Source organism: Nicotiana sylvestris, chromosome 12 (assembly GCF_000393655.2).
Source record: "Nicotiana sylvestris chromosome 12, ASM39365v2, whole genome shotgun sequence".
Lineage (NCBI taxonomy): Eukaryota > Viridiplantae > Streptophyta > Magnoliopsida > Solanales > Solanaceae > Nicotiana > Nicotiana sylvestris.
This window is the reverse complement of record NC_091068.1, coordinates 20,851-92,939: the sequence shown is the minus strand read 5'-3', so window position 1 is coordinate 92,939 and position 72,089 is coordinate 20,851. Positions and strand designations below refer to the sequence as shown.

At 40.1% G+C, this 72,089-nt stretch overlaps 3 protein-coding genes and 1 non-coding gene across 7 annotated transcripts in view; 3 read left to right on the top strand and 1 right to left on the bottom strand.

The window, feature by feature from the left end:
* The window catches only part of LOC104248606 (probable aquaporin NIP5-1), a 6,005-nt gene extending 4,929 nt beyond the window's left edge, over window positions 1-1,076 (top strand). For all 3 annotated transcript variants that reach the window (XM_070164936.1, XM_009804906.2, XM_070164937.1), the window contains one exon: window positions 575-1,076. In XM_070164936.1, coding sequence (XP_070021037.1) covers window positions 575-773 — 199 coding nt within the window. In that variant the 3' untranslated portion in view covers window positions 774-1,076. The remainder of the gene's footprint in view (window positions 1-574) is intronic.
* Window positions 1,077-1,580: 504 nt separating this feature from the next.
* Window positions 1,581-9,188, bottom strand: LOC104248600 (uncharacterized). Its single transcript, XM_009804901.2, has 8 exons — window positions 8,880-9,188; window positions 8,740-8,792; window positions 7,944-8,003; window positions 7,719-7,796; window positions 4,798-4,927; window positions 4,446-4,498; window positions 3,427-3,615; window positions 1,581-2,035 (listed from the first exon to the last, which is right to left on the bottom strand). The coding sequence occupies exons 1-8, from the start codon at window positions 9,130-9,132 to the stop codon at window positions 1,889-1,891; spliced, it is 963 nt and encodes a 320-aa protein (XP_009803203.1). The 5' UTR covers window positions 9,133-9,188; the 3' UTR covers window positions 1,581-1,888.
* A 47,220-nt stretch (window positions 9,189-56,408) lies between these two features.
* Window positions 56,409-65,474, top strand: LOC104248581 (uncharacterized). Of its 2 annotated transcripts, none has more exons than XM_009804875.2 (7): window positions 56,409-56,515; window positions 57,695-58,057; window positions 59,212-59,346; window positions 59,425-59,467; window positions 64,649-64,717; window positions 64,810-64,924; window positions 65,035-65,474. In XM_009804875.2, the coding sequence occupies exons 2-7, from the start codon at window positions 57,762-57,764 to the stop codon at window positions 65,163-65,165; spliced, it is 789 nt and encodes a 262-aa protein (XP_009803177.1). In that variant the 5' UTR covers window positions 56,409-56,515; window positions 57,695-57,761; the 3' UTR covers window positions 65,166-65,474. The 2 variants fall into 2 exon arrangements, with proteins under 2 accessions (XP_009803177.1, XP_009803171.1); XM_009804869.2 differs by having other exon boundaries at window positions 56,451-56,592.
* Window positions 57,140-57,229, top strand: LOC138884476 (small nucleolar RNA snoR114). The gene has a single exon (XR_011404667.1). It is a non-coding gene; the product is annotated as a small nucleolar RNA snoR114 (small nucleolar RNA).
* Window positions 65,475-72,089: the final 6,615 nt, after the last annotated feature.

Genomic DNA, 72,089 nt, shown 5'->3' with positions numbered 1-72,089 from the left:
AGGTACTGATATGGAATCCTCCATCATACTCACAAGGTCGAAGCTATGTGTGACCTTCGCCGAAAAGTTATACCGTGTACATGATAAAATATTACTTGTTATTGATCAAAATATAGATTTCGCACACTCTTGCATAGCTCACTGACAATTTTGAACACCCTTATTGGCTTTTCTGGCTTCACCACTGAGTCACAACACCCAAGTATTTAGCTTTTACAGTTTACTTAAATCTATCAACTAAATCTACTTAGTACTAAACTACTAATATATGGGTTAGCTACCAAACAAACCGCCGGGTATTATCGTATGAGCTCTTGCATTGGGGAAGAAACTTCATTCTGATGCCCTTTCTTCACTTACAAAAATGTTGCACAGAACCAACCGTAAATAAGTAAACAGTAAGTAGAGAGCTAAGTGCTCTTACTCCAATTGTGCTTTTCATGCCTAGCACAGCGAGTAAAGAATTCTCAGCTAGGCTTATGAGTAAAGAATTCTCAGCTAGGCTTATAACTTAGACTTTGCCAAAGCAGCTCCAGTAACTCCTTTTGTGTTTTTGAAACATTGGAATAAGCAGGCCATCAAGTGGTGCTTCCATGAATCCAGTAAGAACTTTGGGGCCAGCCGTTGCAGCAGGAAATTACAAGTCATTGTGGATATACATAGTGGCTCCAACTCTGGGGGCTCTTGCAGGGGCAGCTGTTTATACGCTCGTCAAACTTCGAGGAGATGACAGTTCTGAGACACCACGCCAGGTTAGGAGCTTCCGCCGCTAGCCTGCTGAAGGAAGGATGTTGCTCCAACTTCTAATAGCTTATCTTATTGTACTATTGCGTGCTTGAAAATAAAGGTGGAGACTCGGAAAATGTGACTTCCAGTCTCACTACCAAAAACAATTTACAGTTGCATTTGGTACTCTTTCTCCTCATACGCTGTGTGTGGATGACTTGAGGAAGGGGCTGATATTCGCTTGTGGTCTGCGAGCCTTTTTCCTTTTCTTATGGTTTGCTGTGTGTGAAACTTTGCTACGTTATAATGTGTGATGGTAATAAGAAGCTTTCTGAGCTGCTACTTGTTTATGATCTTGTCACAATGTTTAAGCATCAAAATGCTTATATTAGCAGCCATCACTTTATAAACACAAAGTCGTAGCAAAAATATGCACTCCACATGAGTGTGAATCCAATTCAACAGTGTTATAATTAAGTAAATAAAAGTATGATATCTCTAACAGGTTAAACTTTTAGATGAGATCTCACACGCTTCTGCAACTATATTTCAGGAGACATTAGTTTCTTCTCCGCCAAAATTGAAAAAACAATGATCTTGCCTGAATTATTTTTCAAAACCGCCTGCCTATGAATTAAGCATGCACAATTCATGTTTTAAACCATCACAAACTTTGATAAAGATAACTATATGATTGAAGCCTACCAAGAGGAGTGAACACCTAGTTCCACGATTGGTAATGGCGTAGTCACAACTCAAAGTATATCCTAACTTTAGCAGAGTTGAAACTCTCAGTAATAATCATAACGTAATACTAATACGCATAAGGGAGAGCTGAAGAGATTGGAGACTACTGCAAATCAAGATAGAAACAGGCTACTCACAGAGGGATTAAGGGTGACTAGGTAGTGTCTGATGGTTGCCTGTGGGCCAATATATACAGGTTGCATCCCTTTGCTTTCCTTCTGATAAAAGAGTCACTTACACGAAAATAAAAACCGGGAAAGGAAGATCTCCTATACGGGAAGACATAGTATTTGTTAAAACAGCCCACCTACTGGAAATTTGGAATCTAGCTGAAAATAGGGAATGGGGCGGGGGGCTGCAAAGGACCTTTTCTATTGGCACGAAGGACAGCTTAATCAAGTTCCAATGTCAAAAATCACGAAGGCATGCAACTTCTCCATTCTTTGACACTTGAGCTTAATTGATCCGGGAAACGAGCAGACCAAATAGCCAAATCTGGTAATGGTCCTGTCAGCGCAAGAAAATTTTCTCCTGCTCTCTTTGGCAACTTTTTCCAGCTTACCTGCCATTTCAGATAATAAACTATCAGTCATAGCAGGTCAAGACAGAGAGCCAAATGCATAGTGGCATTCAAAAGACCAGAATATTCTTAATGTGCACACAGCAAATAACAAAATTTATATGCCATGAAATTGTAATGTCACTGAAACCCTCTGAATGGTTTCATGGCAAGCTATCATAAACTAAACAGAATCACCAGTCCTGCCTTTTCCTAAGCTCATTCCCAGCAATATCGCACCATGCAATTGCACATTTCTAGACATTTATCACACATTTACAGAGTACACCATTACATTGCATCCATATCGGTATACCTTGATCAACTTGTAAAGTCAAGAATTCCTTCTAAAAGATGGACAACTTTTCAAGACAGTACAGCTGTTTCAAGTGATCATTGTTAATTATGATGGGACTGGTGCCGTGACCAAAGATACAGGGGTTTGGTGCCTGAAACCATCTATCTGGTGCACAGATAATGGTAACAGTTGGTCAAGACCAAACTCCCATATTGTTTGTGCTGTTTGATGAATTTCTGAAAATTCTCTTTCAAAGCCGAGGGTGTATTGGAAACAACCTCTCTACCTTCACTAGGTAGGGGTAAGGTCTGCGTACACACCACCCTCCCCAGACCCCACTTGTGGGAATATACTGGGGTTTTTGTTGTTGTTGTTGTTGATGAATTTCTGAATATTATATGTACCATACTATTTTCACAAACTCGCTCAACTTTCATCTACCAACTGATTTCTTTCGAGTGAACCAAAATGTTTTAATCTCTAAGTCAAGTCACTGTGTAAAATAAATAGGACATAGACAACAACAACCCAGTATAATCCCATTTAGTGGGGTCTGGGGAGGGTAGTGTGTACGCAGACCTTACCCCTACCCTGGGGTAGAGAGGCTGTTTCCAAATAGACCCTCGGGATCCTTCCCTCCAAGAATTTCTCACCTTGCTCTTGGGGAGACTCGAACTCACAACCTCTTGGTTGGAAGTGGAGGTTGCTTACAATCAGAGCAACCCCTCTACATATCTAAAAATAGGACATAGAGTATGTCATAATTACTAAACATGATTTCTCTATTAAATTGCATATCTTGATAAAGGCACTTTTGAATTATAAATGGCTGAGATTACTTTCCAAAAGCCTCCATGATTCACTGGATTAAAGTATTGCTTTCATAGTTGCATAACCCTAGGTAACCTTTTAAAAGAAGAATGACATAAAGGCAGCTAGTAAACCAAGAGCGGCCACAAAAATTTATACTGCTTTTACTGAGAAAATAAAGAGCTACAAACTTTGGTTCTTCCAGATGCTCCTATAACTCGATGAAGCTTCACGCCTTCATGTGCGTCCTGCTTTAAGGAAGATAAATGGAATTCAATTACACTACCTGCCCAGGAAATGCCTTGCATAATGCGTTGATAGTTGCGTTTAGTTCCCTAGGATCATCCTTTTCGGAAATTTCTGGTTGGATCATTTCAGAAGAAGTATTAGACCATTCTTTGGTAGCAGCACCACAATTCACCATGAGCCGACCATTGGGCATCAACATCTTATTCATCTCCAACCAAGTTGTGACCTGTCAAGGAAAGCCAAAACAAATGCATTAGATCCTAGAAATCTACCACCAGGAACCAGACATCAATAGATGCACAAGGGTGAATTTTATGAATCAAAAAAGCACACGCAGGTGAATTAAGAGTACCAGCAACTTAATACTTCAATTAAAATGAGAGTAGATCTGCAGGTCACACTCAATCTGGTCGCACTGCAGGTGCACTTGAGAAATTAGCACTTTCAACATGAAATGAACCTTTGTCTAGTGTTTGGTAAATGTTGAAAGTGTATATCTCTAGTAGAGCTTTCAACAAATGAGTACGGCAAATGCTCAAATTTGGAGCTTATGAAACTTCTGTTGGTTAATATTTAGGTACTATTTGACAATTTGCCCCACTACCAAATCAAAGCGATTTTTTATTTTTTGATAATGTGGTGTTGAGGCAAGCTTGTGCGCACCTCAACTATTTCACCGGGCACCTGCTATCTCAACGACACAGGTACCGGACAAATCAAAGCGAATATTTAAATAGTTAATTTGTATATTAAACACAAAGTACTTTGTAAAATAATGGTACAATGAAATGCTACTATAGAATTTATAAAGTACTTCTCTAAATAACTACCAGAAAAGGTACTTATCCAGAATACCACACTCCCAATTGGGTGCCAAAGGATTGACTCAAATATCAACTCTATTAGCAGCCAAAAAGAAAATCAACATGAGATTATTCCAAAAAAGAGATACTATTATCAACAACATTAGTTTATGAGAAGATAAGCAAGCATTGTACTGTAAAGATAGCAATACTACAAAATGCATGACTATCAAAATTGTGCACTTGAGCATACCTCTTGCAGTTGGGGCAAAACCTTTCCATCAGAAAACAAATCAACTATTATACCTGAAATTATCATTTTGGAGAATTAAGTAAACACTGGATAGAAGTCAAACCCAGAATGTTTCAATGTCAATATTTCAAATGCTCACTTCTTATGCATAGCAAAACAAGTTAAAAGTTGATAAATCAGGGAAGAGGCTTCCACAGAAGAAAATTATTTCAAACGCTTCAAGTGCAGGAACCAGATGGAAGAACAATCATTTACTGGAGGATAAGAACTTCCCTTCCATCATAAAGCAATTAAAAGGTTGACTAGGGGTTACATTCTTAAATTCTTCCATTTGATTAAGGCAGTGATATACCTGCATAACCTCCAGGAATAGTAACAGATGGAGAAAATACATCTCCAATATGAACTTCCAATACACCGCCACCTTCATTATGTTTCTCCAGATCAGAGAGCCCAAGATATTCTCTTGCTTTTTCAATCAACTGGAATGAATGAGAAAAAACATTTTGTAACTCATTTTCACAAATCAAACATGGTGAATTGGACAATGACTTGAATAATTCAGTTTTAAATGTCAGATGACATTATTAAGCTCCTTTTTCTCAACAGTATTAAACTCCTTGAACTCCAAGTTATTGGATCAATTTCTAAAACAAAAAATTCCGAACTAAATATGTATGAAAGATTAAGAATATTGTGTAAAACATTCTAGATGATCATGTTATTATTGAGAATAAAGAGAATAATTTAAAATTTTGTATTCTGGTGGCTGTTCCTGCGGTGCACTACCTCTTTCAGGTGGCAATTCCAAATTAGATATTTTGACCGCACCACTTGTATGGTCACTATTTCCTACAACTTTTCCAGAAATTTTTCCGATCACTGTTCTGGTGACTTTTCCAATTGTTGCTTGGCCACCAGTTCAAGCTAGTTCAATGATATCAAGGAGATTTGTCCAACAGCACATTTCTTCAATGATTGAGAGTAGATTCTTTCTGGTGATTGTTTATATTCTAACGACACTATCTGGACGATTGTTTACTGTTCCGATTTTAATATTTCTTATCTTAGAAATGGGCGAACTAAAGTTGCTTCACCATCTTGATTTTAAGGGGAATGTTGAAAGTCAAAATAATAAGAAAAAATATAAAGTAAACTTAATGACTATGTCATAATAATTAGAATCCTACGAATTAGGAAGCTTTCTTTTTCATGTTACGAAAAAGTAAAAACTCCTATATAAACAGCTCTCTAGTACTATGTTTTTAACCAACAAACTTCAAATAAGAGTTTTGTCTCTTCTTCTTTTCCCTTTTCTAGTCCCAATGAATTCTAAAATTTTCATAACTTGTGCAATTTCTTTTGCCATAGGTATATTTTCTGCACTAGCACATGTCAGTAGCCTAGCCTCAATCAAGAATTCAACGACATAAAATGCACGGAATTTCTAAAAGATTAAAACCCAACAAATAAATGACGAAAAACCAATACTGCTTCTGAGTGCTAAATTCCTCAAACTAGGTGCAAAACAGGCTGCACGGAAATTTGTAAAAGGTTAAAATCCAGCAGATAAATTACGAACGACCAGTATTGCTGCTGAGGAGTGCTAAATTCCTCAAACTAGGAGCAAGACAGGCTTGATGCTCCACTCGCTTAGAGGCTCTTTCGTGCAGGCACCAAGGCGATAAAACATGTGCATCATCGACCATGGATTCTATGTTGAAGAGGGTGACATTGGACAATAAGCATTTCACTTAGTGAGAGCGGTTTTAAAAGTTCCCTTTCAATATTATTGTTGTTTTTGTTAGTAATCTGTTCATGCACTGGAGAAAATAAATTATTCATGCATTACACATGTATTTCTTCCTTTGTAATATTTTCATCAAAGTTCATGCTTTAGTTGCGCTTTGAACTTAAAACTCCAACAAACTTTGAATCTTTTTTTTTTTTTTCTTTTTCTTTTGGTGCTCTTTTGAAGTACAGAAGCACCATAAATGCACATGTATTTTCAAGGGTGTCACTAGGTATTTTCTAATTCATCATATGTTGTGACTCTAAATTAGAGGCGGTTCTAGGCATAATTTCCTCCTCAGAGATGTGTAACACGAATCACTAGAGGTCTGTGTCATTTATATGACAATCAACTCTGGAGCTCCATGCAACTTTCAGTTACTAAAATCACTACATAACTTCCACATAAGTTAGAGAAGAAAAAATTAAAACTGAATGGCATCAAGTAGCTTGACGAATGACAAGAGCTGCCAAAAATGGATATAAACCCCAAAGCAATTTCTAGTATGCAACACATGCTCATATGATTTTGTAAAAGTTCAACTCCTAAATACAATAGAGATCAGTTTCAATTGCCACACTTGGTGAATCTGCTGGAAAGTTACTACAGACCTGTTAAAATTTTGAATTTCAAACTGATAGCAATGATTTTCTTTATCCTGCCTCTGGTCGTATTCTAATGTCTACCCAAGGAAATAATTTTATTCTTATATTTCCTGTTTTGGTTTTGGAAATATTAATTCGCAAAAGCTAAGGCCTTTAGTGTTCCGTTGATTGATGCTCACCATTGCCAAGTCACAGACCCTATGAAGTGTCCTTTTATTGACTACAACAAGGAGGTTAAACAAGTCACTCTCATTGGCTAAGCTTGTTGCAAAGAGTATGCATATCCATACCTTTTTTCCCCAAACCAAAGATCGTTCTCGTAATACTTAGAATTCTTGTAATTGCCTAAACTTCAATATCATTCTACTCTTTTTGAATGGAGCGGTATGCCTATGCCCATATCTGCATAGTACATAGATTGTTTTCCATAAGTTCTGCACTTTTTGCTACTGGCTCTACAGGATGCATCTTAGTGTAAAGGAGAGGGTTCTTATTCAAATAAAAAAGCATGAAGTTAGGCTTTCATGTCACCTTCCTCTCTGCTTTCCATGGTTTTGATTATCAACAAAATAGCTGATGTAACAGAGGCGTTTCCTTGACAAAATAATATAAGACTAATTCAAGACTCTGGAAAGTTGTGAATGACGCAGTACTCAAATTCTTTTTTTTGGATCAATTGGAATGACTTGGTACTCATGAAAAAAACATAAGCAAGTATCATAGCATTGAAATCCTCTAGATTTATATTTTCTTTGTCTTTCTTGCAATGCACCAAGGTTCAAGATATGCTAGTGAAAAAATTGCATATGAAATATCAAAATATAAATATGCTCTATAAAAGACAAAAGCTAGGAAATGATAAGGAAAGGTTATTACAATTTCATCTATCTCCCATCCAACAAGCTGCAAAGAAGGCCATAGTTCAAGCATCAAATGTGCAGCAGTTGCGCCCCCCTGTAAATTAGCAGGAAGTAGCTGTAGATCAGTTTAATCCCGCATATAGAGACGGTAAGATTTCAAACTTGCATTTGTTAAGAAAAGTTGATGTATTAGCGATATGTTTTGTCAAAAATCAAAAATCATTAAAAGAACCTAAATTACCAGGCCAAAAATAGCGATGGGACCCCTTGGAACAATGGCCGGCAAGGTGGCAAACTCATCCTGTAATCAAATAGAAGAAATTGTACCACATTAGGGAGTTGAATGCACTACATAAGCATTGTAAGGTCAACATTCAGTATCAATAACAATAAACCATACAAGAGAAATGTACAATTCTGCGGAAAGTTGCCTGCCTATACTGGATCGACTAAATTAGTCAGCTATTTTCAGCTGCACATAGGATTTGTTTTCGTCTTGTGATGTCCTGAAATGTTTACAAGAACATTGTGCACTGGTTCACATCATCTGAACGCAAAACTCAGAAAACTGAGCAGTATAAACAAAATAACTATTTTATGAAGCATCTAGTAGTTAAACAAATAAAGTGGAGGCACGTGCACAAAGCATCCCGCATTCACGAGGGTCCGGGGAAGCAGAGGCAGAGCTAGGATTTCAAGCTTATGGGTTCGGGATTCTAATCGGAATTCTAATCGTTTTAAGTTATTGATTCTAAATTAATATAATTTATACCTATTTAATAGATTTTTAAAGACAAATACAGGTTCAAACCAAAATTACTGGGTTCGGCCGAACCCTCTCCCGACACTCTAGCTCCGCGCCTGCGGGAAAGGCCGTACCCAAGGGAGTGCTATATACAGTCTACCGTACATGTTATTGGGTCCACACACATGCTCACCACACATTTTGATTTAAATAATGTGTGAATTAGACAACTATGAGAAGAATATAGATATTAATAAAAAGGCAATAAAAAGAAGACGAAGCAATGGCATACCCAATATGCATCAGTCCATTTCTTTCCCTTGTGAAGAATGCTATGCACATTATCTGTCCCCAGCAAAATAAGCCATAAAATCCTTAGAAAACATTAAGTCACGGAATGACAATCATTTGACAAAATGCTATCTCACATACTGGAAGAGTCAAGAAGCAGCACACGTGAGTCGGGAGTGTCGAGGATAACTATGTTATTATAACTACTTGTGACAGAGGTGAGCACCTTGAAATCCACTTCATCTGCCGAGCAGAATACTGTCGCCTTTCTTCTCAAATGCGCCTTCCTCCTTAAACGCGGAGCCCAATGGCAAATAGAGGTACTGGAAGAGGAGCAGGGGCTTTGAATGGGTAATAGGCTCGCCGAAGGGCCGCATACAGCAAGCCTGCTCATCTCGAGACGCCTTATTTCACGGCTGTGTGCTGCGGATAAGAGAGAGTGAAAATATCACTTCATTTTCATAAAGAGAGAAGTCCAAATATTCCTTTTTTTGGTAATCAAAATTATTAGATTTGTCACTTAACCACTCAAACTTAACTACAAATCATTTATGTATCGTGAACACTTGTAGTTTTAAATAAACTACAATAATACATAAATCTTATCATTGACAAAATATAACTTCATGATCGTGATACATGCTGTTGGGTTTAACCTTGGTTAACTTAAAATAAAGAGTGAATGGGAACGCTTTCTCGTGACTGAGGCGTGAAAGTATTCTAATTTTTTGTGCGAATTACATTCTTAGCGGACTGGAGGACGATCTGTATAACGTCTGTAGTAATGTGGAGACGTCAAAGGAACTGTGGATTGCGATTGAAAAGAAATAAAAAACTGAGGATGTCGGGTCGAAGAAATTTGTTGCCGCAAAATTTTTGGACTATAAATGGTAGATACCAAGTCTATCATTACCCAAGCCAGAAATTGCAAGTGATTATTCACGATCTCCTTGTTGAAGATATAAGTCGAATTAATACTTATGCTTAAAGTATTAATTATACTATTATTACTAATAAAATTTTCATTGAAGGTCTTGTCATAAATGAGGCATTCCAAGTTGCAGCAATGATTGAGAAGTTGCCTCCTTTGTGGAAGGACTTCAAAAATTGCTTGAAATACAAACGCAACGAGATTTCGCTTGAAGATTTCATTGTTCGGTTGAGGATCGAAGAGGACAACAAAGCTGCTGAAAAGAAAGGTCGTGGAAACTCAACAATAATAGGAGCAAATATTGTTGAGGGTGCTCCTCAAAATAATAAAAAGAGGAAGAAGGCTTCTGGACCAAAAAGCAACCCAAGCAAGAAGCGGTTCAAAGGAAATTGCTAAAACTGTGGGAAATCTGGACACAAATCTGCGGATTGTCGTGATCCAAGAAAAGACAAGAAGAAGAGTCAAGCAAACATGGTTGAAAAGCACGAAGATATTGATGACTTGTGTGCTATGCTTTCTGAATGCAACCTGGTGGGAACTTCTAAGGAGTGGTGGATTGATTCTGGAGCCATTCGCCATGTTTGTACTATTAGAGAAGCCTTTGCTATATATGCTCCCATTGGACCCGAAGAGACGCTTTCTATGAGAAATTTTGCAACGGCCAAAATTGAAGGGTGTGGCAAGATATTTCTGAAAATGACTTTTGACAATGTGGTGACTATGAACAACGTCCTTCAATTCCTGAGATTAGAAAGAACTTTGTCTCTACTGCACTTCTCATTAAGAACAAGTTTAAGTGTATTTTTGTATCTGATAAGGTTGTAATAAGTAAGAACGAGATGTTTGTAGGAAAAGGTTACCTCACTGAGGGCCTTTTCAAACTGAACATAATGAACGTTGAGAATAATAAAATTTCAGTTTCTTCTTACTTACTCGAGTCAAATATGGCATATACGTTTGGGACATGTCAATTATAAAACCTTGCAAAAAATAATTAATTTAGAAGTATTGCCGAAGTTTGAATTCGACAAATCAAAATGTCAAATATGTGTGGAATCTAAGTATGTTAAACATCCTTATAAGTCAGTCGAAAGAAATTCAAATCCTTTAGACTTAATTCACACAGATATTTGCAATATGAAGTCAATATCATCTCGCAGTGGAAAGAAGTATTTTATAACTTTTATTGATGACAGTACTCAATATTGCTATGTTTACTTACTTAATAGTAAAGATGAAGCAATAGATGCATTCAAGCAATACAAAAATAAAGTTGAAACGCAACTTAAAAAGAAAATCATAAGAAGTGATAGGGGTGGTGAATATGAATCTCCTTTTGAAGAAATATGTTTAGAATATAGAAGTATTCATTAAACAATGGCCCCTTACACACCCTAATCCAATGTGATTGCGGAAAGAAAGAATCGTTCATTAAATGAGATGATGAACACATTGTTGATAAGTTTTGGTTTGCCACAAAACTTGTGAGGCAAAGCCATTCTTACGGCTAACTGGATACTAAATCGAGTACCCCATAGCAAAACGCAATCCGTTCCATATGAAAAATGGAAAGGAAGGAAGCCCAACTTGAATTAGTTTAAAATGTGGGATATTTGGCAAAAATGCAAGTTCCTAAACCCAAAAAGGTAAAAATATGACCGAAAATCGTTGATTGTATTTTTATAGGATATGCGACCAATAGTAAAGCATATCGATTTCTGGTTCATAAATCAGAAAATCCTGACATTCATAATAATATGGTTATAGAATCAGATAATGCTAAGTTTTTCGAAAATATATATCCATATAAAAAAGAATGTGAGTCGATTGGTGAAGGATCTAAACGACCTCGGGAAAAAATAAAAGATAGTATGTTTAATCAAGAAGATCCAAGACATAGTAAACGTCAAAGAACATCTACTTTATTTGGACCAGATTTTGGACTTTCTTATTGGAAAATAAGCCTCAATATTTAAAGAAGCTATGTCTTCTTCGGAATCATTATTTTGGAAAGAGGTAGTCAATAGTGAAATAGAATCTACATTGAACAACCATACATGGGAATTGGTTGATCTTCCTCCTGGAAATAAACCGTTTGGTTCTAAATGGATTTTTAATTGGAAAATAAAAGATGATGGCACTATCGATAAATATAAGGCAAGATTTGTGGTTAAAGGGTATAGACAACGAGAAGGTCTTGACTATTTTAATATATACTCTCTAGTTACAAGAATTACGTCCATACGAACGTTAGTAGTATTAGCTGCGGTTTATGATCTTGAAATTCATCAAATGGACGTTATGACGGTCTTCTTAAATGGAGATTTGGAGGAAGAAATTTACATAAAAAAAACTGAAGGGTTTGTGGTTCTAGGTAAAGAAAAGAAATTATGTAGACTTGTTAAGTCCCTTTACGGATTAAAACACACACTCAAACAATGGCATGCGAAATTTGACCAAACAATGTTGTCAAATGATTTTAAGATAAATGAATGTGATAAATGTGTGTACATTAAAAATGTTCCAAATCACATAGTCATTGTTTTCTTATATGTGGATGATATGCTAATAATGAGTAATGACATTGCCAACATAAATGCGACTAAGCGTATGCTAACTAGCAAGTTTGATATGAAGGACTTGGGAGTTGCCGATTTAATTATGGGTATTAAGATCCATAAGATTCCTCAAGGTCTGGCATGTCACAATCTCATTATATTAAAACGGTACTCGAAAAATTCAAGCACTTAGATTTTAAAGTTGCAAAGACTTCAATTGACGTGAATCTTGCGCTAGCAAAGAACAAAGGCCAAAGCATATCACAATTAGATTATGCTCATGTGTTGGGATGTTTAATGTATATCATGAATTGTACACGGCCACATATAGCTTGTGCTATAAGTAAATTGAGCAAATACACGCGTAATCCAGGTCAATCTCATTGGATGGAAATGAAACTAGTTTTGGGATATTTAGAACAGACCCAGGACTTTGCTTTGCACTAAAATAAGTATCTTGCGGTGATTAAGGGATATTGTGATGCTAATTGGTTCACCGGTTCAACTGATTCAAAATCCACAAGTGGATATATGATAAGTTAGGATTTTAACATGTTTTATGCCCTTACTTGCCTATGCTTTGATCATATATTGTTACAAAATAGTCCTAAAAGGCTCACAGGTTGTGCTTGATTGCAGGTTTGATCGACAAAGTGACAAAATGTCAAAGATCGGATCAAAAAGGAGTGAAACCTGCTCAAGTATCAAAGACCAAGAAATCTAAGGAAAGAAAGCCTAGTGCGGACCACGCAAAGTTGAATGCGGCCGCACTAGGTGGTTCAGAGAGTTGGTAAACCAGGCTAGAGGTAACGCGACCGCGGTACACATCTCGCGGTCCGCGGTGAATGCTCCGCGGCCGCACTACTCTTTTGTGCGGTCCGTGGTCATGAGATTCAGAGAGATGAAAGTTTGCAAAGCCAATGCCATGCGGTCCGCGATCGCAATCCATTCTACGCGGTCCGCGGAGTCCAAGTTCAGAGAAGCAAAAGTCAAAGTCAAAGAGCCCAGTGCGGCCGCGCTCCATTTAGTGCGACCCGCACTGACCCCGCGGGGGTATTTTTGTCCAGTTTTTTCAGCCTAGTATAAATAGAACATTTGACCATTTTTAGGTCATCTTTTGTATTCAAACGTGAGCTGCGCTCCTGAGAACGATATTTGTAGCCATTTTTGGCACTTTTACTTTACATTTACGATAGATTCTTGTAGTTTAATTTTAGCAATTAATTAATATGTTTAGTTCTTCATCTATTTCTTCAAATTTTTTACCTAGCATGAGTAGCTAAACCCATTAGCTAGGGTTGTGGCTCAACCTTAGTGTGGGTAATTGATGGGTGTTGCCATCTAGTGTTAGATTGACTATGGATGTTTGCTATTTGGGTTGATTTTATGTTTTAATCTAGAATTGGTGGTTGCAAATACTGATTCAAGCTTTGTGGGTTTAATTCTTCTTGAAAAAGAGAGTCTATGGCCCCAAAATTGACCCAACAAGGAATTAGGATGGACTCATGAGAAATGATAGTCCCAATTAACGGGTTAAACCTCGAGAGATTAATTACCATACTTGAACCCTAGTTGCTTGGTCTAATTTGCCTACCCATTTGGTCTCGAGAGAGTCAATTGGGCAAAATCACTCTCTCTACCGAGAGGTGTGAGAGTGGGTAAAATTGTGCAACGGTTATAGCATAAGCCCCAATTATGTCAATCGAACCTTAGTAACATCTACCCATCAATTAGCCACCTAGGTAGTGTCACGACCCTAGTGCCCTTCTTCCCACTAGATACAACTTAACAATATTCTCGTAGCATAATTTAGTGTTAATCAATAGTTTTATAAAAATAGTTATAATTCGAAAACCCAAAAATGTTTGAAGTGACATTAGGAGTACAAACACATCTCTAGGCAAGACAGACAATCCAACTCCACTACTAGCTCCCTGAGGAAATCGATCCCGACCCTCATATCGGGTAAAAGCTATTGCGACCCGCTCTTCCTACCTTAGTGTAGCGTCGAGTTGCTAGTGATCACTTTTTGGCGCCGTTGCTGGGGAGCTTACGGTGTTGACTATCTGTTTATTTAATTTTGTGTTTTGCTTCTCTTTCCTTCTTGTTTACTAATTTTGTTTGTGTCGATCAATCAGGTACAAATGGCTCTTAATGCAAATGACCCTCTCGGCAATGTGATAGCGGGGGAAGAGGTAGAGGATCTAGAACAAGATGAGGTCTTACCTCAAGTTCCACAGAGAGGCCGAAATGCCAATGTAAATGCAAATGAGAACAACAATATTCCAGACCCTCCTCTTCCACCGCCGAGAGTGGCTCCTAGAGTTTTACCTAATCAAGGATACGCTAGTGCTATTGTTCCTCCCCGAATCCGAGCGGGGAACTTTCAAATCACAAATGTTATGTTGACCTTGCTCAAGCAAAGAGGGTATTTCACGGGCGCCTCCGATCAAAATGCCTACAAGTACTTGAAGGTGTTCGTGGATACATGCTAGGGGTAGCAAGCAGACAAACGTGTCCGAGGATGCATTGAGATTGAGGTTTTTCCCGTTCTCTCTTCGGGGTAAAGCATTGGATTGGTTAGAAAGGCTCCCCAATCATTCTATTACAACATGGGATGAATTGGCGGACAAATTTATTGCCAAGTTCTTTTCTCCAAGTCATATGGCAGCTCTTCGGGATGAAATTCTAGCCTTCAAGCAAGAGCCAACGGAACCTTTGCACGAGATATGGGAAAGATATAGAACAATGGTGAAAGAGTGCCTTAATAACGACATGACCGAGGCTATGATTCAACAAACCTTTTATCGGGGCATCAACACCACGAATCAATGCATTGTGAACCAATTGGCCGGAGGGAACTTTGTGAAACTTTCTTACCAAGAGTCATGTGATGTACTTGATGAAATGGCCGACACCTCTTCGGCATGGCAAAGCCGAGCAAATGTGCCCCAAGGTGACCCCACGGTCATCCATTTGCACAAGGAATTACACGATCATGGTCAAGCTATTGCCAAGCTTACTACTACTATGAACCAACTGGCGAAGGCGCAGTTACAACAAATCCAAAATCCGCGCCAAGTCAACGCAATGGAAGGTGTCACTATGCTTAAGAGAAGGCAAATAGGGCAATAATCTCAAGGGAATTGTGAACAATATGACAATGATGGTAGTGGGTTTTCAAATGAGTGTTTTGATAACCAAAGTGAAGAGGTTCAATATGTCAATAACTATCAAGGCAATAGAAGCAACTCTTCCAACCAACAATGGCTACCTCAAGGAAATTGGGGCAATCAACAACAAGGCGGAGGTAATTGGAATAACAACAATCAACAACAAGGTGGTGGCAATTGGAATAACAACAATTGGGGTAATCAAGGCAACCAAGGGAATTGGAATGGTAATAACAATAATTGGGGCAACAACAACAATTAAGGCGGGTGGAACAACAATGGAAACCAAGGCAACAAGGTGATGGGCTTTCAAAGGCTCCCAATGTACCAACAACCGAGCAATCCACCCCTTTCCCTTCTCAAGGTCCTAGTTCTTCCGTAGGTGATATGGGAAGAATTGAAAGCATGTTCGAGCAAATGATGAAAAAGAACCAAGATTCTGATGCCCAATTGGCTTCTCATAATATATTTATCCAGAACTTGGAGGTGCAATTAAGCCAAATCTCTCAAGCATTGAATACTCGTCCCAAGGGTGCTCTACCAAGTGATACGGTAGTGAACCCGAAGGGTGGGAATAACAATCATGTGATGACTATTACAACAAGAAGTGGGAGAGGCGGTGATGTGAATGCCTCAAAGCAAAAGCAAGTTGTGGATGAATATGTTGAGTTGCGTGATGGTAATGTACCTTTGGTTGTTGAAGATGTAGTTGAAGAGAATATGAATGATGATGTGAGGATTGATATTGATGAGGCCGAGGTAGAAACTCAAGATGCCGTGAACCCGTCTAGGGAACACGTGATTGACATGCCCGATCCGGTTATGCCAAGAGCCAAGGCTACTTTGCCAAGGCCACCTCCACCTTATCCTCAGAGGCTCGCAAAGCAGAAGAATGATAATCAGTTTAAAAAGTTCATTGATATGATGAAGAGCTTATCTATTAATGTGCCATTAGTGGAGGCACTTGAACAAATGCGGGGCTATGTGAAATTCATGAAAGACTTGGTCACAAAGAAGCGTTCTATGAATTGTGAGACTATAAAGATGACTCACTAAGTTAGTGCTATAGTGCATTCAATGGCCCCGAAGCTTGAAGATCCCGGTGCTTTCACCATTCCTTACACTATTGGGAGTGCGAATTTTGCAAAGGCCCTTTGTTACTTGGGGGCTAGCATAAATTTGATGTCGTACTCGGTCTTCAAGACTTTGGGAATTAGACAACCTCGACCTACCTCAATGAGACTTCAAATGGCGGATCGATCGATGGAGCGACCTTTGGGCATAATTGATGATGTACTTGTCCGAGTGGATAAGTTTATATTGTCGGCCGACTTTGTCATATTAGATTGTGAGGTAGACTTTGAAGTGCCGATTATTCTTGGTAGACCTTTCCTAGCTACTGGGAATGCATTGGTTGATGTTGAAGCGAGTGAGTTGACTTTCCGAGTGGGGGATGAGAAGGTGGTATTCCATGTTTGCAAATCAATGATATAACCCAATAGCACGGAGGTGTGTTCATTTGTGGACATTGCCACAGTTGTGACAGTGGATGACACAAGTTCCATGATCCATGTTGAAGATCACCTTGAGGCCGTTCTTCTTAATATGGATGTCAATGATGATGCTAGTAGAGTGGAGTGCGTGAATGCATTGCATGGTATGGGTTCATATTCATATGAGCCTAGGAAGCTATCTTTGGATCTTGAAAACCGCAAAACTCCACCAACAAAGCCATTGATTGAGGAGCCACCGGTGTTGGAGTTGAAGCCACTTCCTCCACACCTCAGGTATGAATTCTTGGGTTCAAATTCTACTTTACCTATTATTCTTTCGTCTTGCTTAACTAACATGCAGGTTGATGCCACTTTGGCGGTACTTCAAAAGCGGAAAAAGGTGAGTGGATGGACATTGGCCGACATTCGGGGTATAAGCCCCGCATTTTGCATGTATAAGATCATTTTGGAGGAGAATGCAAGGCCTTCCTTGGAGAATCAAATAAGACTAAATGAGGCGATGCAAGAGGTGGTAAAGAAAGAGGTTATCAAGTGGCTAGATGCTGGGGTGGTTTATCCTATTTCTGACAGTTCGTGGACTTCTCCGGTGCAATGTGTGCCGAAGAAGGGTGGTATGACCGTGGTGACCAATGACAACAATGAGCTCATTCCCACTAGAACGGTCACCGGGTGGAGAGTTTGTATGGATTACTGGAAGCTGAACAAGGTGACTAGAAAAGATCATTTCCCATTGCCATTCCTTGACCAAATGCTTGATCGTCTTGCGGGACGGGCTTTCTATTGCTTTCTGGATGGTTAATCGGGGTAAAATCAAATTCTAATTGCCTCGGATGACCAAGAGAAGACCACATTTACATGTCCTTATGGCACATTCGCTTTCTCTAGAATGCCATTTGGATTGTGTAATGCTTCGGCGACCTTCCAACGTTACATGATGGCTATTTTCACCGACATGGTGGAGGATATCTTGGAGGTCTTCATGGATGATTTCAGCGTGGTTAGGGATTCTTTTGAGGAGTGCTTGGTAAACTTAGATAGAGTGTTGGCCCGATGTGAAGACACCAACCTTGTTCTCAATTGGGAAAAGTGTCATTTTATGGTGGAAGAAGGTATAGTGTTAGGTCACAAGATCTCGAAGCGAGGAATTGAAGTTGATAAGGCCAAGATTGAGGTTATTTCGAGGCTCCCTCCCCCTACTTCTGTCAAAGGGGTGAGGAGTTTCCTTGGGCACGCGGGTTTCTACTGGAGGTTCATAAAGGATTTTTCTAAAGTGGTAATCCGTTGTGCAAGTTGCTAGAGAAAGATGCAAAGTTCTTGTTCGATGAGAGTTGTATGCAAGCATTCGAGCTTCTTAAGCTCGAGTTGACTTCTACCCTCATCATTACCACACCAAATTGGAACTTGCCTTTTGAGCTCATGTGCTATGCTAGTGACGTTGCGATTGGGGCTGTTTTGGGCCACAGGATCAACAAAATATTCCATCCGGTGTACTACGCAAGCAAGACCATGAATGAGGCTCAAATGAACTACACAGTTACCGAGAAGGAGTTATTGGCTATTGTTTTTGCTATGGAAAAGTTTCGACCTTACCTTATGGGGGCCAAAGTAATAGTGCATACTGACCATGTCGCTTTTAGGTATTTGATGACCAAGAAGGACTCAAAGGAAGATTGATGAGATGGGTATTGCTTCTCCAAGAGTTTGATTTGGAAATTGTTGACCAAAAAGGGAGTGAGAATCAAGTGGCAGACCACTTATCTCGTTTGGAAGAGGAGGGGAGGCCTTGTGACGGCCTTGAGATAAACGATGCATTTCCCGATGAGCAACTCCTTGCGGTGTCAATGAATGGAATCCCGTGGTTCGCCGATGTCGCAAATTATCTTGTTACTGGAATCATCCCGTGTGAGCTCTATTCCAACCAAAGGAAGAAGCTCAAGCGGGATAGCTTGGATTTTTATTGGGACGAGCCATATTTGTTTAAGATTTGCACCAATGGTGTGATTCGACGATGTGTCCCGGAGGAGGAACAATTGGGTATTTTGGAGCCTTGCCATTCCTCTCCCTATGGTGGCCATCATGGCGGGGCGAGAACCATTTCTAAAGTGCTTAGTTGCGGATTTTATTGGCCTACCTTGTTTAAAGATGCGGGTGATATGGTCAAGAGATGTGATGAATGCCAAAGAGCCGGCGGAATTTCTAAAAGGCATGATATGCCCCTCAATACAATTCTCGAAGTGGATATTTTTGATGTTTGGGGCATCGATTTCATGGGTCCTTTTGTGAGCTCTTGTGGGAACACTTACATTGTCGTGGTGGTGGACTATGTCTCAAAGTGGGTTGAAGTCGTGGCTTTGCCCAACTATAAAGCCCGGAGTGTTGTGGCATTTTTGAAAAAGAGTATCTTCACAAGGTTTGGCACTCATCGTGCTATCATTAGTGATGGGGGGTCTCACTTTTGCAACAAGGCTTTCGATACGTTGCTTTCTAAGTACGGTGTCAGTCATAAGGTTTCAACCCCCTATCATCCTCAAGCTAGTGGCCAAGTGGAAGTCTCCAACAGAGAAATTAAGAGTATCTTGTCTAAAGCTATCAATGCTAATAGGACCGATTGGTCGAAAAAGTTGGATGACGCTCTTTGGGCTTATCGGACGGCTTACAAAACTCTGATTAGTATGTCTCCATATCGGTTGGTGTTTGGGAAATCTTGCCATCTTTCGGTGGAATTAGAGCACAAGGCCATGGGATTTGAGGAAGTTGAACTTAGAATGGGATGTTGCGGCAAATCTTCAGGTTGAACAAATTAATGAGCTCGATGAGTTTAGATTCCATGCCTACTCCAGCTCGTCCTTGTACAAGGACAAAATGAAGTACCTTTACGACAAATATGCTCGGGGCAAAGAGTTTAAGGTTGGAGATATGGTTCTATTGTTCAATTCCTGGTGACGTCTGTTTTCGGGTAAGCTCAAGTCAAAGTGGAGTGGGCATTTTGAAGTTGTGTTTGTGACCCCATTTGGTGCTCTTGATCTAAGGAACAAGAATGGTGAAGTATTCAGAGTCAATGGACATCGGGTCAAGCATTATCTTGGGAAATTTGATGATAGCCATGTGGTGACACTTCTCCATATAAAGTGATGTGCTGGTAACATGCGTCGTGCTACGACGTTAAATTAGGCGCTGCTTAGGAGGCAACCCATGTCTTTTTCTTTTTGTTGTTTTTTGTGTTTTTCTTGGTAGTGTAGGTTTGATTTTTAAGCTAACTGATTGTGAGATATTGCAGGGATTGAGTTGATGCAGTGCAAAATAGTTTGAAAAAAGTTGAACAGTCTCTGAAGTTTGCTAGTACGGCCGCATTGCACTTTGTGCGGTCCGCACTGGTGATGATCAAAAGTGGTGCTCTCTGAAGTTTGCCACCGTGGCCGCATTCAATTTAGTGCGGTCTGCGGTGGACCTCCGCGGTCGCGGTCTGCTTTTGTGCGGTCCACGGAGGTTGCCTTCTCAAGCTTCAAGTGAAGAAACCCAGCGTGGTCCGCAGTCGATTTTGTGTGACCGCGCTGGTAGGTGAGGATGGGTCCCATTGCTTCTCTATAAATAGACCCCAAGGGTCACCCTTTACCCTTTTCGAACTCTTAACACTCATAAGCCTAAAAGCACTGTTCACACTCTCATTTGATTGTAATTCTTGTTTGCATTGATTAGTTGCATTCCATCTTCACAATCTGGTAACATTTCATCCATATTTCATTGATTAATTTTATACGTGCCTTTTATTTTCATGCCCAGTAGGCTTAGCTTTTTTTTTTCTTCTCGTAGTTTTTTTTCTTCTTTATTTAACTGTTAGTGTAGGGTAGTTTTAAATGCTGGGTTTGTGTGTTGAATATGCTTAGTGATTGGGCAATTGAGTAGGAACAAGTTAGGTGTAAAAATTGAATAAAAATAGCAAAAACTTAAACCCTAACTTAGTGCCTGTGCAAAATACTCTCTGCGGCCCGCGGTCGCTTTTGTGCGGTCTGCGGTCCCCTGATGCGGTTCGCATTGCCATTTTGCACGGACCGCGGTGCATAAGTGACTGAAATTGAACCTATGCCCAGCGCGGCCACATTGCACTTTATGCGGTTCGTGCTGGCCCACCGCGGCCGCGATCCCACTTTGTGCAGACCGCGGTGGGGAGATTCAGAGAGATGTTTTTTAGGGCCTTGTCCCAATGTAGACCGCGGTCGCCTTTGCACGGTCCGTTGTGCCCCCAGTGCGGCCGCACTCCTGTTTGTGCAGGCAACAGTGCTCTATTTTGTAACTATTTCTGCAACATTTAATTTGTTGTCTGCAATTCAATTTCAACACTTGTTTCACTGCTTGTGTTGATACTAACCATGTTAAATATGTATGCTTGCACATAATGGCCAAACAAAGAGGCAAAGGCTTGAGACAACCCGACCGAGGTGATTCCTCCCGGGGAGGGAAGCAAAGGATGGTAAAACTCACTCCCCAGGCTAGAAAAAACATAAAGGACATGAGGAAAGCAATCAAAGCGGCTGACAGAGCCATTGACAACTCGAGGAGTGAGTACGAGCCCTCCCGGGAGATCTCTTCAGATTCAGTTCCACTTTACATCCTGTATCCGGAGAGGGCCATACATAGAGACACTCCCCCCTCTTCCTCTGATGCTCAAGCTTCAATCAATATTTCTTCTGGGTCGTCTGAGGGCTCAACAGCAGGTAGTGGGGATGAATACTCTACCTCTCCCACAACGTCAATATCTGGAGAGGGTGATAAGGGTGATAAGGGAGATGGGGAGTTACCTGGGGGTGGTGTGCGTCAGGTTGGGGGTGTTGATCGGACTAGAAATCTGGCTATTTGGGAAGATAGATTCGTCAGCCAGGTGGCGTTCCACAAGTTTAGGGAATGGTGGCCGTCACGAAAGTTGATTCTTAAGATGAGCTTCATTGATATAGACCTTCTACCCCTACACCCCAATGTACATAGACAGTTTCAAGCTCGAGTGGGTTGGGAGTTCTTTAAAGATAATTGTATGAATGCAAATGAACACATGGTCAAGGAGTCCTATAGCAATGTGGCCCACATCTTGAAGGGCATTAAAGTGACCAAAGTGCGAAACAAGAATGTGATATTTACCGGGAAGGCACTAAATGAATACCTGGGGTTCATTGAAGAAGACGAGTCCTTGTACAATGAAAAGTTGGCAGTGGGCGAGAAAGTTCGTCCGTGGTTAGCTTCATACCTCGCAATCCCGGGTACGGTTCCAGAGTGGTTGCAAGCAGGGGCCAAAATACTTCGAATGACCTTCAACTTTGAGGCTAGGGGGTGGTTGCCTTTTGTGTGCAGTCGGCTTGACCCCACTACCCATGATCAGACTATTCCACTTGCCTGGGCTGTTCTTGTTGCATCTATTATGGCGGGATACCCTATCAATGTGGGAAATGTGATGTCCCGCGTTATTTCTGTAGTGGGGGTTGAGCATGACTGGAACTACCCTATTCCCAGCACCCTCACTATGTATTTCCGGGACCTGAAGGTGGAGAAGAGACCTTTTGGCATCAAGGTCAAACTTGTGGCTCCATTTTCATGGTACAATTTGAAGGGGTAAGACAAGCCCAAGTACAAAAATTACAAGCCGCCTGCTTCTGCCCCAACCGGCCAGTCTGAAGAGTCGGTTGTTGTAGAGCCCTCCACTGAGCCTACCTCCACAGTTGCTGACATGCCTCCCGGACCTTCCACTACTGCTGGTCCCTCTACTTCAGTTGGCGTGGAGATTTCATCTTCCCGGGCTCATCCTATCACTGCCCACCAGTTGAGCCAGACACTTCTTAGCTTGAACAACTGGATGTCAGTTACGTCATCTAAGTTGTCCACCTTGACTTCTACCATTGTGGATCAGTCGGCACCGCATCCAGCTCAGCTTCCACAGTCTATTAAGGACACATTGAAGAAGATCCTGGAGAACCAGGAAACGATCATCAGTACTCAGGGTGCCTTGGCTAAGGCAGTGGATTCACATGGCAAGGCCCTGAAGGAGCTTGCTCGGGAGCACAAGAAGCTGCGAAAGGCAAGAGCTTCCAAGGAGTCGGTGAAAGAGCTGAGAGAAGATGTGGACAAGCTGATGGAAGACCAGATACCTCTTGACTTATTATTCGGGGATCCAGCCCCAGCAGCAGCACCAGTAGCAGAGCCACAGCAGGAATAGACTCAGAGGCTTCCTAGGAAGAAGAGGAAGCTTCCTAGTGCAGACGAGGCGGTCATCCGGTTGGCAGACCCACAAGAGGTCTCCTCCAGTCAGCCATAGGTTGCTCTAGATATTCAGCCCATACAGGTCCAAGCCCTAGTCCCAGCAGCTGAGCAGCAGGAGATCGGGAACCAGTCTAAGGTTCTCATACATATAGAGAACCCGGGGAACACTCATGTTCCCATGCATACAGACGAGGCTTAGGGAGCTCCTATATCCTTTCATCTTGATTTTTGATGCTTATTTGTTTAGTTGGCATTGGGGACAATGCCAACTTTTTTTTTGTGGGGGTGCGCCCTACTTTTTATCTGGATGATTGTATATATTAATTGTCTTAGTTTATGTTTCTGTTGATTTTCTATTTGGTCTGTATATAACTTTACATTTAGTTACTTTTATCGAACTTTTTATCTTTCATTTGGTCTGTATATAAAGTTACATTATTGTATATATTCATCCCCATTATATATTCAAATCCCCCATTGTACACATTCATTCTATTTTCTATTTTCTAAAAATTTAGTTTCTTAGATAGGCTCATAGCTTTTTGTTCTGTTTTTGGTGCTTTCAATAAGCCTTTGATTTTCTTAATGCCACGGTTCTTTCCAAAGGTGGAGCATTGTGTGAACCAAGTGGCTCTTCCCAATGATGGATGACGTGACAACCTTCTTAAGGGTTTGAGTCTGTTTTTGATTTTTTATTTGTTTTTAGTAGTTTATAGTTAAGGGTACCTCAAGCAAAGCTTCACTTGGGTCTAACACATTTGCCTTTGATCCCATGGTCAAAGACAAGTGGTTGTGTTTAGGATGGTGAAAGTAGTGACCTTGAGAATCTTGTTTTGACAAAACAAACATCATGTGGTCTTTCGAGACTATTGTGTGCTCAATTGTGTCTAAGGTTGTTGTGGTCCCCCGACTCTATGTCTTTAGCAATCCTTGAGTGTGTGTGGTGAGAAATCGAATTGTGGGTCCAAGTCCCGAGCCAATGGTCTAGAACTTGCACTGAATGTTTGTTGAGGCAAAATTTTGAGTGAAAATTCGACTTGAAAAGTGATTATAGGCTCTCCTTGATCCAAATAATAGTCGAACAATTCCATAGCCTACCAATGATATAATCCCTAGCTAACCCTTTTGAGCCTTAAACCTTTTTCTTTCAAGAACTAATGCTACAAGCCTATACCCGTTCTAAATTATACCCTCTCTTAGCACCCAAATTGTCCCTTGAGTAATGGCAAAAGTCTTAGTTTGGGAGGGGAGAGATAAGAAAGGAAACAAAGTGGTAAAAGGTACAAAAGCAAAAAGGAAAGGAAGGCGATGAAAAAGAAAGAAAAGAAAAAGACAAAAAGAAAGTCCAATGTGCAAAGAATAAAACGGGATTCAAGAAAAACAAAAGTGAAAAAGGTGTGGAAAAAGTAAAAAAAAAGGATAAACGCTTTGAATTGCATAAGAAAGAGTGAAATGCGTCTCTCTAACCCATTGAAAAGAAGTGAAATACTCAAAGAGTCAAAGAGAATTGTGCCAAAATGAATCAAAAGAAGTGCTTAAGGGAAGATGGAACCCATATCGACCAACAACTTTTCCTACCCTGAACCAAAAGCCTCACATTGACTCCACAAAGCCCTATATGATCTTGAGTTGGATGATGCTCGCATTAGTGGATACTTACATGAGGGTCAAGCATATGGTACTTAGAGCCGGACTTGTGACCTTTCCTTGAGAGAGACGATGAATTCCCATTAACCTTGGTTTGTGTTCTTATACTCTAAAAGATGAGGGTTGCTTAGGGAGAGTTGAGGATGTGTGAGTTTGGGTTCCACGGCGACCAAAGTAATTAAGAGAGTTCTTTGATGTAATGAGTCAATTCTTGATGCTCTTGTGTCACACTTGATCCATAGTTTTTCAAAGTTTAAATTTTGTTAATGATCCATTCGTATTGAGGGAAATTGTTAGTCCCAATTGATGCTTGTTGAGGTTACTTTAGTACAACTGGAATTACTTGGATTTTCCTTTAAGCGGTGGGTCTTATTTTGTTTGCTTGAGGACAAGCGAAGGTTTAAGTTTGGGGGAGTTGATAAGTTAGGATTTTAACATGTTTTATGCCCCTACTTGCCTATGCTTTGATAATATATTGTTACAAAATAGTCCTAAAAGGCTCACAAGTTGTGCTTGATTGGAGGTTTGATCGACAATGTGACAAAATGTCAAAGATCAGCTCAAAAAGGAGTGAAACCTGCTCAAGTATCAAAGACCAAGAAATCTAAGGAAAGAAGGCCTAGTGCGGACCGCACAAAGTTGAATGCGGCCGCACTAGGTGGTTTAGAGAGTTGGTAAACCAGGCTAGAGGCAACACGGCCGTAGTACACATCTCGCAGTCTGTGGTGAAGGCTCTGCGGCTGCACTACTCTTTTGTGCGGTCCGCGGTCATGAGATTCAGAAAGATGAAAGTTTGCAAAGCCAATGCCATGCGGTTCGCGATCGTGATTGCGCGGACCGTGCCAGCTCCTCCGCGATTGCGCGAACCGCGCCAGCTCCCTCCGCGATCGCGGTCCATTCTACACGGTCTGCGGAGTCCAAGTTCAGAGAAGCAAAAGTCAAAGTCAAAGAGCCCAGAGTGGCTGCGGTCCATTTAGTGCAGCCCGCACTGACCCAGCAGGGGCATTTTTGTCCAGTTTTTTTAGCCTAGTATAAATAGAACATTTGACCATTTTTAGGTCATCTTTTGTATTCAGACGTGAGTTGCGCTCCTGAGAACGATATTTGTAGCCCTTTTTGGCACTTTTGCTTTACATTTACGATAGATTCTTGTAGTTTAATTTTAGCAATTAATTAATATGTTTAGTTCTTCATCTATTTCTTCAATTTCTTTACCTAGCATGAGTAGCTAAACCCATTAGCTAGGGTTGTGGCTCAACCCTAGTGTGGGTAATTGATGGGTGTTGTCATCTAGTGTTAGATTGACTATGAGTGTTTGCTATTTTGGTTGATTTTATGTTTTAATCTAGAATTGGTGGTTGCAAACACTGATTCAAGCTTTGTGGGTTTAACTCTTCTTGAGAAAGAGAGTCTATGACCCCAAAATTGACCCAACAAGGAATTGGGATGGACTCATGAGAAATGATAGTCCCAATTAACGGGTTAAACCTCGAGAGAGTAATTACCCTACTTGAACCCTAGTTGCTTGGTCTAATTTGCCTACCCATTTGGTCTCGAGAGAGTCAATTGGGCAAAATCACTCTCTCTACCGAGAGGTGTGAGAGTGGGTAAAATTGTGCAACGGTTATAGCATAAGCCCCAATTATGTCAATCGAACCTTAGTAACATCTACCCGTCAATTAGCCACCTAGGTAGTGTCACGACCCTAGTGCCCTTCTTCCCATTAGATACAACTTAGCAATATTCTCGTAGCATAATTTAGTGTTAATCAATAGTTTTATAAAAATAGTTATAATTCGAAAACCCAAAAATGTTTGAAGTGATATTAGGAGTACAAACACATCTCTAGGCTAGACAAACAATCCAACTCCACTACTAGCTCCCTGAGGAAATCGATCCCGACCCTCATATCGGGTAAAAGCTATTACGACCTACTCTTCCTACCTTAGTGTAGCATCGAGGTGGCAGTGATCAATATGTATTCACTATTGGTGGAGGAACGGTATCCTGGAAGTCATCCAAACAAACTTGTATTGCTCGCTCTACAATGGAGACTAAGTTTATAGCCTTAGATAAAGCCGGTGAAGAAGCTGAATAGCTCCAAAATTTCTTGGAAGATATTCTATTTTGGCCCAAACCATTGGCCCTAATATGTATACATTGCGATAGTCAAACGACAATCGGAAGGGCTGGGAGCGTTATGTATAACGGTAAATCTCGTCATATACGATGAAGACATAAAACCATTAGGAAATTACTCTCTGGAGAAATTATCACGATTGACTACATAACATCAAGCGATAATGTGTCAAATTCACTTATGAAAGGCCTAACTAGAGAGTTAGTTGAGAAATCATCGAGGGGAATGAGACTATGGCCGAGGACAAGTCATTGTGGCGGTAGCTCTACCTAGAAGATTGGAGATCCCAAGACCTAGGTTCAAGGAGATCAAATAAAGTTATTAATGACAGTTCAACATTGTCAACTAAAATTTTGGTCCATTCTCGTGATGAGACAATGTTCAGTACCAAGGATAAATTATTAAGGCTTGTTAATGGTTTCTAAATTTGATACAGGGTATATCAAATAGTGTATCTATGGGATTACACGCTTAGGAATCACCTATGTAAGTATGAAGTGTTAGCCGCTTCAAGGAGAATTTGTAAGGCCAGTTCTCTACGCACTTATGAAACCAGGCGGTGTTCATGGTTGAAACGAACACAACAATGAGAACCAAAAACGATTAAGGGTTGATTGTGTGACTTATGATTGTCTAGGTATATACCAAAGTTCAACGGCTCAAAGATATCAAATCTACTGATTGACCGAGTATATCCGACATAAGTTCACTACGGAAAGTTCAAAGGGAAACCTATTTATCCAGATGCGATTAATCCTTGCTTGCAAATCACACAGTTTTTCATGTATATTTCCATGATATAGCCATTACCCATTCATGTGGGGGATGTTGGGTTTAAGCTTGGTTAGCTTAAAATAAAGAGTGAATGGAAAATGGAGGAAAAATGAAATATTTGAATTTTCCTCCTTAACAAACGGACATGTCCCATATTGGAGGAGAAAAAGATTTTTGATGGGTATATATACAACTGCTCTTCTTCTAGCTCTTAAAGAGCTAAGAAGAAGGCAAGCCTCATGCCGTCGTTGTCGTCACTTGCTCGACTCGGCTTCGGATTCGAATTTGATTCAAATGATCGATTGACTGATTAATTTTTTTGAATTTGTTAATATTAAGATTTAACGTAATCCAAATTAGCTGTTTTTATAACAGTAAACTAATTTTCCTCTGCATTTTTTATTTCCCATTTTGTTTTGTATAAATAGCCATTTACTTAATGGCTGTTCTTACGCGAATAGTCATAATAGTTACTCTGAAGAGTTGCACCTCTTCATTTAAAATAACATGTTTGCTATAAATAGCAGACCATTCCCTCAAATTTTTCTTACAAAAATTTTGAATTCTTCTCTTCCTTTCTATATTGTTTTCTTACAAAACAAATAATGTAAGTGTGATTGTTGGCGCCATTTGTGTTCGTTGAAACACTGGAGTTTGAAGTATCGTTACACCGGTGTATAATACGTTCTGTCCTGGGAGAAAATAATCCATAACCTCGAGTACTATGAGGGGATTAAGTTCCTTAAGGAAACACTGTGAATTCAGTGGGCTCAGATTAAATTCTGTTTCTTCTACATTTCTGTTTATACATTATTTTTCCTTCTCCATAATTATTTTATTAATACAGTATACTAACACATGCTTCATCCGTTTTGATTAGTTTGAATCTTTTAGAGCACGAGGGTTAAATTGATTACTTATATTATAAGTTATTTTAATTTTTAAAATAAAATTTACATATTTAAAAACTATCAAAAAGTACTGTATAAGTCACAATAGCTAAAAATCAAAATATTTAAAATAACAACAATAATGTATACGACTAATTTACTGGGTGAATGATCGAAGATCGATCCCGCAATGGGTCAAACCGAGGCACGAAGACTGGATACTGAGTTCGTGATTCGAGATGCCTATTGAGCTTGAGGCCAATAGTGATCGAGACCAAATAGGACAGACAACAGGCAAGATCGATGACTGTATAATAACGGAAAGATGAGATATCCATGACTGGTCGAAGATCATGGCGGAAATCTTAGAACAGATCAAATCAAGGGCGGTTGTTTCGACTAATTATGGGATTTACTTCCGTAATTAGAATTGTACCATAGATAGGATTCCTCTACTATATAAAGAGGGTTCTAATCATTTTGTATCCATATTACATTTACGCATATCAAAGCAATACAACACTTTTTGTCTAGCTTATATTTTTGTACATCAATTTGCTTATTTCTTGACTATTCAGATACCAACCAGTTCGAGGGCACTCTAGCTCGAGGACTGAATTACGTTTCAACACTGTTTTGCTTTATCTCATTATCAATTTCTATTACTGTTCTTCATATTCATCAATTGGTATTAGGTGAAATTACGTGTCCTTAAAACCACATTATAAGTTTAATTGTTATCTAATTTTTAGGGTAAATAGTTTGGCGTCCATCGTGGAGCTAAGGATAATAGTGATTGCCTGGTATTAATTCTCATAACACACACTGCTTTATGCTTGTTCTTGTAAGTATCTTTGAGTTTGGGAATTAACATGTCAAACTCTCAAGTAGCACCCAATCACACAGACAACGACCGCGGTCTTCATGGCAAGAACGAAAACATAGTTGCCCCGGGAAATGGAGTACCTCCAGTCAACCCCGATGGATCACCGGCCGTAGACCCAGTCAATGTCAGCTCCCATATTACCATTAATGGGAATTTGGGCGTCGACCCTGAAAATAGCATCCGCAGAGATGCTCCAGCAGCCGATCAGAACACATAGAGCGGTGAAAGAGGCGGAATTAGCCTTCGAATGATATTCGAGATGTTGCAGACTCAACAAGCTGTGATAGCACAACTCCAAAATCAGAATCGAGCACCAAGCAGGATTGAGCTCGAAACATCATAAGAAGTTGTTCATAGAGTCGAACCTGTACCGGAGAAATTGAACGCCAATGAATCAGGGCTGGCACCGCCATTATGAAAATGCTCGAGGAGATCACTAAACGGATTGAATCAGGCAAAAAGAAAATCGAGGCTAATGACAAAAAGGTCGAAATGTACAACTCCCGGGTTGACCAAATATTGGGGGCACCACCGATTCTAAAGGGTTTGGATTCGAAGAAGTTCGTGCAAAAACCTTTCCCTCCAAGTGCAGCTCCAAAGCCCATCCCGAAGAAATTTCGCATGCCAGAAATTCCCAAATACAATGGAACCACCGACCCTAATGAGCATGTTACTTCTTATACATGTGCAATAAAGGGGAATGACTTAGAAGATGATGAGATTTAATCCGTTCTGCTGAAAAAGTTTAGAGAAACTTTATCGAAAGGGGCGATGATATGGTACCGCAATTTGCTGCCCAATTTTGCAGATTCCTTCACCATGCTTGCAGATTCCTTCATAAAGGCATATACTGGAGCAATAAAGGTTGAGACTAGGAAGTCAGACCTCTTTAAAGTGAGACAAAAGGACAATGAAATGTTAAGGGAATTCATATCTCGGTTCCAGATGGAACACATGGACCTAACCCCGGTCACAGATGATTGGACTGTTCAAGCCTTCACTCAATGTTTGAACAAATAAAGTTCGATAGCATCACGACAACTAAAGCAGAATTTAATTAAGTATCCATCTGTGACCTGGGCCGATGTACATAATCGATACTAGTCGAAGATCAGGGTCGAGGATGATCACTTGGGAACCCCTTCCGGTTCCGTTTACTCAAATAGGCCCATCGACAGAATTCAAAGGGACATAGACAGAGAACCCCGATCAAATAGAGATCGGTACTAACCATACCGAACAAATCGTAAAAACAGTGGCCTAGGACGTAATCCCATTCGAAACAAACAAAGGAATGATCGAGGACAGAGCTCCCGGGGGCTTATGCGTAAAAGTGGATTCGATAAACATGTCGAGCCCACAGAAGCACCACGACTATCAGAATACAACTTCAGCATCGATGCATCAGGTATTGTGTCAGTCATTGGACGGATCAAGGATACTAGATGGCCCAGACCCCTACAGACCGATCCAACTCAAAGGAACTCTAATCAAATATGAAAATACTATGGCACCCGTGGACTCAAAATCGAAGACTACAGATAGTTGAGGGAGGAGGTAGCTCGTTTATTCAACGAGGGTCACCTTCAAGAATTCTTAAGTGATGGGGACAAGAACCACTTCAAAAATAGGGATTCAAACAGGCAAAACGAGCAGGAAGAGCCACAACATGTGATTCATATGATTGTTGGAGGGGTCGATATTCCTCAAGGACCGGTATTCAAATGCACCAAGGTGACAATCACAAGGGAAAAGCGAACTCGGGACTACTTACCGGAAGAAACCTTGTCTTTCAAGGATGAGGATGCAGAAGGGATCGAACAACCTGATAATGACACACTAGTAATATCAATTCAAGTGAAACGTGTGTTGATTGATCCAGGTAGCTCGGCAAACATTATTCGATCAAGGGTTATAGCAATTCAGCCTCCAATTCGGGAGGTAAAATATCCCGAATGGTTAGCAAACGTAGTTGTAGTTCCTAAAAAGGGAAAAAAACTTAGAATGTGCGTAGACTATAAGGATTTAAACAAGGCATGCCCTAAAGATTCCTTTCCTTTGCCGAATATCGATCACATGATCGATACCACGACCGACCACGAGATCCTTTGTTTTCTTGATGCCTACTCCAGGTACAATCAAGTACAAATGAACCCAGAGGATCAGGAAAAGACTTCATTCATCACTAGATGCGGTACATATTGCTATAATGTAATGCCATTTGAACTAAAAAATACTGGTGCTACTTTTCAACGCCTCGTAAATCGTTGAAGAACAAATAGGTAAATCAATGGAGGTTTATATTGATGATATGCTAGTTAAGTCCCTGCAAGCAGAGGACCATTTAAAACATTTGTAGAAGATCTTCGACATATTGAGAAAGTACAACATGAAGCTTAACCCGGAGAAATGTGCATTCAGGGTCGGTTCATGCAAGTTCCTTGGCTTTATGGTATCAAATCGGGGGATCGAAATCAACCCCGATAAAAATCAAGGCAATCGAATACATCACAGTTATTGATAATGTCAAGGTTGGACAAAGGTTAACAAGGCGCATAACCTCCCTAGGTTGATTTATTTCGAGGTCCTCGGATAGGAGCCGCTAGTTCTTTTCACTGCTTAAGAAAAATAGCAATTTTGCATGGATCCTGGAATGTCAACAGGCTTTGGAGGAACTCAAACGATACCTATCGAGCCCGCCATTTCTTCACACCCCAAAGGTAGATGAGCAACTTTACTTATACTTAGTGGTCTAGAAGATAGTGGTAAGTGGGGTCCTAGTTCGAGAATAGCAAGGTACGCAATTTCCTGTTTATTATGTTAGTCGGACCCCAGGTGAAGCCGAGACCCGATACCTACACTTAGAAAAATTAGCGCTTGCTTTAATAAGCACCTCTAGGAAATTAAAACCATATTTTTAGTATCACCCAATTTGTGTTGTAACCACCTATACCCTTCGCAATATTTTGCACAAGCCCGAACTCTCGGGTGAATTGGCCAAATGGGTCGTCGAGATCAGCGGGTAGGATATCGAGTATCAACCTCGAACGGCCATCAAGTCTCAAATCTTGGTAGACTTCGTGGTCGACTTCACGCCAGCCCTTGTACCTGAGGTCGAAAAGGAACTATTATTAAAATTGGGTACATCATCGGGGGTGTGGACCCTCTTCACAGATGGTGCTTCGAACGTGAAGGGGTCCGGGCTAGGCATCGTTTTGAAGCCATGCACGGGTAATACAATTAGACAGTCTATCAAAACTTTGAAATTAACTAACAATGAGGCGAGTATGAGGCCATGATTGCAGGTCTCGAGCTAGCTAAGAGCTTGGGAGCGAAGGTCATCGAGGCCAAGTGTCACGATCCCAGTTCGCCCTCCGTGAACTGTCATTACAGAACCTAGTCTCTATGACTAGGTAAGCCTAACAAATACAGAAAATAAGCAATTTGCGGAAGAAATAGTCAAAAAACCAAAATAACCGAATGAAACAGTATTTAAAATACCGCTCGACATATACAATACAACTTCTCGAAACTAACAACATTTTCCAAAACCCGGAATCTCATGAAACCACAAGCCTTTGAATGTCTACAAGTGTCTAACTCCAGAATATGTAACAAGGAAAAGAAATACAAAAGGTCTAATACTTAAAAGAGAGAATAGAAAGGGACTCTTGGTCTGCGGATGTGGCAGATATACCTCGAAGTCTATGGAAAAGTATCCTTGCCTCAAGGGTGATAGGACTGAGTCGAAGTACCTGGATCTGCACAGGGCATGAGTACACCACAACGGTACTCAATAAGTGTCAAGCCTAACCTCGGTCGGGTAGTGACGAGGAAGGTCAAGACCCTACTGAGGCTAAATAAAATATAAGGTTTAACAGTGTCGAATAAAATAATATAAATAAGTACAACAATAAAAATGACACAGGATATGAAGGACAACAACAACTACTACAGAGACAAAGTAAACTTGGAAAAAGGAATACAACTCAGCACAAAGATAACAATCGGGGTCTCCCAGGATACCGTCCTATAGTCCCAAATATACATATCCAATGAATCTCCCGGGATACCTTCCCGTAGTCCAACTCATAGTGCGCGGGGATCTACCATAATCCCGTTCTGTAGTCCCAAATGTAAATACCCAGTACTGGGGGAATCTATCGGGTGTAGTCCCGTAGTTCCATATAACCGTGCAGGGGTATCTACAGGAATCCCACATCCGTAGTCCCAAATAAATAGGCAAGGGGGGGATCTACCAGAATCCCACATCCGTAGTCCCAAATGTAAATACACAACAGCAACAGGAAAAATATTCAGCAAATGTCAATTTCATATTAAGGCAACAAGTAATTCTAGACTAGCATGCTGCACAGAATTCAGGTAAAGAAATTTGAGCAAATAAAGCAATTAAATCACTTAGACATATTTTCCTAAGATAACAACAGATTTAATAGTGCAAGTAAATATAAACAGGAAAGGAAACATACTAGTAATTACTTAATAAAAATCGAATTTTCAACAATTGACACAAGTACGCACTCGTCACCTCACGTACAAGGCATTTCAATTAACAGTAAATACAAAGTCATAAGGGGAAGGTCCCCCACACAAGGTTAGGCAAGCCACTTACCTTGAACCGACTCAAAATCAACCCGAAATCACGTTCTTGCCACGAGTACTCGACTCCAAATGGCCCAAATCTATTCAATTCAATTGCATAATGTAAATAACACTTCAAGTAACTAATTCTACAAATAAATTCTAAGCTAATGCGCAAAATTAGGTGAAATAACCAAAATGCCCCTCGAGCCCACATCTCGGAATCTGGTAAAATTTACATTTCCAGAATTCTCACACTCTCACGAGTTCATTCATACTAAAAGTACTAAAATCAGACCTTAAATGGTCCCTCAAATCATCACTCAAAGGGCTCTAATTAATCAAGCCCTAACCCCCAAATTACCACTGATTTTCCTTAAACTTTCATGTTTATAATGATAAAAATCACCTCAATAACGAGTTTAGGGACCAAGGACCTTACCCCAATGAATTCCTCAGAAATCTCCATTGAAAATGCTCCCCAAGGCTTCTTCCCGTTTGAAAAGAGGTGAAAATAACTCAAATTCACGAAGGCAAGTATTTATATGTTCTACCCAGTTAATCCGCTTTTGCGGCTCTAGGACCGCACCTGTGAGGACATGGTCGCATCTGTGACATTTTACTTAAAGCCCAGCTTTCGCACCTACGGTTAACCTTCCGCAGATGTAGTGCCACTTCTGCGGTGAAGCTCCCGCTTCTACGGTCCCTGCTGGAATCTCCCCTTTCCGCTTTTGCGATGACTCTGCCGCTTCTGCGGCTTTGCACCTGCGGAACCCAACCACAGGTGCGGTTATGACAGAAGATCAGCAGCTGAAGCTGCTCAAACAACTCCCAATTCTTCTGACAAGCTTCTAAAACCATCCTGAAGCCCCCGGGACCTCAACCAAAAACACAAACAAGTCTAATACCACTGTCCAAACTTATACTAATCCTTAAAACACCTAAAACATCATCGAAACATCGAATTAACCATGGATTCAAGCCTAAGAACTCCAAAAACTCTCAATTTACGCTTTCGATCAAAAAGTCTATCAAACCTCGTCCGAATGACCTGAAATTTTGCACACACGCCACATTAAATACTACGGAGCTAATCCAACTGTTGGAATTCCATTCCGACCCTCGGATCAAAATCTCTCTATCGAATCGGAAACTTCAAAATTCGACTTTCGGCATTTCAAGCCTAAATTAGTTATGGACCTCCAAAATACAATCCGAACATGATCCTAAGCCTGAAATCACCCAATGGAGCTAACAGAACCATTAGAATTCCATTCTGAGGCCATCTTTACACTGTTCCGACTACGGTCAAATTTCCAAAACTTAAGCTCTCATTTAGGGACTAAGTGTCCCAAAACTCTCCGAAACTCATAATCAAATATCTCGACAAATCGAAATAGCAGAAATAAATAGAGGGAAGCAGCTAATATGGGATCAGGGTGATAAATCTTAAAACGATCGGTTGGGTCGTTACACCAAGTGCGACTCCCAACTTGTGGTAACTCAAGTCAAAAGAACTTTCGAGGTTCGAGAAGATCGAATGCAGAGGTACTTGGACAAACTACAAGTGTCTCTACATCGTTTAAAGAATGGACCCTATAACACGTACCTCAAGAATAAAATAGCAAGGGCGATGCCCTTGCAAATTTGGGGCCGTCGATCGAAGACGATGAACTTAGCTCGAGGACTGTCGTACAATTTTCGAGGTCAGTAATCAATGAAGGACACGCCAAAATAAACTCCACAAGTCTAACCTAGGATTAGAGGAATAAGTACATCGAATACCTAAATAACGGGCAGCTTCCATCGGATCCTAAAGAATTAAGGACTCTACGCACGAAGGTCGTGCGATTCACATTGTCTGAGGATGGAATACTGTATAGGAGAACGTTCGATGAACCATTAGCGAAATGTTTGGGACCAGGAGATACTGACTACGTTCTATGAGAAATTCATGAGGGCACTTGCGAAAATCATTCTGGTGACGAGTCATTGGTTCACAAAGCCATCAAAGCAGGATACTATTGGGCCTATATGGAAAAAGACACTAAAGAATTTGTTCGAAAGTGCAACAAATGTCAAAGGTATCCGCCGATGATCCACCAGTCCGGAGAGCAACTCCACTCAGTCCTATCCTTATGGTCGTTCATAAAATGGGGGATGGATATCGTCAGCCCTCTACCATCGCCCCCAGGTAAAGCTAAATTTATTTTGTTTATGACTGACTATTTCTCTAAGTGGGTTGAAGCACAAGCCTTCGAGAAAGTCAGAGAAAAAGAAGTCATATACTTCATCTAGGACTACATTATATGCTGATTCGGAATGCGTGCCGAGATCGTATGCGACAATGGAAAGCAATTCTTAGGTAGCAAAGTGACAAAGTTTTTCGAAGACCACAAAATAAAAAGGATCCTTGATATTAGGCTATATAGACGATATTTACATCCTAAATGTACCATGCTTTATTGTTGTTTTAAATGCTAAATAATAACAAAATGCTCTAATTGGTGTTCGTTTGCTTCGCAGGAACTAATTCGAGTTAGGAAGAGACCATGGAGTGTTTTGAAGTCAAGAAGGTGGATAAAAGGCCAATCGTGAAGAACCCGAGCAAAAATAAGCAAGAAAGAGGCAAAGAGGACTGAGCTGGAAGCCACCGCGACTGCGGTCGACCGCAACTGGACCGCTGTAGGCTAAGAGAGCGAGGCATAATGTTTGTTTTCCACCGCGGTCGCGGCGCATTCTGCCGCGGCCGCGGTGAACTGTGTAGCTGCCAGAACTTTTGGGACCAAAGTGTAAATCGGGGAAAACTTATTCCAAACCCTTATAAACTCAAGAAGCTCGCCCAAGAAAGTTTTTAAGCTTGTTTTTAGACTGCTTTGGAGGCAAGAACAAGTGTGAGAAGAGCAACCAAACATTAGAGTTTTTCTATCTTCTCTTTATTATTGCAATTACACGTTATGAATAATTTAGTAGTTTTATCTTGTTTTGTTATGAGTAGCTAATTCCTTAGTCTAGGGTTTTGATGGAACCTATTGAAGGATGAACTTCTTGTTATGTTAATATAGGTTGCCCAGTTTACTCTCTATTTGTTCAACTACGTTCTTATTGTAGTTAATTGATAGGATCCTCAATTAGCTGAGCCTATTTAGTGTGCATAACTCGGGAGAGAGAGAGCATGTTTAGGTAATTGTTGAACAACACCACTCCCAAAGTATATGAGGGATCAATAACCGAGGGTTAAAGGCGGGATTAGGGATAACGAAGCCTTGGGTGCAATCTAAAGTGAGCTGTAATAAATAAAGTCAGCTAGAGTAACTCGGAAGAGTGTATCTAGTAAATTGTCATGATTACTCGGGAGAGATTTACGGTAATAAGAGTGCCCATGATTGATAGAGACGAATAGGCGAATTTATGTGAAACATAGCTGAAAGAGATTCCATCAATAGGGAAAATCATAACCTTAGATCTTTCTCTTAATTGTTTACAACTTAATCATAGTTAGTCTTTATTTGCTTAATCACAATCAACCTTAATTAGTAGAAACACACTCAATTGTTATTCAAAACATTTGGAAAGTTGATTACATAGAATTTCGTATGTCTAACGAGAGTAATTGTTAGGTTAATTCCTTGTGGGTTTGACTCTGGGCGAAATACTCAGATTATATTTGCAACGTCCGCTTGTCCTTTTTATAAGGCATAGTTGTGCGTGATCAAATTCTAGCACCGTTGCCGGAGAATTTAACGGTGTTATCAATTACAATTGAAAGAAATACAAAAATTCTTAGTGTAGTCAGTTTTCTCTATACCCAATCTTTACATTGAAATTTTAACATTTGTTGACTTGGTTGTACAGGTGCATGCCTAGAAACTCATCGAGAACTGGTGAAGTATTTGAAGCATTATCAAATCTCGAGAAAGTTTTCAAGGCCTTGAATCAGGCCAACTGAAAAAACAAACAACAACAAACAACTAAACAATTCGAACCAGACATGGGGGATCACATAGACCAGTTGCGCCGGTAGCGCCAGTGGCACCTCTTGTTCCAGAGGTTGCGCTATATGATTAGGCACAACCCACAACAGAGAACTTGGCCACAACGATTTTATTCCCGCAGATACAGGCTGAGTTGTTTCAAATCACGAACAACATGTTGCACTTATTACAGAACAAGGGACTACTTTCGAGGTTACAAATCGAAGATCCTCAACAGCACTTGAAGAATTTCCTGTCAATCTGCAAAACTCAAAGGCAACCCAACATAACCCAGGAAGTAATCAAGCTGTTATTATTTCCATTCTCAGTGACAGGAGCTGCCCAGACCTAGCTAAACTCACTCCCCATTAATTCCATAACAACTTGGAAGGAGTTAGTCAAGCAATTTGTGAACAAGTTTCACCCACCCAACAAGACTTCTTAACAAATTGATGAAATTTTGATTTTCAAACAAAGACCAATGGAGACACTTTACGAAATATGGGAATGATTCAAAGGGATGTTGGTTATATATCCGCACCACGACATTCCAGATCTGATGTTGGGGAAGCGGTTTCACATGGGTTTGTCAGATGGCGTGAAGGGTAATGTTGATGCTTCAGTTGGGGGAGCATTTTTGAGCAAAACATGGAGAGAAGGCCAGATCATGCTTGACAAAATGGCACAGAATTCGGGGTGGACAACCAGGAATGCACCTATCACTCTAGTAGTTAACTCAGTGCCCTTAGATCCATCCAACACTCTTGCTGAAAACATGGCCACGTTAATGAAACAGATGAGTATACTCACCAAAAAGGTGGAAGAGTCAGGGCAGAAGCAGTAGGTACACATTGTAGATACTAACAATGGGGACTTATGCACATCTTGCATTAGTCATCCAATTGGTAACCAGTGGAATGCAGAAAGTGATCATCATCACTACCTTGAGGACATGAATTATGTGTCTAATTATGGAGGCCAGAGATAGGGTGGTCAAAATTGGGGCCAACAAAATCAGTCGTACAGGCAAGTTCAGCCACAGCTCAACAATGGAAACATGGGAGGTATGAGACCTCACAATAATATGGCACCTTATCAAAGGCCACAGGGAAATAAAAATCAAAATCAGCACTAGGGGTATCATCCTCCTCCGCAGCAGCATGGTGGACGACAAAAAGATAGGTTTTCTAGACTCGAGGCAATGATGTAGTAGGTTATTGGGTTAAACGTAAAAATTAGTGAATAATCGATATCTTTGAATAATCGTCCTCATGGTACATTACCTGCAGACACTCAAATAAATCCAAAAAATCAAGGCTCGAAGCAGCTGATGGCAGTGAGTCTACGTAATGGCAGAGACTTAGACTTTGAGCAAGAGAGGGATCAAGAAAGCAGACAGGTTGAGACACTTGTACCAGTGCCTATTGAGCTAGATGAGTCAACGAAACTGACCAAGGTGACAGTACAACCTGCCCAGGAAGAACATAACACATAGATTGAGTCTGAGAGAGAAGCTGAGATAGCCTAGGAACCGGTAGTTGAGGTGGTGTCTGACAAACAAAATACCCAAATCATTGGGGAGAAGAGACCCCCCGCACCATTCCCACAGAGGTTGGACATGTACCAAAAAGAGGAACAATACAAGAAATTCTTAGAGATGCTGAAACAAATCCAGGTAAATATTCTATTGCTTGATGATTTGAAAGAGATGCCTGGTTATGCAAAAATGATGAAGGACTTGATATCCCGAAAATTAAATTTCCAAGACTTGGCCACGGTGACTCTTACTCAAACCTACAGTGCGGTGGTGACTAGACCAATTGCTGAGAAACTGTCTAACCCAGGGAGTTTCACAATTCCCTACACTATTGGTAACTTTGCTTTTGCCAAAGCACTTTATGATTTGGGGGCTAGCATAAATCTTATGCCCCTGGTGATCTACAAGAGGCTGGGGATTGGAAGAGCTAGACCCACTTCGATGTTATTGCAGTTGGCTGACAGGACCGTGAAAAGACCCTCTAGTATCTTGGATGATGTGTTGATTCAGGTAGGGAAATTTATGTTCCCTGCAGATTTTGTGATTCTAGATTGCAAGGTGGATGAAGAGATTCCTATAATTTTGGGAAGGCCATTCTTGTCCACTGGGAGAGCTCTCATTGATTGTGAGACTGGGGAGCTCAAGATAAGGTTGAACGATGAAGAGATAACATTCAATGTGCAGAAATCTATGAGGCGACCAAGTGAATTCGCCAATTGTTCTCTTATCGATGTCGTGGATGTAATTGTAGAAGCTGATAATGAGATGCTGACTATTGAGGACCCTCTTGCTATATGTCTGGTAAATTTAGATGAGGTGAATGGGGAAGAACTGGTAGAATAGGTGTTGGCTTTAGAGGGCAGAGGGTTATGGGATATAACTCTTGAATTTGAGCCCCTGCACTTGGAAAATAGAGAAACTCCTCTAGCCAAGCCTTCCATAAAAGAATCATCAAAGCTGGAATTGAAGTCATTGCCCGCCCATCTCAGGTATGAGTTCCTCGGACCTAACTCCACATTACCTATTATTATCTCATCTAGTTTGTTAGATGTGCAGGCACAAAAACTTTTGCAGGTACTCAAGGAGTGTAAGACTGCCATTGGGTGGACCATGGCAGACACTAAGGGGATCAACCCTGCCTATTGTATGCATAAAGTTCTACTAGAATAGGGACACAAACCTTCCAGGGAACACCAAAGAAGACTGAACCCCAACATGAAGGAAGTGGTGAAGAAAGAAGTGATAAAGTGGTTGGATGCGGGAATCATTTTCCCAATCTCTAACAACAGCTGGGTTAGCCCGGTGCAATGTGTGCCTAAGAAGGGTGGCATGACGGTGGTCAAAATGATAACAATGAGCTGATCTCTACAAGAACCGTCACGGGCTGGAGAATTTGCATGGATTACAAAAGGTCAAATCTGGCCACCCGGAAAGACCACTTCCCATTTCCCTTCATTGATCAGATGCTAGACAGATTGGCAGGGAGGTCTCACTTATATTTTCTGGATAGGTACTCAGGCTACAATCAAATCTCCATTGCACCAGAGGACAGAGAGAAAACCTCTTTCACTTGCCCATATGACATTTATGCTTTTCGGAGGATGCCATTTGGCCTATGCAATGCACCTGCCACATTCCAAAGGTGCATGATGGCCATATTCACTAACATGGTAGAGGACATAATGGAGGTATTCATGGATGATTTATTAGTGGTGGGGAACTCATTCGATGAGTGCCTTTTTAATCTGACTCGTGTGCTGAAACGGTGTATTGAGACTAACTTGGTTCTTAATTGGGAGAAGTACCATTTTATGGTACAAGAGGGCATAGTTTTGGGACACCGGATATCAAGAAAAGGAATCGAGGTGGATCGTGCTAAACTTGACATGATAGCAAAGCTGCCACCTCCAACTTCAGTCAAGGCAATCAGGAGCTTCCTCGGGCATGCCGGTTTCTACTGGAGATTCATAAGAGACTTCTCAAAAATTGCCAACCCTCTCTGTAATTTGTTAGAAAAAGATCACCCTTTTTTGTTTTTAATAATTGTAGGGTAGCATTCGAGGAGTTGAAAAAGAGGCTTGTCACATCACCCATCATTGTTGCCCCTAAGTGGGAGCAACCATTCGAACTCATATGTGACGCTAGTGACTACGCAGTGGGGCAGTACTGGGACAGCGGAAAGACAAGCTAATGCATCCAATCTACTATGCTAGTAGAACGCTGAGTGGAGCCCAACTGAACTACACTATGACTGAGAAGGAGATGTTGCCTGTGGTGTTTGCTTTCGACAAGTTCAGATCATACCTGATTGGCTCTAAGGTAATTGTATACACTGATCATGTAGCTCTCAGGTACTTGATTGAGAAGAAGGAGTCTAAACCGTGCTTGATTCGTTGGGTGCTGTTACTGCAAGAGTTCGACCTAGAAATTCGTGATCGTAAGGGCACAGAAAACCAAGTCGCTGACCATCTATCACGACTTGAGGGAGCTGAAAACTCAGTTGAGGTTGAGGATATTCTGGAAACCTTTCCAGATGAGCAACTGCTCGCTACAAGTCTTGAGGAAGTGCCATGGTTTGCAGACTTTGCAAACTACCTGGCAAGCGGTATAGTTCTATATGACCTTTCATCTGTACAAAAGAAAAAGTTTTATCGTGACTGCTGCATTTATTATTGGGATGCACCTTATCTGTTTCGAATATATGTTGAAAATATAATCCGGAGGTGTTTCCCCGAGATAGAACAATCTTCTGTTACAGGCATGTCATGCATCGGTGTATGGAGGGAATTTTGGAAGAGTCAGGACAGCCGCGAAAGTGCTAGAGGACGGTTTCTTTTGGCCAACAGTATTTAAGGATGCACATCAATGGGTGAAGGGCTGTAATGAATGTCAGCAAACTGGGAACATTTCCCGTCGCCTTGAGATGCCCATGAACCCAATTCAAGAGGTTGAAGTGTTTGATGTCTGGGGGATCGACTTCATGGGACCCCTCGTCAGCTCCTTTGGTAATAAGTACATATTTTTTGTTGTTGACTACGTGTCCAAATGGGTAGAAGTTGCAACATTGCCCACTAATGATGCAAGAGTGGTGGTAGGGTTTTTGAAGAAGAACATATTCACCCGTTTTGGGACCCCGAGAGCTATTATCAGTGACGGAGGCACCCACTTTTGTAATCGAGCCTTCGAGAAGTTGCTAGCGAAGTATGATGTGCGCCACAAGGTGGCAACACCTTATCACCCTCAGATTAGTGGACATGTGGAAGTGTCTAATAGAGAGATAAAGAGTGTATTGACCAAGACTATAAACGTCACAAGAACTGATTGTGCGAAAAAGCTAGATGATACACTGGGCCTATAGAACTGCTTTTAAAACACCAATTGGTATGTCACTATATAAGTTGGTGTTCGGGAAGGCCTGCCACTTGCCCGTGGAACTTGAATATAAAGCTTTGTGGGCACTGAAACAGTTGAACCTAGACATTGAGGCTGCGGTCACAACGAGAATCACTGAATTGCATGAGCTTGACGAGTTCTGATATCTGGCTTTTGAGAGCACAAGTTTGTACAAGGAAAGAATGAAGAGGTTGCACGACCAGAACATTGTTGAGCGACATTTCAACCCCGGGGACAGGGTATTGCTCTATAATTCAAGATTAAGGCTATTTTCGAGTAAGCTCAAGTCACGATGGTCTGGTCCATTTCGAGTGGTCGAAGTATTCCCTTCAGGGGCCATGGAGATTGCCTTAGAGAAGGACTCTCACATGTTTAGAGTCAATGGGCAGAGATTGAAGCTATATGTAGGCATGAATGAACCAAAAGAAGTGACAGAGATCCACCTGACGAAAACTCAGAGGTCGAGCGAACCGTAAATGCGTTTATCTGCGTCATGCCACGACGTTAAATCAGGCGCTACATGGGAGGCAACCCACGAATGTTGTTGTTTTTGTTTTCTTCTGTAACTGCCTATAAAAAAAATCCTCGCACCGCGACTACGGCTCAACCATGGTCAATGACGAGTATTCTACCTCCCAGGTGCTCGACCCACCGCGACCGCGGTGAAATGCGAAGGTTCTGCCTCGAGGCATTTAACCCACCGCGACCGCGGTCGACCGCGACAGTTCACTATTTCGTCGCCAGGTAAGTAATTTCATTTTTTTCTTTTTCTTTTTTCTTTATTTTCTAATTTTTTAACCCCTCCCCCCCTTAATAATATCAATCCCCTCACTTTCCCAATTCCTTTCTCTCTCTAACCCTACACCAATGCCCCCCTCCTCTCTTCTTCTTCTTCTTCTTCTTCTTCTTCTTCATCAATTTTCTCCCATTCACTCCCATCTCCCACTCTCCCTCAAGCTCCATTCCTCTCACTCTCTACTCATACCAGGTATGACATGTTTTTTTTTGTATTTTGTTTTAGTTTTTATGGTAGTTTAATGTTTTAAGTATATAGTGTTTTTTTTCTTTTGATTTTGCTTTTTGCTTTTTCATGGGTTATATGCCTAATATTGTAGAGAAGTGTGTGCACAATGTTGTAGATATGTGTGTACTTGTGTGTGTAAGACTAGTTGTTGTGGGGTGGATGGGTGAAGTACAAATTGTTGATTTGGGGGAGGAATTGTTGTATCCATGAGGGCTAATGTGTTAGGATAGTGCCTTGCTCACAAGGTGTTTGTGGAATTGCCCCAATGGAGTTCTAAGGGTTAATGTGACCATAGTAGTCGTGAAGTAAAGTAACCACCCATGGTTCACACATCTCACACCCTCAATGATAGGAGATTCTGTGTTTGACAGGTACAATGCATCCATCTAGGAAGAGACACAACACAGGGTCCTCCGCTAGTGGACTGGGCAGTTCTTCGAGAGCTCAGGGTCAAGCTAGTATGGTGTAGTTTGACAGCACTAGGTTTGTCTCCAAACCGGCTGAGGACAGGTATAATGCCAAGGCGTCAAAGAAATTATTACCGGAGGTGCATATTGACCGGGATGCTTTGCAAGTGGAATGCCTGAATATCTTTGCTGAGTTGAGGAGGTGTCAGCTGGACATCTTCTTTGAGGAACCGGCGGAGGAGAATGTACAGATGGTTAGGGAATTCTATGCTAACTTCCCGGAATATGAGAATGGGGTTGTCACAGTACGCAACACCCGGTTAAATGCATCCCTCGAGGCCATCCGCCGAGTGTACCAGCTGCCATTTTTCACAAGGGATAGAGATACTTACATTGCTTCTCATCGCCCAACTACCTGGTGAGCACCAATTCTAGAAGCAATATGTATGCCAGACAGGGAGCATATATGGATAAAGCACCGGATCACATTGAACTCACAATCTCTCAATTGGTAGGCTAAGTGTTGGCTCACAATTATCAACAGTCGGCTGCTACCCTCTAGCAATACAACCAATGTCAATGGGCCACGAGCAGCTGTGATCTACTCTTTTATGACCCACCAGGATTTTGATGTCGCAAGGATCCTACATGATGAGATGTTTATTCGCTCCCCCGAGGTACTCAAAGGATTTTACTTCCCCTCTCTGGTTACCAGGCTATGCCGTACTGCAAGAGTTTAAGAAAATTCCAGAGTTGATGGGAAATTGCCATTGAAAGCCCCGTTCCGGGCTAGCAAAATCTCAATTGGGAGAGAGCCGGTAGTGATGGTTGAGGATGATGATGAAGCTGATGAGGATGTTGAGGATGCTGTTGTACCACCTCTGAGAGCTGATGAGGCGGGCCCATCATAGGCCCGCCGAAGTACCCGCCTGACAGCCTTGGAATGAAAAATGGCTGGTCTCCGCACTTCTGTCACTGACATGGGCACCAGAGTTGACACTCTGACCACTCAACAGGCCAAGTCAGAGAAAAAGATTACGGGATGGCTTCGAGCGCTAGGACTAGTATGTCACCTCAATCCTGGCACCGTCTCTGATCTGGATTGAGCTTCAAGGAAGTCCCCTTACCTTACTATGCTTTATATTTGTTGACATGGGGACATGCCAAAATTTTAAGTGGGGGAGGGGGGATGGCTGTTGTTGTAAAAAGATTGTATAACTTTGTATTATTGCTTTCTTTTTTGATTGTTTGGTATTGTAGGGTCATGTTAGTTAACTTCGACTTGGCCCAAAGACGGACACCTTTCGACAGGTCTCTTGAGGGACTTTAGTCGAACAAAAAAAGGGAATACAAGGACTCTTACTGATAACGGATCCTTTAGACAATTTCTTGAGGGAAGTAAGTCTATAGAAAAGACCAAAAAGATTTTTTTTTATTTTAGGTAGTGTAGTAACTCTCCCTTAGTTTTTCTTTGGGCCACGGTTCTTTTCTGAGGGTTTAGCTTGAACCGGGTGTAGCTAGTTTTTGTTTATTTTATTTTTAGTTTTTAGTTAGTATTGATAGGCTACGAGGTGAAATAGAAAGAGAAACCTTTAGCGTTAAGACACCTGAACACAGTCGATACTAGAGTGTAACACTTAGTCTTAGGGGTTGACTCTTGCTAAAGTGCCTTAAATTTGTATGTTTATAACTAACTTGAACACTCAAAAGAGAGTGTCTTGATAAACCAATCTGGAGTGAGTCATGTGCCATATGTGTGTGAGTTGTATTGTATTCTATGCTTTACATTTGATGCCTAGAACTTGCCCCGTGTGTCTGCAAAGCAAAATAGTAGCTTCATTCAGTCTTAGAAGTGATATAGGCATTTCTTTGTTAAGCTAGATATATCAAGTAAACCCACCTAAATGTAATACATCGTAGTTAATCCCGTTGAGCCTATAAGCCTGTTTCTTTGGCAACCACATTGCGAACCTTGCCCAATTGTTTGAATGGCTTATCTGTTTGAACCCATGTACCTCCCATGAGCACTTGAATGTTATTGAATAATGCAAAAGTTAAAGTGTAGGGGTGGTGGTTTGGTTTTTGAGTGGAACCAATGAAATAGAGGAAAGGTGCAGTTTTTTCTGGAAAAGTAAACAAAGAAGCACCACTTAAAAGAAAGAAAAAAAAAAGAGAATGATCAAATGTAGTAGTTGATAAAGTGGTGGCTTGATGCAAATGCACCTAAAGGAATGGGATGTTATAAATAAAAATGTGGTGGAACATCTGGTTGACATAAGTGTGATCTTGAAAGCTAATGTGATTGTATTAAAAGTGTTTAGGGAGGTATACCCAAATATATCCTACCCGTCCCTTAGTCTACATTACAACCAAGTGAAGTCCTAATTGATCTTAGACTGAATAGGCTCGATTAGTAGAGTATTACACTACGGGCAAGCCTATGGTGCATCTTTGTAGCCTGTGAATGTTCTTTTCGAGAGTGAGTGAATTTTGTCTATCTGATTTCCTAATTATTCTTAATATTACTATTTGTGGAACTACTCTCTTATGTGATGTGAGAGCATGTGATTCACGAAGGAAAGGTAAGTCTTGACCTTTGTATAGAGTAGTTTGAGTATGTACGAATATTGCACGGCACGTGAGATTCGACTTTTGAGGCAAAGGTTGTTCACTACTAGGTGCAACTTTGGTGATTGTTCTTGGTGTGATTCGTTAAGGGAAAAGCTTAGGGAAGGAGCTTTGATAGAGTGTGGTGGATTTCTCAAGGACTAGCAATGATTTAAGTATGGGGTATTGATATTAGGCTATATAGACGATATTTACATCCTAAATGTACCATGCTTTATTGTTGTTTTGAATGCTAAATGATAACAAAATGCTCTAATTGGTGTTCGTTTGCTTTGTAGGAACTAATCCGAGTTAGGAAGAGACCATGGAGTGTTTTGAAGTCAAGAAGGTGGATAAAAGGCCAATCGTGAAGAACCCGAGCAAAAACAAGCAAGAAAGAGGCAAAGAGGACTGAGCTGGAAGCCACCGTGACCGCGGTAGGCTAAGGGAGCAAGGCAGAATATTTATCTTCCACCACGGTCGCGCCGCGTGCTGCCGCGGCCGCGGTGAACTATGTAGCTGCCATAACTTTTGGGACCAAAGTGTAAATCGGGGAAAACTTATTCCAAACCCTTATAAACTCAAGAAGCTCGCCCAGGAAAGTTTTAATCTTGTTTTTAGACTGCTTTGGAGGCAAGAACAAGTGTGAGAAGAGCAACCAAACATTAGAGTTTTTCTATCTTCTCTTTATTATTGCAATTACACATTATGAACTATTTAGTAGTTTTATCTTATTTTGTTATGAGTAGCTAATTCCTTAGTCTAGGGTTTTGATGGAACCTATTGAAGGATGAACTTCTTGTTATGTTAATATAGGTTTCCCAGTTTACTCTCTATTTGTTCAACTACATTCTTGTTGTAGTTAATTGATAGGATCCTCAATTAGTTATGCCTATTTAGTGTGAATAACTCGGGAGAGAGTGCATATTTAGGTAATTGTTGAACAACACCACTCCCAAAGTATATGAGAGATCAATAACCAAGGGTTAAATGTGGGATTAGGGATAACGAAGCCTTGGATGCAATCTAAAGTGAGCTGTAATAAACAAAACCAGCTAGAGTAACTCGGGAAAGTGCGTCTAGTAAATTGTAATGATTACTCGGGAGAGATTTACGGTAATAAGAGTGCCCATGATTGATAGAGACGAATAGGCAAATTTATGTGAAACATAGCCGGAAGGGATTCCATCAATAGGGAAAATCATAACCTTTGATCTTTCCCTTAATTGTTTACAGTTTAATCATAGTTAGTCTTTATTTGCTTAATCACAGTCAGCCTTAATTAGTAGAAACACACTCAATTGTTATTTAAAACGTTTGGGAAGTTGATTACGTAGAATTATGTAAGTCTAACGAGAGTAATTGATAGGTTAATTCCTTGTGTGTTCGACTCTGGGCAAAATACTCAGATTATATTTGCAACATCCGCTTGTCCTTTTTATAAGGCATAGTTGTGCATAATAAATCCTGTCAACGCCGTATCATCCTCGAGGAAACGAATATGCTGAATCGACAAACAAGACCGTCATCCAAAATCTGAAGAAAAGATTGAATGAAGCTAAAGGAAAATGAAGAGAAATATTTCTCGAGGTCCTTTGTGCTTATCGAACAATGTCGAAATCCAGTATGGGGGCAACACCGTTCTCTTTAGTCTATGGTGTCGAAGCTCTGATCCCGGTCGAAGTCGGGGAACCTAGATCTAGTCTTCGACATGCAACGAAAGAGGCAAATCATGAAGCTATGAATACGAGTCTCGAATTGCTAGATGAAAAATGGGAAGCCGCCCTCGTTTGAATGGCCACACAAAAACAACGGATCGATAGGTATTATAATCGAAGAGCCAATCTTCGACACTTTAAAACTGGGACTTGGTTCTAAGAAAGGTCACCCTTAATACTCGAGACCCAAAAGAAGGAAAACTTGGCCCGAACTGGGAGGGACCATATCAGGCCCTCGATATCGTCAGAAAGGGATCCTACAAACTTGGCACGATGGATGGCAAGCAATTACCAAACAATTGGAACGTATCACTCCTTAAACGATATTACTGCTGAGGTACGACCTTTTCCATTTTCATTTATATTTTATACTAACCAATTGTAGGTGTTCAATCGAAGATATCGAAGGATTCTTCATCACAAAGTCCTTAGGTCTAAAAGCATGTGTTGCACTCTTTTTCCCTTAGTTCTATTTTTCTCCCAAATGAGTTTTTTCCGGCGAGGTTTTTAATAAGGCAGCCATTGTTCGTGCTAACTTAGAGCAATTCAATAGTATCTGAGGCTTCTTTGCAATCAACCTCGAATACTAGGGGTCATCACCCTCGGATGTCAACTTCATTACAAGAAAGATACTTCGTGTTGACAGGGTCTCGATAGGTAAAATTTTGTAAAGGCCAAATGGTCAAACGAACCGTGCCCATGTAGATTACTCGAGCCCTAAAAGAAAACATGTACGCATGTATAATCTCTTGAGAAAAGTATTCTTCTTTACAAAATATTTCATGCTTAGAGAAATTTTTTACTTTACAATTTCATACTTTCGGTCTATTGTGGAAATAGGCTTAAGGGCCGACCACAACTAAAGTTCAAACAACTTACCCCATACTCGGGGACTGCCGTCTGAAAAATCGACATAATCGAATTATTAAAGTCTCGAGATCGTAAGACCTTAAAAGGGCAACCCTCATTTTTATAGGCTACGACCACCCCTCTCAGGGACTGACACTTCGAACGAAGTGTAATCAGGAAACAAGCCCAAGAGGCAAATCCCAAGTTAAAGGATACAACCAAACTAACACGGTTTGAAGACGTCCGAATTTCATAATAAAAATAGGCCTTCTAATATCTTCACAAAACCGGTCAAAAAGGCTACCCTCGGCAAAATTATAAAGGGTTTCGATAACATCAACCCTCAAAAACCCTAAGGGGTACCGGATTGTTCGAACTCTCGAACAACCTTATTTCATGCTAAGGCATAACAAATTTTTATATGATTAACTTTTTAAGCCGAAAAGGGAAAAGATCCATCCTTTTGAGGCTATATCGGCCTAATTCAAGAGCCTAAGGGCCATTTTATTTTTTGAGTTCGAGAAGTCATCCTCACTCAATTAAAACCTAAGGGTCATCCTACTTCGAGTTCGAGCAGTTGCTCACTTGATTACACTAGCCAGACCTTGATCAAATTGCCTAAGTTTTGAGCTTGTGAACAAAATTTTCACAAGGAGTGAATGAAACACAAGGCATAAATTGAATTGAAAACAAGTCAGAAAGAAAAAGAGGTCTTTTTATATATAAAAATATTTACAAGGACCGATTAGGGTCCTACATAAAAGATAAAAAGAAAAATTCTAAGGTTCCTAACTATTCTCGGAGGCGGCTTCCTCTTCACCGGGGTCCTCCCCACTCTCAGACCTGTTCTTGCTCCCGTCATCATTGGAGAAGGCCAATGCCTTAGCATCGTCTTCAAGCTCTTTGGCTTTCCTTATCTCGCCAGTAAGATCGTAACCTCGAGCAAGGATCTCCTTCCGAGATTGGAACTTAGCGAGCTCGAAAATCCAGAGAGCTCGAGTTTGAGCGCCCTCGACAGATTCTCTTGCTTGGGCTTGAGCGGCATTAGCATCAGATCGGTAGATGGCCATGATCGCCTCTGCCTCGACCTTCACCTTTTTTGCCTCAGATTTAGCTTTTGCGAGTTCGATGGCCAACCGAGCCTCGAGCTCCTCTATTTTCTTGGCCTGAGCTGAGCTTTTCTCCTTCACGGCTTGGAGCTGACTTTCAGCCGCTAACAATTGGGATCGAGTAGCCTCTTTCTCTGAGTCAAGGCGGTCCATGTTTTGTTTCCACCCCAAGGTCTCTGCTTTCATCATGTTACCCTCCCCACAGAGCTGTTCGATCCTCTCGGCCTTCTGCTGAACCTGTGAGATTGAAGTGTTAGCCATCATCCCTAAACTGATACCATGAGCTTCTAAGATTTTCTTTACCTATTCAATCAGGTCGGTCTGTTCTTTGTGAGCCATGGCCAATTCGACTCGGAGGTCCTTGATATCCTCTTCTTTTTACCCACTGAGAAGTTTGAGGGTATTTCTCTCCCCATGAGCCTTTGAAGATCGGCCTCACATTGGCTCAGCTCAGTTCGGGATTTAGAAAATGCCTCTTGATGGAGTGCTAAGGCCTATGCAGAAAGAAGAAAGGAAATTAGACAAGAAGATAAATACAAGTGTGATATCGAGTTGAGACTTACCCGACTCAGGATTCGTTGAGCCTCATCAAAGAGACTCGATGCTTTACTCAGGTCGGTATCATCTTCAACTCCGGTAAAGCAACCACAAAAGAGGTCCTCCCCTCCATGGGCTCCTTCCACATCAGGAGTCCTCATAGCTTGGGCATTCTGAATTGCCTCCTCGGAAAATGCAGGGAGAGTCAGCGAGTCTCCAATTACTATTGCCCTAAGTGAGTCACTTGGGGCGTTCTCTTCATTTCGAAGGGCCTTAGAGTCGGCCCCTTCAGACATACCTGCTGACTGCTCATTTCGATGGGAGGCATCTTCAGTCTCCAATAACTCGGGGACTTTGCATGGGTCCTCTTCCAAGACCCCCTCGGTTCGAGGCAGAATCTCTTCAACCCTCACCGACTCAAAGGGCTTTGGGGCCTCGGTGTTCCTTTTCACTCGGGCCACCAACTTGGATCCGTCGTTTTCATTTTCTTCTTATTCTTCTCTTAGCCATTGAACTACCTCCGCAGGTAGGGCGACGATGTCTTTCTTTGGATTATGAGCCGGATTTTTCTTAGCCTTTGGATCCTCGAAGGTTGAGATCTTTTTCCTCTTCTTATCCTTTACCGGTTTCGGGGCCGGGGGCAAAGTCTCCTCCTCACCAGACGAGAGCCTCATGACAACATCCTTTCCAAGGCTTATGTGAAAGGAAATCAAGTGAGCATGAAAGAGATATTTCAACAAAAATCATCACATACATGAAAAAGGAGCTTACCATGATTTTTGGCCTCCTATCAGCCCCTTGCTAAGTCGTACCATGAGCGCTCAACGTACGAAGAAGTTGAGGCCAGGTCCCGAACCCAACTCATGAGGTTAGAATTACATCGAGCATCCAAGAGACCGCTACATCATGGAAAAAGATATCGATAAGAAGAAACGAAGGAAACAAAACAATAAATGGAAGTTAAAAGCAAGATTGTACTTATGCTTCATATTCCATTTCTCGAGAAATGGCATCTTCTCGTCTGGGATTAGGTTGAAAGTCTTCACTCGAACGAACCAGCCCATCCATCATCATTCATTGTCCAAATCTATGCTCGAGAACATCACTTTAGTGGCCCGACACTGAAGTTTTATTAACCCGTCTCGATAGAGACAAGGGTTGTACAACTTGATGAGGTGGTCGAGGGTGAAAGACATCCCCTCGACTTTGCCCATGAAAAATCAAAGCAGAATAACAATCTACCAGAAGGATGGATGGATTTGACATAGGGTTATTTGATATTGGCGGCAAAAATCAACGATGATGGGATCGATGGGGCCCAACATGAAATGGTAAGTGTACACACTTAGAAACCCTTCCATATGGGTGGTGATGTCCTCTTCAGGGGCTGGAATCACCACCTCTTTGCCTTCCCAGTTGCAGTCCTTCTTTACCTGCTTAAGGAAACTCATAGTTATCGAGCATATATACCTCGACATTGGCTCACATCAACCAGGGACCGACGAAGTTTTCTCGATCTTAAAATGGGAAGTAAGGACGCACCCCCCAGGAACACACTCCTTAGAGTGTGGCTCCACCAGTGTTTTGTCGCCGACCGGCCATGATGAAGAAACGTTTTCCTTTTGAGGAACAATTTTTGACGTTTTTGCCATTTTGTATGAGTTTGAAGAGAGAAGAAGATAATAGAACCTGTAGATTTGAGAGGAAGTTAGCAATGAAGCTATAAGATTTAAGGTGGGAAACTTTGGGGATGCAGAGAGCTTTGAAGATTAGAGCAGAGATTAAGAGTAAAGTTTGGGCAAAGGGAAGGAAAACATATTTATAGGATGAAGATGATGGTTCCAAACCGATAATAACAAACAACAACTGACAAGCATTAATGCCTCGATATACGAACGGATGGGACATTTCGGTCACTTCTGACGCTTACATCATAATGCTTACATCATGGTATATCGAGGACAAGTTCGAAGCCTCAATTCGTTTCTTGTCATTACACTCTAAAAAACAAGGAGACTATATGTATACCGATTTTACTAATTTATCGGAGCCGGGGTAAAGGATCGAAGATCGACCCCATAATGGGTCAGACCGAGGCACAAAGACTGGGCACCGAGTTTGTGATTCGAGATGCCTATTGAGCTCGAGGCCAATAGTGATCGAGACCAAATGGGACAGACAACATGCAAGATCGATGACAGTGTAAGGCCCCGTGAAATTTCTACTCAAAAACCCAAAATCTCGTAGTGCCAATTAAGAGTCGTTGCATAACCTCCTTGGGATTTTTGCATAGGGTAGTTCTGCAGTGCATTATGTGACCGTAGAACAGGTATGCAAACCACATATTGGTCGCATAACCGGGATGAGTATCCAGGTCTGAGGGCCACTTTTGCGGTCCCTTTTGCGGGTCGCATATCAGTTATGTGGTCACATATATGACCGTAGATCGAGTCGGGGCTCCTATTTTCTAACTTATAAAACCCGACCCCATTCTGTTAAAATACCCCATTGGACCCTCTTAAGCTAATATCTACTACACTTAGAGTGAGGGCAAGAGTTCTAGAGGAAGAAAGTGATCCTCACCAAGCTTCTACTCAATCATTGCCCAAATCCTTGAAGATTATCAAGGAAAGTTACTAGGCCTTCATCCTAAGAGGTAAGAACTTGTGCCCTAACATTCGATTTCGAAATTCCTACTAAAATAAGTAATTAACAAATGGGTTCATGGGTATAAGGGTTGATTGTCTTGCATGCATGTATGATAAAAGGGTATGGGGAGATTGTGAGCTAAGAATGTAGCAAATGAGTGTAGGATGATAGAACTTTTTCCACAAAAGACCTTAAAAATTCATAATGCACACGTAGTGTTTGATAATGTGCTCAAGTGAGCTAAAATCTCGATTATCTCACTAATTGTTGGTTTAACTTGTAATTCTTATAAAATAGATCGAAGTGGCTAAGAGTTTCGGAATTTATGTAAGAATCTAAGAAAAAGCTCTATTGAGGTATGTAAGGCTAACCCTCTTCTTCTTAGTGTTGAATTCTTGGTGTCCGAATAGCTGGTGTGAGTTCCGGATTGATCACACTAGATGGATTGTATTAATGTGTTTGGTTGACAGACTTTTATTCCAAAATTGTTCTATGTGTTTACTCTGAAATCATGATAGTTGAAAATATGATTATGTTCTCCAAGTGTTCTTATTTTTCCTTATGTGTGCATGCCTTATATAGTAACCTTGTATCGACATAGATGATGAAGCTATATGATCGAATAAATAAGGGGAAAGGCATGAATTGTAACAATGTATCCAAGTGCCAAGAAATAAACCAATAAAAGAGGTGTGTGGTGCCATGTAATGGAAAAATGGAAAGAAATATGAACTAAGGAATAATTGAAAGAGGTTATGTCCCAAGTGAGATGGCTAAGCCGATCAGGCCAAGATCGGACGCCATACTGTACACATTGTGGCATTTACATTGGATTTCTGATTATCATTATGGATCTAGGTATGTCTCACTTGGGATGGCTTAGCCGGTCGGGTCGAGACTGGACTCCGGGAAAAATCACGATGGCATTATAGGTTATAGCACTTGGCACTAAAGAATATTAACCTAAAGGAGTGGAAAGACTCAACTGGAACCATGTGAACCTTATTTGGTGTTTTCCTTGTAATCATGTGAAGTACTTGTTGATGTTATAACTGCCTTCTATTTGTTCACTTTTCATCCTATTAAGAATTGTATTTGCCTTACATACTAGTACTATTCGACAATACTAACGTCCGTTTTATCGGGGACACTACATCTTTGAATGGATATAGGTGGTTCCATTGTTGATAGTGCCGATCGCAGATAGTGGTGCTCTCTTTCTCTCTTCACAGTTGTCTTGGTGAGCCCCCATTTCTCCCAGTGGTTTTGTAGTTCTTCTTTTGTGTAAATTTCCATATTTTGAGGTATACCCGGGGCCTTGTTGCCGGCATTGTCATTTTGGTCTTTTGTATCCTTAGAGGCTCCGTAAACGTTTATGTGGGTCATGTATGGGTGCCGGGGTAGTCATAGGATCACATCATATTTTGAAACTTTTCTCCACTAGACTGTCAACTATATGTACTTTTGGAAACTTAACTATGACATGTTGTATTTAAGTAAGAATCTAACTAGCAATGTTTATGCATTTATATAACAACTCTCTCTCCCCCATGTTTAATAATTGGTGATGCATTACTTCTTCGGATATAGAATGAGTTGGGTAAGAAAGGCTAGATAGGCTTGCTCGACCGGGTTCGCTCAGTTGCGCGCCGGTCGCGCTCCCCGAGGATTGGGGCGTGACAAACATCATAATAACGGAAAGGCGAGATATCCATGACTGGTCGAATATCATGGCGGAAATCTCGGAACAGATCAAACCAAAGGCGGTTGTTTAGACTAATCATTTTATTTAATTCCGTAATTAGAATTGTACCATAGATAGGATTCCTCTACTATATAAAGAGGGTTCTAATCATTTTGTATCCATCTTACATTCACGCATATCAAAGCAATACAACACTTTCTGTCTAGCTTATATTTTTGTTCATCAGTTTGCTTATTTTTTGACTATTCGGGTACCGACCAGTTCGAGGGCTGAATTACGTTTCCTGGTTTGCTTTATCTCATTGTTAATTTCTATTACTGATCTTCATATTCATCAATTGGTATTAGGTGAAATCACGTGTCCTTAAAATCACATTATAAGTTTAATTGTTATCCAATTTTTTGGGTAAACAAATAACAATAATAATATACCCAGTATAGTTCCACAAGTGAGGTCTGGGGAGGATAGAGTGTACGCAGACCTTACCTCTAACTTTAAAAAGGCAGAGAGACTATTTTCCGGTAGACCCTTGACTTAGGAAAAATGTTAAAAATCTATTTGCAAAAAATATGGTTAATAAAGCTTCTTATTTGACACCCCAAATAATAATATGTTCCTTCTTTATGAAACAATTGGAGTATATATTAATTAATGTAAGTTTTACATTAAAGAAAACCTTAAATTTCAAATTTATAAGAAAATTCTAACTATATTAAAGAAGACAATTTGCTTATGGTAGTTAAACCGCTTAGGCGAAGTGGACAGAAGGGCATAATATTTTTAATCCACAAACCAAATCGGCTGCAAACTGCCAGTAAATAATGACAGCAGTGACTCTGTCTGTTGGATAGCTCCGTAAAAGTCAGATATTTTGCAGTGAATATGTAGAGATACTGTTGAGAGAATACAGGTCCGTCCCCTCCCCAACTTTTTCCGTTGAATCAACACTCATCGCTACCGTCTTACTCAACTCGCTTCTGCTCAAAAGTATGTAACATTTCTGTATATCTTTACCTAACAGCGGTTTTAGTTCCCCTTATTTCTAGTTTGATTGGACTCTTCAAAGTTAAAATCGATTGTACCAAATTTTTTAACTGGGATGGTAAAGCAGAATTTTTTTCCCGTTTAGATGACAATTGAGGGATTGAAAATGGTAACTGAAGGAGAATTATGAGATGGGTCCTCATAAAAAAATGATGAGATTGGTATTAGCATTCTTTTCCCTTCTACTTGTTTTCGATGTGGATTTTGGTCAAATGAGTGTAAGAAACGTAGTCTTTTTTAAAAAAAAATTAATTTCCGTTATTTATGTGCTTCTGTACATCTTCGATGGATCACTTAGTTCATGGTTTTTGAGGTTTGATTTACTCTTTTTCTCGCAAATAGGGTGCCAATGGCGGGGGCTATGTTCAATTAAATTCCCTTAATCGGAAAATTGTACTGCGCAAAATATAGTAAAAACAACTTTTTTGGGGGTATATATAAGGTTTTGAATCCCCTTGACATATGTTTCCCTGCTGGTGCATCCCTGGGTTAGCTGTGATGATATCTGTGCGTCTATGCGGTGATAAGGGTCTCTGCTGTTTTCCGACTTTACAGGACGATGAGTTGTGCATCTGAGCTTCCCTTCTTTTCTTCTTATCTTATAAAAAAAAGATCCCCTTGACATATGGGAAACTTTAAATCTATCGAATAAGGGGTACAAAAGTTACTTTAGGTCATACGTCAGCATCCTAATCATCACATTCTTGCATTTCCTGGCTCCGCCACGTTAGGCCGCCATGCTAGATATTGTCATGTGTGTTTGTATGCAGACTTGTGTATGACTGTGTGAGCGTGCTGGTAAATGTATGCTCTTTATTTAAAGTTTCATCCAAGTAAGTAAACGTTGAAAACCGAAAAAGAATTCCTGTGGTTTTATGCTCATAATACCTTGATTAGATTCCTCTTTGGATAAATTGAATTTTTCGGATGTAGCCAAACTGTTTGCTTGATTTTGATTTATCTGATGAGAATTTGTTACTTGGTATCGGAATAGTGAATCAAATAATTTCAGCTTTATATCAAGTCTGAGCCTGTTTTTGTGTAGGAGGAATGTTAAAAAAGGTTGCAGAGGGATAGCGACGTTCTGGCTTGGTCCTTCATAGTTGTTATCAATGCAGGATGTCGGTGTAGTCCGGCATGATAGTACCGCCCTGGGTGGCCACTGCGGTGATCCATTGGATATTGAAAAGCAGAATGCGGAGGCCAGCAATCATGGCTTAGCTACTGAAAATGTGGATCAATCTGTACTCACCATAGTGGTTTCTGCGGGCGAATCACTCAACTCCCAAGCTGCCACTGTAACCACAGACCCAGTTGGGGATATTGCCACTACTGAGAAAATAGCAATTGTAGAGTCTCGTAAGAAGCTTAACTTATCCAGGAATTCTAGTCATCATGAACAATGCAGGTTTCTAGCTCTTCTACTTGTGTAGAGATTAGGTCCTTTTTGCTTATCTCTTTACTGCTTTCTCGTAAGTCATAAGCACCGTGTAAATTATTTATGAGACCCTTTAATTTTCAAACTTTTTGATCCTTATTGAACCCTTCTTATGTGCTTTGTTTGCATTGGTATCTAATCTAGATACCGAATAAACCCCCCCCCCCCCCCCCCAAAAAAAAAAACTTATTGTCGAGAACTTCTGTTTGGATGATCTTTTGTTCTACCAAGATTTAGCCTTTTTTTTTGTACAAAGGTTTATTGCTGTAATCATGTCCAAAGTTGCGTACCGATCAATAACACATCAACCTTATGTTCGATGATGGTATCTAGATATAATAACCATAAGAGAAGTACCCATACCCTTTTTTTTGGGTTTCGTTTTGACACTATGACCTTTATTTCTTGCTAGGATTTAGCTCTCAAGAGCTGTTGTGAATTTGATGTGTTGCTATAATCATGGTCAAAGTTGTGGTAGTGCTCATTATCATTTCACTTCTGTGCAATTGAATGGTAGAGTGTGACACATGAACTGTCAAGGGATTAAAAATTGAAAGGGAAATCGGAGTGCTTACAGGATTTATATTTGAATTAATGTCCACCTTATTTAAAATAAAGAATTAAGTTGATGTCCGTAACTAACTTAAAATAGGCTAGCAAATCCTAGTTGATTAACTCTATTAGATTTGCAAAAAAAAAAAAAAGACCTTTTGAGATAGTCTTTTTTTTTTTCTTTTAATATATTTTTAGTACTTTTCCAAGAGTCTATTGGAAACAGCCTCTCTACCTCACACAAGGTAGGGATACGGTTTGCATACACCCCATCCTCCCTAGACTCCATTTGTGGGATCAGGTATGTTGTTATATTTTTAGTACTTTATGGATTGCTAGTTGGTATTCTTTCAGATCTTGCTGCAGCAAAATGACCATTTATTTTCATTTAATATAGAGTGTGCCAATCTTTTTAAGTTTTATTCATAATTTTTGATGTGCATATTCAGAGTATCAATCTTTGAATATAAAGAACGAGGCTTAGGTACATTGAAAAGTCTCTGAAGCAGCTTTTTAGAATATAAAGGACGAGGCTCTGGTCCAGTTTTGAAATTCTTTATGATGTTTTGCAGAGTATGTCAAGAGGAAAAGGAAGAAGAGTTGATCGATCTTGGATGCCACTGTCGTGGTGGATTGGCAAAAGCACATCAGTCATGCATTGAAACATGGTTTAATACTAGAGGTTCAAATAAATGCGAAATATGCCAGTAAGTGATAGATTAAGTGCATGCTAATTTTGTTTTTCCTTATACAGTATATTGATGTAGGTTTTCCATTTTATGTAGGCAAGTAGCTGCAAATGTGTCACCTCCAGAGTCTCATGCACCTGTAAGTATCTGTCTTTGTTTGGATAACAATGATTTTAGATGAGTGCGAAACGATTGGATCTCTTTAAACTTTGGTTATGCATGCTTTTGGCTCTCTATTTGAGGTTGCTGCTGGGTGCTTCAGCATTCAAGCTAGACTGCTTTTTGAAGCATGAACATCCTTCTGGCGTTTCAGCTCATAGGTTCTTGAACTTGAGCATTTGACTGCACCTGCCTCCCTTGAGTGCTTTTTGTGGTTGATTAAGTAGGAGTGAATGGAGAATATACTTTTTGAACCATCAGTATGAGAAAGACAACTTTGGCTAGTGGCAATACTATGTCACTTCCCAGAATGTTGTGTGACTAGAATGGAATAGATAAAGAACACTTGATAAAATAGTGAAACACGAAGAAAATACACGGCATATGCAGATAATCGTTATTCCCTTCCACAAAGAGTTGATTCTGGTAATTAAATACCATTTTGAGTCGAAGTTTAATATCTTACAACATTATGCATCTTTATAAAAAAGAACCAACTTCAAATTGTTTTAAAACTATAATGGACAAGATAAGAACCGATAAATTTGTAAATGAGGAAGAATATGCACCACTACAAACAGGTAGTAGTTATTCCCTTTTATTGAACATAGCTCACAAGTAAGAGGCATACGAAAAAGTGAAAAACCTACACAAATATGTGGTTCTCTACAAAAAAACACCCGATCTTCTGTACGTAAGGAAACCTCATAGGTGCACCAAAAAGAAATACCCAACCAAGCAAGTTTTGAGAGAACTCCTACTCTGAACATGGTCGTTGGCTATGAAGAAGCGAGGTTCCTTTCCTCTATCAACCTTTCGACAGACACCACCCAACTCCAGTACTAGCGAGGCTAAAGTCTCTTTGAAGGACAAATCTCCAGCTTCCTTAATTCTAAAGATAGGAGCTTCTCTCTCTTGGGATTCATTTTTCGAAATATTTCTCTTACAATATCTGTGAGTCAAGCAATTGGAGATGTCCGTTTGAGATTGTTTATGGCAAACGACCAATCAATCCTTTAGACCTTCTCGCACTGCCAACCACTCGCGAGTTTGGTGCTACTACTGAGGAAAGAGCCAAGGAGATCATGAAGTTTCACGATGAAGCTCGAAATAATGTTGTTCCGCATAACACTCGCCATGAAAAGGAAGCCAACAAGCACAAAGAAGCATGTTATTTTCAAAGAAGGAGAATTAGCATGTATTCACTTAACTAAAGAACACTTTTCTGAGTCTCGCAACAAGTTATATCCTCTAGCAGATGTCTCTTTTCAAATCTTGAAGCGTATCAACGATAACGCCTATAAGATCGAACTACCTGTAGACTATGGAGTATATACTACTTTAAATGTTGTTAATCTGTCTCTTTACTATGAAAAGCATAAAGGAGACTCATAGCATGAAAGCAAGCCTCTTCCAACCCCGGAAGAATGACACGGGGCTTAGCACCTAATGATGCAAAACTTATGACATGATGATTCAACAGCTTGCCATCATTTATCTTTATACTTGTCATATGTTTTAGCTATCATCTTTATCTTCTAGCTTACCACTACTTTGTCATCTAGTTATCCTTGGAAATAGCCAAGTAGCCAACCAAGGTGGCCTCTTTTTCGATTATCATTTCCTAACCTTGCCAATACTAGCACACGTCAATGATTTGGCGTCAACCAACTTTTCTAAGCCATGTCCTTCTTATAAGTTTGCATTAAGGGACATGTTCTCCACTGAGTTGCAAAGTTGGAAATAACTGATTTCTCAAAGAAAAAAATTTTAAAAAAAATTTCACACTAGTTCAGTGAATAGTGATAGTCTTCTTATGTTGTTTTGAGCAATTCTCACTACATGAACTAGATGTTGGAGTTGAGTTAGACCCAAGGTACATTAACATAGTAATTTCATTTATTCCTTTTTTAGATTTTGTGGCTCCAAGTTACTTTCTTGATAAGTCAAGTAAATTTCTTTAAAATATATCGTGTCAATAGTATGTAGAAATTGGTTGGCTCATCCATAATCCTCTTACGTGTTAGGGTAAATATGTATACAGCCGGATTCTCTCTTTATGGCAGAATCAAGTTTCTTCGCCACAAAGTAATTCTTGATTCCTAGTCATTTATCCTAGACCGAATGTTTTGTATTTATATGCTTTCTACCATGGTTATGAATAAAAAGGCTGAGTTGATTATGTTGCGTTGATCTCTTATTTTGAAGGGGGGGGGGAGAGCTCTCTCACTATCTCTATGTTTCTCCTTCTTCCTCTCTCTGTTCCTGCTTTATCAATTCTGTGTACCGGTTCTTCCACTTTTTTTAATCTATGAATGAGAATATTCTGATTCTGTTCTTCCTCTCTTTTTTCAACTGCTGCACCTATATTATTTGTCTGCAAAATGTTAAATATGAGCAATCCTGCAACCTCTTGGTAAGCATTTGCCATGAACCAGACCTCAATAAACATCTTGCAAATTTGTTACAACTGCGTCATCCTTTCCTTCCACATTTTCTGAAGACTAGTTTTTGGACACGCGCGTTGTGCGTGTATCCATATCAATTAGTATAAAATTTTAAAAATATTGCATAAATATTATTAAAATATATATTTGAGTCATAAAATAAAAATTCAAGGAAAATTATAAGCACTATTAATATGGATCCTATTTAGCTAAATATATAAAGGAAGATGATAGAGATGAGTGATGGATCCCCAAACAGCTAATGATGAATCCACATTGCAATTGCAACTTAGATTCCAACTGCTAGAGCGTGTTATTCTTGAAATATAACTGTGTATAAATGCTAGAATTTCTTCAGAATTTTAGAAATTCTTGTAATGATATGAAAATGGAGGTGATAAAACAAATGAATTTCAGTTTGTAACATAAACAAGTTGCAACAAAAAAGCAAAACAATTGCTGGTGCATTCTGAAAATTCACACACGTTCAAAATCATGAATACATGTGAAAAAGATCCTTTAAAACCTTACACAAGGAAATAGTAGCATAAGGCTTCAACAATAAAATAGACCATGAGAACAATTCAAAATTAAAAAATGACAACAATTACAAAAAAATGGGAAAAATGACAGTGAGCAGTTTGAATGCAAGCTGCAAAACTTAAGCCTGCAAGTTGTTAATATGAAGGAAGGATAAAAATAAAAAATTTATACTCTACAAATCTGCTATACTGGAGATGCCAATCCATTTAAGATATTAGATAAAGGTAGATTGATCTTTAATTATAGTTGATGAAAATTCTATGGCCACTTATCGTCTCCGTGCACATCTCCAACCACTGACGGCAGAACTTTTCAAGTTACCAAACATTTATCTCTAAAAGAAGGATGTATTTATAGGCCAAGAATCACATCTAAAGTAAACTAAGAAATTGAACAGTCAAGCTTTAGGAAATGAGAAGTTAAATAATCAGTAACATATATGCTTTACATACATCCCCATCAAAATAATACTAATTGAACAACTATTAATGCAATTAATTAGTCTCTTCATTTTTTCCGCACGTAGTCACATTTAGATTACATAACTAAAGTGTTAATTATATTTCGGTGCATATATCTACAAATTAAGTGGTTTAAAGAATATAATGATAGCTAAGGAGAAAGACTTTAGGTGAAGGTTAATTTGCTCAATTAGCTTTTGAAGGATATTTTGGTAAAATTTCACCTAAAAATTTTCACACTTATAATATAGTATGATATAGGGTATCTGCTAATATAGAGATGCAATACTTTAAAGGTGCGAGGTTGAGATGCAGGAGGCGAGGTTGAGATGGTTCGGGCATATTAAAAGGAGAAGCATAGAAGCCCTAGTTAGAAGGTGCGAGAGGTTACCTTGGTGGGTATCAGGAGGGGTAGAGGTAAGCCTAAAAAGCTTTGGGGAGAGGTGATTAGGCGGGACATGGCACAACTGGAGCTGACTGTGGCCCTAGATAGGAGGGTGTGGAGATCGAAAATTAGGGTAGAATGCTAGTAGGTAGTCGAGCGCTTCTCTTTGTCTTACTCAGTTCACTAGCATTAGTGTTAGTATGATAACCTTTTATTCATAGATTGCTATTACTACCTAGAGTTTAACTGCTTTCTTGGCGTCGGTCTTATTTTTATCTTCTTGTTGTTCCAACTTGTTGCCATTACTTTTTTCTATTCTTTCTCCGGCCGAGGGTCTATCTGAAACAACCTCTCTCCCGTCCAGGGTAGGGATAAGGCTGCGTACATCTTACCCTCCCCAAACCCCACTTGTGGGAAATCACTGGATTTGTTGTTGTTGTAATACTTAAAATTAGAGAAAATATCATGTATAAAAATAGACATATTTTAGTTTTTTTTGTACAAAGGGGTTGACCCAGTAAAAATCTATTTCTAGCTATGCCCCTTTTTGTCTGTCTTGGATACCATCCTAGTACAATAAGAATATTGTTAATATGTCTATTGTATATCATATAAGAAAATATTTATTTTATTTAAGTAGTACATCTAATTAATTAGAAAGAACACTCTAGAGCAGTAGTCAAGTTGCTGCTTCAAGGTTCCCTCGGAAGTCCTGTGTTTGAGCCCCTTAAGCACCTTATTTCTTTGCTGAGTTTAACTGTTTTGGATTTGCGCATAGTTGTTGAAACAGATCTAGTTCTTTCATCTAAACACTGATCTAATAACAGAGCAAATTTTGAAATTTTTTTCTTGCCGAGTTAAAATGTTGTGTTGGGTTTGAGATCAAATTGCACATGGAGTCAGCTCACTTCGAAACATAAAATACATCATTGGATTTTGTTAGATAGTCACTTGTTCTAATTTCAGACTTGATGAAAGATCTCTATAAGAATAAGTTCATGTGATAAGTCTAAATTCATCCACAGGCCTGGTTGGACACATGTATAGCATGTCATTTGTTATCCTGTGAAACAAAATCTTCTGCTTAATTTCGATAGGCACTGTAAGGGTATATTCTTGTTTTCGTTGCTTAGGGGTCAATGTTGTTAAGGGGCTTTTTTCCGCCTTCAAAACTTGCCACTATCACAGAGATACTCTGGTCATTTTCATCTTTATGCTAAGTTGCGACTCAGAAAAAGATCTAAGCTCAAAGATTAGTCAGCTACGCATTATTGGGATGGATACTCTTTAATTATGTTTGACTGTATCATTTTCATGGATTGCAGACAAGTTATTGGATTTGGAGAGTCGATCCTTCTTTTAGGGGGGCGAATATTTCCCAAGAGCGGGATAGAGTAAGGAACATCGCATTTTCCCAAGTGGCTGCTCTTACATTCGTTCTGAAAGTCATCTTTTATATTAATTCTAAATCAGTTAATTTGTACAGGGTTGTCTTAATCCACTTTGGGTAGCATTTTGTATCCTCATTGGTGGTCTGTTTCTGGATGTGCTAATATCCATTACGCTTGGAGTCTCTGCACTGCCTGTGAACATCATAATCGGTACATGCTCTTGATCTTTTCAACTTCTCATTAATCGTCTGTTGTCAAAACTTGGACATTAGAACTTTTAAGTGTCCCTTCTCACGTTGAAATCAAGAAGCAATGCGCAGGAGTAATAGTTGTGCTGGGACTCGGAACGGCTCTTAGGCTTGCCCTTGAGTTCTGCCATGATTGGAGTATCCGAAGAGTAGTGCACCAGGTAGAAGCAAATGTCAGTATTGGATATCATCCTACGTTGTAGGTGAAAGGTACTTGAAAGTGGATAATTGATTCAAACTACACCCGAAAACTGTTCATACACCCTGAAACATTGAAATTTCTCCAGCAAATGTGACCCAGAGGCTTGCAGAGCCTGCAACTTGAAAAATTTGTGGGAGCTAATGTTCTTAAATGACAAATTGTGATTGAACTTACCATTGTATTTATATGCATTGTGTAGTTTGTCTGCTTTGATATCTATACATCAGTCTATATTGCCAAAATTACTTCGGAATGCAAAATTTCTGTAGCTAAAGTGGTGAATGAATGATTTTTGTCTTGATGCTGCTAACCGTTAAGCTGCCTTGAATCATTCTATTAGCCTGTAGCTGCGCGCAATAGCAAAATACTTGTCAGACATCTTCAACAGTGTACTTGAAGACTTAATTATGCGTTCATCTGACTCAACCTACACATTGTAAACAAATTGCTATGGTCATAATATGAGTTAATGTCTCAGACATAGGCTGCTAAACTACATACATTTATGACAGGCAATTAACACTCCTTAAAAGTTCTAGAGAATAAATGGATAATATTGGAATAATAGATTCTTATTAGGATGTACCAAACAAATGGCACTTGTTTATCCAACTGAGTTTCCCTACAGAGTATTGGATTTTTGCTATAGATAGTAATTATTTTACCCGGTTTAAATATATTTTACTATTTACTTTAAAGTAGGGGTAACAGGAAGTTGTTTGAGTTTATTTGTTCTTTGTAGGAGTTTTGATGTTTTTAGTAGATTAGGTTGTTGGTGTCATAGGATAGTCATGAGAAGTGTAACCTGGTAGGTTGCCTTTATTTTGTACAATAATATTGTTTTAATTGCCAAAAAAAAGAAGTAACTTGGTACTTAGACAAATTGTATACAAATTTGATGTTCTTCTTCCTCCATGCCAGGACTGAAAAACTTTCTAAATCTGCTCGAAATCTTCACCAAATTGCCAAAATTTTTGATATAAGCAACTTAAAGTATTTTCAATAGTTTGCCACAACACCTAATCAAAATTGAATCTAACACCGGCAACTGTTCAAACTCAAACCAGGAACTAGAGTTTAAAATTCTCGATCTAACAAGGTTTAGCTTAGCTTGGGATCACGTTTGCAGTCATGGATCCCTTACCCAAGTAGTTTCAATCTTAAAATCTTAATTCGAAAATTTCATGGCAATTATATGAGCATCACGAATCCCGCAGTATAGAACTTCAAGCTTCTCATCTCAAATCCACTCATTAGCAGCTGAAACATTCAACTTACATATATTTTACATACAATTTGCGCACAAACTTATGGCCTCTATCATTCTGGACGCTATATTCCAAGTAAATACATCCCACGGTAGCTTGTGAATCAGAACCTAAATTGGTGCTAAAAGAGTTTCTTCATCATGTGTAAAATCTAGTGTCCATCTCTATATCCTCATCAGGAGGTTATCAACGTACATAAATCTTTTAAAATACATATTCGTAAAATCCACTTCGTCGTGACGTCTAAATAAATATGTCCAGGATCATATTGTACGCAATTTTAACATCACAGTATAAAGATAATCTGGGACATAAATCGATTAAGTGGTATAAGGTGGTGGTGGTGGTGGTGGTTCAAGCGGTGACCGAAATAGGTCAATTGATATCATTATCTAGTGTAGTTAAAAGTAGAGAGAAGCAAGAGCTCCTCTTTCTAGAAAATAGTCGTTAATAAGTTAGGTGTAGGGAAGGAAGTTTTAAAAACTAAAGTTTTGAAGAGTAATATTATATAGTATTCCTAATGATTTATTTTAGACTTTGAAAGTTCAATTTTTTAATTGTATTATTTTTGAAATAAAAAAACTACTTCATTTTTGCTACGACATTCACGCTGAATGACTTTTTGTTTAATTGATTCTATCGTATGGTACCAATTCCCTTTATATACGAGAACTGAGAATTACAACAAAAGGGAAACTGTGCGTCAACAAGGGGTTTTGAAACTAGACAGTTTTGAAAAAGTTGTATAAGGGGGAGCTAGCATAAGGGGTTGGATCAGTGCTGCTGATACCTAAGCTGGCACAACAGATCAAGGTACTTTGCCATTAATTAAACGAGGGAGAGAAAGTACTGCCAAGTGTAGCATGTTATGTGTGAACGAGGCGACAAGATCAAACAACTTGGGATCGAGTGCAAAGATGCTTTCAATATTTGTGCAAAATTCCCATACCAAACTAGCTAGCAAGTCCATATATAGAGGACGAACAAGTGAAGTTTGCTTAGTTGGAAAAATCACTTTCATCCACTACCGTTGGGTCCTGGATTTAAGTCACCCGGTAGGAGAAGTGTGGAAATACTATAAATCCTCCTAAATTCAGAGAGATTTTAAAAAAAAAGTCCATAAAAGACGAAACTATTGAAATTAAGCAGCGTCATTGATGGGGCAGATTTATAGAGAAAATTATAGGGTACGTGAATCCATAGTCTTTCTATAAAATTAGACATTTTATGTAATACATGTTTTCTAAAATTGGTATAATATTAACTGTTCACATTCATACTCCAAGAATACTGAATGGTGCACTTAGGTTTAACGTTAAGTTTTTTTTATCAAGAGGAATAGGGATCAATTCCCGTTAGGTAGCGAGGCCCACCAACTTTGGACCATATATACATATATGAGAGCTAGCGTTCGTCTCTATCTTTACGGCTGTTATGCAAAACTGCTGCAACTCTCCCTCGAACTGTTACTATCAGGTAACGACAGACTCCCCTCCCTACCCGCACTGCGTACATTGTAATTAATTGCGCTGAGTTTGGTTGTTTTCTGGGATCTGGTGCATGGCAATTCTTCTCATTTGTCACTGTTAGCTAGGGCCAAACCTCCTTTTTCTTATAACTCTCGTTCTGTCATCTTCAACTCCTCTCTGTCCAGCCACTACATACATATATATAAAGAGAACATTCATTAATCATTTAATACTCTCACTTTAATATTAACAGCTAGTACGTATAAGTCTGCTTGTCAATACTAACTTCAAATTTTCAGTTGCATTGCTTTGTAGTGTGCGCCATTTCCATATATATGATCTGTAGATTACCAGCCGGCCTTGGCTCTATCTTAACCTCTTTCTCTTCTTTCTGAACCTCTTTAACTTTTTTATTTTTTCTGATATATTTCTTAATTATTTCTTCTATAGACCTCCTCCATTTTGCAACCTAGCTAGTCTAGGCCGCACCAGCTTTCAGTTGCGATTTCAATTAATGAATTGAAATTTTATTTAATTTCTTCTTTCTGTTTTAGAAAAGCGGGACCCTATTCCTATGTCCTAACGAACCCCATTGGTTGGGGAAAAGATTTACATTACTGGTCGCCTTTTTTAAAATTAAGCACCCGTTTGGCCATAGATTTGACTTCATTTTTTTTTTTTTTTTTGAAAATATTGTTTATTTATGAAATACCATCAAAATTTTTAAAGTTCCCAAAAATTAATTTAAAGCAGTTTTTGGGTGAAGTATTTTTTTTTTCCACTACAAATAAAATACATATCCAAACATCAACTTTCAAAAATTAATTTTCAAATTTCAATTAAATTTATGTCCAAACGCTAGCTAAACTGCCCAACGCTGAACTGGCTCACATGAGGGGGGGGGGGGGAGATTGGTATTAATTGAGTTTTGAAAGAGAATCTCTCTCCTGCCTTCCCAGGTTAAACGTAGTGATTTTATATAACATGCTAGCTTTGTATAAGTCTAGTGCTTCAAAGAATGTACCATCCCCATTCATGTAGCGTGTTTCATTGCATATATAGTTTTAAGAGGAAAAATGGCAAGGTTTTTGAAACTCCTAATCTTACGTAAACTTTTGTGTGGTCATAAATTATTTCTAGAAAAATGTCATTTTTTTTGCCACTAATTAAAAAAGAAAATGTGCTACAAAATCCACACATATAATTACCCCGCTGGTACTCACACAAATTATATAACTATTTTACATTCCTCAATCCACACATATAGTTAACACTCCCCCCCTCCCCCCGCCCAAGTACTCACAAACATTAAAATAGTGTGTAACTATTTTACATTCCTCAACTCACACATATAGTTATGCCCCCCCCTCCCCCACACACCCCGACCCCTGGTATTTTTAAGAATATAACTATTTTACATAAATGTATGACTAAAGTAGGAGTAGGACTTAAATGAACATAAGCTGCCTAGCGAACCCCTAGAAATTAGAATGTGGCCTCTTTCTTATATTTCGTTCTCACTTTTCCATGTGCCACTCCATCTTTAGAAATTAGAACGTGGTCTCTTTCCTTTGCTGTACTCTTTTTATAAGTAGATATTATAGGCCGGGACTTTTAAGAAATCCCAAATGAACGCTTTCTTTCACACGCGAAGAGCAACAATAGCAACTTTTAAGTCTGTATTGGTCAAAATCTGGCTGTTACGGTCAAGCTGACCAACAGCCCATCCAAGCGACAAGGCAGTGAAGGACAACGTGGTCTATCCTACATCCCGCACTCACGATACCCGTCGAGTCAGAAGAAACAACGTTCAGGGAACGATCAAGACAGACATAGTGTGAGAGAGCGCCAGATCAAGTACATAGCAAAGGTCCCATAATTATATATAGGGGGGAAAACCTTCGGTAAAGGGGGCAATGATCTTTCACTTCTTCCTCTCTCCCTCTCCTCTCATGTAATCTTCATAATGAGAAGAAGAATGAAGCATTACCCCTTCATTTTCTTCGATTGATTTATTCAAAATGGTTCATATATCTTTTGAGTCAAACAATTTGGCGCCGTCTGTGGGGATTTCTTAGTGAAATTTCCTAGTCTCTTCCAGATCGAAGACAAGAAACACCATTACCTACCGAAAAAAGCGCTAAGGCAAAGCCCAACCCACGCAGGGCAAAGGCGCAGCATAGAAGCAGAAAGAGAGCTGAATACAGTCATCGAATTTAGAAATCATAGCCCCATCAACCGTCAAAATGCCAGACAAAATGAGCAACGTTACAAACCTACTCTCATTCACCGATCCATCGGATGGGGGTAAGGAAAGCATCATTTTGACTCACCTACTGTTCTTTGCTCAAGCAGGAACACAAGTGCCGCGCGGGCGAGCGAGCAAAAAAACATCTTAATCAGAGAATGGAAAATTACTACAAGACAACCAAAATATCGCCCGCCGATGACATCTCCAGGCCGGAAGGCAGGAATCAGACAAGGAAACTCCAATGTGTGCACAAAACGAACATAAACGAAATAGCAACATTTCATACTCTCGACATTACACTCTCTGACGCAAACAATATCGAGCGAACTAGGACTCCCCCAATGGGATGCCTGATTTTCCCACAAACTGGGACTGACGACGGGTTAACATTTTGACAAGTTCGAAATAACACCCTTTAAGGCCAAGGGCCTTCGCAAAAGAGAAGTGTTCGACCTCGATCGAACGACGTCAGGTTAATATTTCGACAAGTTCAAAATAACATCCTTTAAGGCCAAGGGCCATCGCTAAAAAGAAGAGTTCGACCTCGATCGAACGACGATGGGTTAATATTTCGACAAGTTCGAAATAACACCCTTTAAGGCCAAGGGCCTTCCCCAAAAAGAAGAGTTCGACCACGATCGAACGACGACGGGTTAATATTTCGACAAGCTCGAAATAACACCCTTTAAGGCCAAGGGCCTTCGCCAAAGATAAGTGTTCGACCTCGATCGAACATCGACGGGTTAATATTTCGACAAGTTTGAAATAACACCTTTTAAGGCCAAGGGCCTTCACCAAAAAAGAAGAGTTCGACCTCGATCGAACGACGACGGGTTAACATTTTGACAAGTTCAAAATAACACCCTTTAAGGCCAAGGGCCTTCGCCAAAGAGAAGAGTTCGACCTCGATCGAATGTCGACGGGTTAATATTTCGACAAGTTCGAAATAACATCCTTTAAGACCAAGGGCCTTCGCCAAAAAAGAAGAGTTCGACCTCGATCGAACGATGACGGGTTAATATTTCGACAAGCTTGAAATATAACACCCTTTAAGGCCAAGGGCCTTCGCTAAAAAGAAGAGTTCGACCTCGATCGAACAACGACGAGTTAACATTTCGACAAGTTCGAAATAACACCCTTTAAGGCCAAGGGCCTTCACCAAAGTGAAGAGTTCGACCTCGATCGAACGACAACGAGTTAACATCTCGACAAGTTCGAAATAACACCCTTTAAGACCAAGGGCCTTCGCCAAAAAGAAGAGTTCAACCTCGATCGAACGACAATGGGTTAATATTTCGACAAGTTTGAAATAACACCCTTTAAGGATAAGGGCCTTCGCCAAAAAGAAGAGTTCAACCTCGATCAAACAACGACGAGTTAATATTTCGATAAGCTCGAAATAACACACTTTAAGGCCAAGGGCCTTGGCCAAAGAGAAGAGTTCGACCTCGATCGAACGTCGACGGGTTAATATTTCGACAAGTTCGAAATAACACCCTTTAAGGCCAAGGGCCTTTGCCAAAAAAGAAGAGTTCAACCTCGATCGAACGACGACAGGTTAATATTTCAACAAGCTCGAAATAACACCCTTTAAGGCCAATGGCCTTTGCCAAAAAAGAAGAGTTCGACCTCGATCGAACGACGACAGGTTAATATTTCGACAAGCTCGAAATAACACCCTTTAAGGCAAAGGGCCTTCGCCATAAATTAGAGTTCGACCTCAATTGAACGACGACGGTTTAATATTTCGACAAGTTCAAAAAAATACCCTTTTAAGGCCAAGGTCCTTCACCAAAAAGAAGAGTTTGACCTCGATCGAAAGATGACGGGTTAATATTTCGACAAGTTTGAAATAAAACTCTTTAAGGCCAAGGGACTTCGCCAAAAAGAAGAGTTCGACCTCGATCGAACGACGACAGGTTAATATTTCGACAAGC

What these genes read in the sequence shown, in the direction of transcription:
- LOC104248600 (XM_009804901.2), bottom strand. Translation starts at nt 9,132, where the DNA reads ATGAGCAGGCTTGCTGTATGCGGCCCTTCGGCGAGCCTATTACCCATT. An exon ending in GCTGCTTCTTGACTCTTCCA is followed by an intron (nt 8,793 to 8,879) that starts GTATGTGAGATA and finishes TGCTGGGGACAG; the next exon opens with ATAATGTGCATAGCATTCTT. An exon ending in GCAAGGCATTTCCTGGGCAG is followed by an intron (nt 2,036 to 3,426) that starts GTAGTGTAATTG and finishes CTGAAATGGCAG; the next exon opens with GTAAGCTGGAAAAAGTTGCC.
- LOC104248581 (XM_009804875.2), top strand. Translation starts at nt 57,762, where the DNA reads ATGCAGGATGTCGGTGTAGTCCGGCATGATAGTACCGCCCTGGGTGGC. An exon ending in AATAAATGCGAAATATGCCA is followed by an intron (nt 59,347 to 59,424) that starts GTAAGTGATAGA and finishes CATTTTATGTAG; the next exon opens with GCAAGTAGCTGCAAATGTGT. An exon ending in CTCCAGAGTCTCATGCACCT is followed by an intron (nt 59,468 to 64,648) that starts GTAAGTATCTGT and finishes CATGGATTGCAG; the next exon opens with ACAAGTTATTGGATTTGGAG.